Genomic DNA, 68,901 nt, shown 5'->3' on the forward strand with positions numbered 1-68,901 from the left:
GTACACAGATGGTCGTGGCATTATTCGCAAGTCTTAAAAAGCGGGAAGGAGACTCCAAGCGTCCATCAGTTGATAAATGTCTTACTAGACAAGAAACACACATACAAAGGAATATCATTCATACAAGGATACAATTCAAAAAGAAATGAATTGCTGGGGTACCTGGGGGGCTCAGTCAGTTAGGGTCCGACTCTTGATTTTGGCTCAGGTCATGGTCTCAGGTCATGAGGGCTCTGCACTGAGCATGGAGCCTGCTTGAGCTTCTCTCTCTCCTTCTCGCTCAGGCCCTTACCCCACTTGCGCCTGAGTGTGTGTGTGCATGTGTGTGTGTGTGTGCGCATGCGCATTCTCTCTCTCAAAAAGAAAAGATCTGAAGTACTGATCCGCGCTACAACATACATGAATCTCAGAAACATGGTGCTAAGTGACAGAAGGCAGTGACAAAGAACCACATACTACATGATTCCATTTATGTAAACTGCTCCAAATAGGCCAGTCTATATAGAGGCAGAGAGTAGTGGAAGGATGGGGTCTGAGTTAAACAGAACCCAGTTGGTGCCTCAGTGTGGGAGGCATCCAGAGTGGGGAAAAGAAGGGGCAGCTCCAGGGAGGGGCGGGAGGGTTCTAGACTGTCTAGGGGGGAGACCCAGATTGAGCCCACAGAGGGCTGAGTTCCACAGAGGCAAGAGCAGGGGGTCTCTGTGATTCGCCATCCCTCGAGGTGGCAGACGAGGAGAAGAGTTACACTAGCAAAGCTAACAGCACTGGGCGCCTGCTCTGTGCAAGGCACACCTGCCTCCAGAAAGAGCCATGGAATATTCTCAGTGACCGGAAGAGGAAGCAGGGGCCCAGAAGTCAAGGAGCATGCCCAAGGTCACGGGTGAGGGTTGCACATGGGATGCCGTCTGAGTGCAGACCCCAGACCCCTGTGACCTTTCCCTGACAATCCCTCTGAAGGGAGGAGCCTCTCCTCAGCGGGAAGTCCCGTGGACTACCACCATCTTCCCGTCTTCATCAACTAAGGGGATTATGAGCCGGTGGCAAAACTTCTCTGATGCCCCTTGACTCTTCCCACGACCCCAAACAAGCACACCCTTTCTCCAGTCCCACAGCGGTGTCTCCTGGGGATTTGCCCCTGTGGTCTCCCATTGTGAGCCTGACAAACCCAAACCAGCCTACCACCAAGAGGCCCAGCAACTTCGAGCTCAGGCAGCCGTTTCTCCACTGCCCTGAACCACTTCCGCCTCAGTGCCTCTGCCTGGAATCATTTCTGCTTCCACGCACACACCTTGTCCACTGGGAAAGTCCTGCTGCGCCTTGCAGGCCCGGATCAATGCCACCTCCTCAGGGAATCCCTCCCCTAATCTGCCCACACAGAGTTTGGGGCTGCCCTCGCATCTAGCACTTTCCTTTCTTGGGACACCCATTGCTACCGGCTCTGAGTTGGCTTGTCTGTGACTCCCCAAGGTGGAGGAGAGGGCTCCTCTGTCCACCAGTGGGTTCCCTCTGTCTCATATAGTAGCTGGACCCAGCAGGGGCGCAGACATACTTTCAGTGGATGGATGAATGAATGAGTGAATCAATGGGTGGATGCCTTGCATTGCACTCTAGTGATTTTTCATCTGTGTTTGCAAGTCTGTTTTCTCTCTCCTGCCCTGCCGCCTACTCCCTGTTCCGCTCTGGTCCACGATGGAGTAGATGTTGGCAGACATATATTTATTATTATTTATTTATTTGTCTCCCTCTCTGGAATGAAAGCTTGTGAGGACAGGGATTTCTGTCTGTTTGCTGCTGCACTGAGCACATAGGAGGTGCTTAGTAGATGTTTTGAATGACGTGCCCCAGCACTCCTTGAAGGGAGGAGGGTCATGCATGTCAGTTTCTCCCTGTGAAGGGATAGATGGGTTCCTCCCTGGGACTCTCCGTTCCATTAGGGAGAGTCCCCTATCCCCCCAGATTCCTGGTAAATGGTATGCTCTATAGACCTCAACTCAGCACTGCCCAGAGGCCATGACTGGGCTGGGGACCAAAAAGAGCTCACCTCAGCCCAGGGAAGCCGGAGCATTGGTGCAGGCCATGAGCAAAGGCCCTGGTCCCCACATAAAGGCTCCTTGGGGGTCCACTTGGGGTCCCTGGGGCCTGTAGACTCCTGGTCCCCACTGAGAAAAGTTCACTGGCCTTCAGGATTAGGGTGAGTTTGCTGGACGGACTCGGGATCCTGCCCTTTGCTTCTTCTACGGAGCCTATGGTTTGTGACAAGACTATAACAGGAGTCTCCCCCAGTTGTAGAAGGGACTAGCACTTACAGAGCTGTTATAAAAATACTAGGACTGCCTGCAAAACCTGGTTCTAAATTATTTCCATGCATTAACTCTGGGAAGCCCCATGACAACAACCCCAAGGGCTGGGTTTGTCTCCCTGCTAGGGGGGGGAAGAACCAAGGCCCTGAGAAGTTGAACTTGTTCAAGGCTGCACGCCTGGCGTGCAGCAGTCAGGCAGGGGCAGACCTAGGCAGGCTGCTCCGAGCTCCTACCCGTCACTCGTGGCCTTGCCAGGAAGGAGCCATGGTGCAGGGGCCAAGGCTGGACTGGAAGGGATGGGGGGTCCCTCCCTTCCTCCTAGGTCTTTGTTCAGTCCCTTCCCCTCCCTCAGACTGGATAAGGTCTTGGAAAAGGGGTCTGGAAGGCACTGATTCCTCTTTCGCAGAGCTGGTGCCCTGGGCTGCCCTGAACTGGGGTGAGTAGCTGTGTGACCACGGGCAAGTTGCTTTATGTCTCGGAGCCTTGATTTCCTCATCTGCATACAGAGGCTGCTGTGTTCTACCACGAAGGGTGTTTCCGGATGAAATGATGCAAGCTACGTGAACTGGCCTTCAGCAGGTGCTCAGAAAATGTTGGTTGCCTTTCCCCCAGGGACCTGGCTGGGGAACTAGTTATTTCTTGAGTTCCTACTGCGATCATACAGCAGCCCCCCTCCCTCCTAGGCCTCAGTGATCGTAAGGAGGCAGGAACGTGTTGGGATCATCAGTGTGTGTCTGTCTCGGTGTGAGCTCCTTAGAGCAAACGGTAACTCATTGCAGCCACCTTTGAGGAGCATTTATTCTGTGCTGGGCCCTGAGGAGTCAGAAGTGAACACTCACTCGCGGGGAGTTCTGAGAGGACCCTTCCAGACTCTCCCCCTTCATGGTTATCTTCACAGCAGGCTGTAGAGGCAGGGAGGAGGGGCCGGGGAGAGAGGCCACTCAGATGGGTAGGATAACTGGGAGCTTCTTGGTGGTTAGTGATGGCCCCCTTTTTCCTGAAGGGCCCCTGAGGGTGGGGTGCACCAGAAATTCCTGGTTCTGGAAGAGTCAGGGTTGGGGGCAAGGAAGTGGTTGCATACAGCTGGAATCTGGGCGTTCTTCCCCTTTCCTCTCCCGTTGTCCCACTCTCTCTCTCCCCACCCAGGCCCTCTGGCTTTCTTTCTTTCTTTTTTTTTTTAAGATTTTATTTATTTATTTGACAGAGAGAGAGATCACAAGTAGGTAGAGAGGCAGGCAGAGAGAGAGAGGAGGAAGCAGGCTCCCTGCTGAGCAGAGAGCCCGATGCGGGACTCGATCCCAGGACCCTGAGATCATGACCTGAGCCGAAGGCAGCGGCTTAACTCACTGAGCTACCCAGGCGCCTTATTTCTTTTAAAAATAGTAGAGGAGCTACTTCCCCACTCCCTCAGGCCCGGGGCGGGGGCGGGGGGGGATGAATAAAAGGGTGTGTTGGGGCAACAGGGGAATAAACGACTTATTTCTTTGCTCAAAGAACAGGGGGTACCTGGGTGGCTCAGGCATTAAGCAGCTGCCTTGGGCTCAGGTCATGATCCCAGGGTCCCGGGATTGAGCTCCATATTGGGCTCCCTGCTCAGCGGGAAGCCTGCTTCTCCCTCTCCCATTCCCCCTGCTTGTGTTACCTCTCTTGCTGTGTCTCTCTCTGTCAAATTAAAAAAAAAAAAAAAAAAGAACAGGGGAAGACTTGGAAGGAGGCCTGTGGGGGACAAAACTTGGAGCCCCCTTCAGGTGAAGTGGGTCTAGAGAGGCTCGCTGCAGAACATCTCAGAAGGGGGATGAGGATCAGAACTGGTCTTGTTTCATCACCTGGTCCTTACCCCGTGTCGCCAGCAGGGCAGGGATGACTGTCCCACGTGACCTAGGCCTACCCTAGGACCTACCCAGAGGCGTTAGGGCTAGAGATCCCCAACCTGGGAGATCACACCTCCATCGAAAGAACATTAGGCAGGGTCTAGAGACGCATTTGGTTGTCATAACCGGGGAACAGGAGGTACTCCTGGCATGGGGGGGGGGTAGAGGCTGGCGAGGCCGCTACCCTGCTCAGGACAGCCCCATGACAGAGTTATACCGCCCCAAATGCCAGGTGCCCAGGTTGAGAGACCTGGGTTAAGTGAGGGGCCCAAGGGCACCCACGTAGTGAGATGAACCACTCTGTGCCCTTCCACCACCAGGGCCGCCTCAGGGAGGCCTCTGACTTGGCTGCCTCTCGGAGTGGCTGTGCTGGCCTCTGCTCAGGGTCTGGAAGGATCCCAGAGGGGCTGGTGTCCAAGAAAACTAGAGAACCTCAGAGGGCAGACCAAGGCTGTGAAGGTTAAATCTCAGCTTCCTCATCCCTCTGGAGTCCTCCGTCTCCTGGTCACCACTGACCCCGAGGAGTCATTTCTCACTGTCCTGCCTCCAAACTCTGCCTCTGCTGGCTGGGTCTGAATGCACTGCTCATCTGGCTGATAGGGGGAGGGGAGGCACGTGTACCATACACACACACACGCACACACACACACACACTCCACCACAGTCATCACCAACAATGTCTCCAGTGAGGGTAACAGACCTGAGCACTGTCAGGTGGTCTAGGGACGTGGGCAAGCTGAGACAGACAGACAAGGCTGGCTGTGGGAAGGACAGACAGATGGCCATGTGTGACAAGGAAGCTCTTTGTCCCAGTTGTGTATCATGTTTCCCCTGCAGGTGGGGAGTCGTCCCTGAGGGCAGGGGCTCTGCAGCTTCCCTACCACTGGAGGCCTGCAGTTTTGGGGACAGCTGAGTTTCTAAAGCTGGCTGGAAAGAAAGATAAGATATTGTCTAGACTTCTCAGGGGACTTCGGGAGAGAGGACTGTCTTCTCTTTGGGCCAGGCCCACAATTCCAGGGCCTGGGAAAGATGGTCATGGCCCAAGAAGCCAGGACCTGAGTGCCCCCTAGCAGAGGCCAGCTGGCCCCACCACAGGCTGGGTGAGGTGCAGGGCTGAGCCCTTCTGTGGCTGGGATTGGCTGCCCCCCACCACTTAGCCCCCACCCCACAGAACAGTCCAACTCTGCCGAGCACCACATTCCCCAGTACTGTCTCCCTCAGGCCCTGAGGTCAGGTCCCCAGACCTGCCTCCAGAGTCCTGGTCCTGTGGCCTTCTTAGGGTCTGGTCTTTTTTGGACTAAGAGGCCCACTTTTCTGGGCCGGGGAGAGGTTCTTTCTGTTCTCTGAGTTTTAGTTTTTTCATGGCTGCTGGGGTTTCCCTCACACAAGCCTTTCTCCCAGGCCGCTATGAGAGTAGGGTGACTGCTCCCTCTCCTCTCCCTGACTCCAGCCTCTCAGTGGAGATAGGAGGAAGGGCTCCTGTGTGTCTGGCCACCAGCAGGGTGTCTGAGGAAGAGACCCATCTGGTCCTAGGGAGCATCCAGTCCGATGGAGGAGTCACCCTCCAGGGAACACAGCCCCTTCCCCAGGGGGAGGCCCTTGTCTACAGAAGTACAGGAGGAGTACAAGGCCCATCAGCGCCTACCTGGGGAGTACAGCATGATGGTGGCTAGCGTGGGGCTTGACAGTTGAAGGTTCTAGAGGGAGGGGGAGGAGAACCCCTACCCCCACCCAGAACTCTCCAATTGCAGTGGGAGTCCTAGGGCAGTGGCATATTTTAATAGCTGCCTGCCCCTTCTGTCTTCCTTCTCCCTGTCCCCCACAGGCTGGCGAGGTCAGCAACCTAGCCTCTTTTGATCTGCCTGGTCCCACCCCACCAATCCAAGGGCCCTCTTCCTGAGGGGACAGGAGTCCCAGCACCCCTAACCGGGGACACCTCTACCGGGCTGGCTGTCCTCACTGAACTCCATTCAGGACGAGTCTTAGGCCCCCTCTTTCAGCCCAAGGCTTCTAGGAAGGGATTGTCCCTGACACCCTAAATTGACCCTTTTATCCTAAGGGCTTCTTCATTTCCAAAAGGTACCTTCCCACTGACACGGCGCTCTCCCTGTGTGGCTCTATATCTTCACACCACCTCCTCTGTGTCTTCCCACTTCTCATACTGACACTAGCTGTATTTGGTCAGGGACCCACCCTATTCCAGCAGGACTTCATCTCAACTATTTACTTCTGCAGGGACCGCATTTCCAAATAAGGTCCCAAGCTGAGGTACTGGGAATTAGGATTTCAACGTATCTTTGTGTGTGTGAGGGGCACAATTCAACCTGTAACACTCTTCTTGGTATGGCCAGGCCACTGGCTGGCTGTCACATCTGTCCAGGGGAAAGCGTGAACTGTCTGACCTGAGAAACCCGCCCTATAGTATAGGGGACTGTCAAGGTCATCCGGGTGACCTTCTGCCTTGGTGAAGCGATTGGCCACAGAGCAGATGCTCAGGCCACTGAATGGAGCCACCGAGTCTTGTCTCAAGCCAACTTTGGACAAGTCTTTCCACCCCCCTTTCTGGGTCTCAACTTCCTCATCTCTAAGAACATTAATTACAGTTAATTAAGTTCTTATTATGTGCTGAACACTGGGCTAAGAACTTTCTGCTTATTTAATCCTTAAAACAGCTCCAGGACATGGTATCATTTATCCTCACATTACAGAGGAGAAAGATGAGGGCCAGGGGTGACATAATAAGAAATATGTCCTTGGTCTCTGCTCCTGGTCCCTGACACAGAGCTCCTAAACCCTTGGAATTTCGTGAGAGATAACTGCATCTTTTGTTCTAATGAGGTTATTCCTGGAGGATTTCGGGCTAGCCTCGGGATGGGGCTGGTGGCCAGGGAGACCAAGCCAGGATTAAAAGTCTAGAACTTTCAGCCTCATTCCTCTTTCTCCAGGGAGGGGAGAGGGGCTGGAGATGAAGTTAATAAGCAATCATGCCCATATAAGGAAGCCTCCAGAAGCATCCCTAAATATGGGGTCTAGAGAGCTTCTGGGTTGATGAACACATTTATGCACTGGGAGGGTGGTGTACCCCCACACCACAGGGACGAAAGTGACTGTGCTTGGGACCTTTCTGATCTTACTCTATGACTTTCCTCCTCTGGCTATTCATCGGTATCCTTTAACACATCCTTTTCCAAGAAACTCAGAGATGTGTTTCCCAGAGTTCTGTGTGTTGTCATAACCCATTGCAAAACCTGACAGGGGGTCATGAGAGCCCTAATTTCGATCCAGGTGACAGCCTGGGACTCATGATGGGCATCTGCAGTGGGGGCAGTCTTGTGGGATGGAGCTCTTGTGGGATCTGATGCTGACTCCAGCTGGACAGTGTCAGAACTGACTGGAATCATCAAACACCCAGCTGGTGCCTGGAGAGCTGGAGAACTGGTTGGTGTGGGAAAAGCCCCCTTTCTCTCATTTGGTGTTGGACTATTTTGTGTGTGAGGACAGTAGTTTTCCTGTTCAGAAGGTATGGTATAATTTGGCCAAAGTCACCCAGCTGGTAAGTGGCGGAGCTGGGATTTGAGCCTAAATCCTCAGCTCTTGTCCATTACCTTCTGTTGGCCTCAGCTGTAAAGGGAAGAAGAGAGATGGACTTTGGGGTTCCATGCGGCCTCCCTCCTCCTTCCCCAATTCCACCCACACCCATTGAGATCCTTTTCAGCACTCAGCGTGGAACTGGACATTCAATCCTGGTTCAGGAAATGTGCATCAAATGAGCCTGCTGAAATTCCCCCTTCCCATTCTTTTTTTTTTTTTTTTTAAGATTTTGTTTATTTATTTGACACAGAGAGAAAGACACAGTGAGAGAGGGAACACCAGCAGGGGGAGTGGGAGAGGGAGTAGCAGGCTCCCCACTGAGCAGGGAGCCCGATGATGGGCTCCATCCCAGAACCCCGGCATCATGACCTGAGCCGAAGGCAGATGCTTAATGACTGAGCCACCCAGGTACCCCTAATTTCCCCTTTCTGACCTGGGTTCCGCCAGTGCCAGTTAGCCCTTACCTGGGCTCCCACCCTTCCCTGTCTGTTCGCTGCCCCTTAACCCAGTTCCCCAGGCTTATTTGCCCTTCCGAACTTTTCTATCTGACCTGGGGAAGGGTCACCTCACTGCGCACACCTTATTCCCTGCCTCAGAGCTGGTGATGGAATGTTTACGGTTTAATTCAATGACCTTGGGGAAGGCCTTTGGTACCACGCTGGTCATTTTGGCCTTAATAATTGTGGGGTCTTGTCATTCCTCCCTCTTTGAATGTCAACTTTCGTGGCTGAACAGTTAGAAGTTTGAGTGGGTTTCATGGAGGGATCAAGGGCCAGATTGCTGTTTGCACCCTCTGGGACCTATTTGTTGTGTGTGCTTCCTGCTCCAAATTCACAGCCAGTTTCTGCCCACCCACCTGCTGGCACTCTGGGGACTCTGCCTGCAGGTCCATATCTCACAAGACTGTGGGTCTGTCCTGGGGGGCATGGGCGGCTCAGATGGTTAGGTATCTGCCTCTGGCTCAGGTCTTGTTCTTAGGGTCCTGGGATTGAGCCCCGTGTGGCCTCAGGGTTCCTGGCTCAGCCGGGGGTCTGCTCTCAGCCAGAGAGGTCTTCTCTCTCCCTCTGCCCCTAACCCCTGCTCTTGCTCTCACTCTGTCTCAGATGAATAAATAAAATCTTAAATAAATAAATAAATGAATAAATAAAAGGCTGTGGCTCTGTCGTACGTGTGAAAGCTGAGGCCTAGGCCAAGCTGCCCACAGCTATCCACCAGGGAACACGGGCCTTCCAAGCCACGTGTGACAGGCAGAGGGCATCTCTCTGCAAGCTGGGGTGGGCGAACCCTGCACACCACGCACCTCCTGCCCCTTGTCGGTGCATGGGCGATCTTTGACAGGCTCTGTGCCATGTTTTTTTTTTTTTTTTTTAAAGATTATTTATTTATTTATTTGACAGACAGAGATCACAAGTAGGCAGAGAGGCAGGCAAAGAGAGAGAGAAGCAGGCTCCCCGCCAAGCGGAGTGTCCAATTTGGGGCTTGATCCCAGGACCCTGAGATCATGATCTGAGCTGAAGGCAGAAGCTTTAACTCACTGAGCCACTCAGGGCCCCCCTGTGCCCGTGTTTGCTGTCCCTGCTGTTGGTCATTTCTGGTTGCCTGTCTGCAAACCTTTGTAATATCTGTTTTTTTCTCTTCCCCCTCCTATTCCTGCTCCTGGGGTCTCTCGTTTTTCCTCCTCTAGGAGTTCCTTGACTCCCTTTCTTCTCTGGGTCCTGCTGATGGGTGGGCAGGGTGCTTCAGGGACTTTCGTGCCACTTGGTCTTCTTACTCCTTGGTTTTACTGATGAGCAGATGGGTGTGGACAGGAGGGGTGGCCTTCCCCGGGTTGCACAGTGCTGTAGTGGCAGAGCTGGGACTGGAGTTCCTGGCTCTCGGGAGACCCACTAGATATGCAGGAGACACTGTGTGTGGCCACGTGGCTGGGAGGGCCTTTGGGGGATGGGCTAGAATGGCCATAGAAAATTTCTTACAGAGGGTGGATTACATTTGGGTCTGGGACCGGGCAAGATTTGGCTGGGTAGGAGACTTGTCCAGCAGGAAGCTTCTCGAGGCCTCAGGCACTCCTGAGGGGGAAGGGACAGAAGGGTGGCGGGGCCTGGCTCACTGAGGTGCCCAGAAGGGCTTTTCCCAAGACTCCTTCCAGGCCGGTAATCTTGGGCAAACCCCATAGCTGCCTGCCTGAGCCTCCATAAGAAGAGGGAAACCACACTCACTTTGTAGGTACTATTAATGATCATAGCATTAATTATAGTTGACATTTATTGGGTGTTTTCCATGGGCCAGGCACTGGGCCAAGTGGGCACTTGCATATCTTATCTCAAGTAATCCTCACAGCAAACCCACGCCTGACCCTAGAGCCAACTCCCTGAGGAGTAAATGCCTTAGAACACATAATACAGCCACTTAGCATAATTCCAGAAACATAACGCCTGCTCAAGAAGTCGTAGCAACAATGACAACGAATAATATTGTTTGGTGGATTACTGTTGCCCCATTTTCTTGCCTCTCCCCTTGGGAACCACCTGCCGAGTCTTCTAGAAGTAGCCCTCCTGGGATCTTTCTGCTCCAGGAAGCCATCTTCCTGGACCAGTGGAGAACCTGTGGTTTTGCCAGGCCTTTCTCCCTGAATGTCCATCCCATTTGTGTGGCTTTTGGGGATTCAGAAAGTGGGTTTATGTCCCTGTGAGCAGTCCCACCATTTCCTCAGGGAAGGGAGTAGCGATGGAGCTGAGGGCTGATACCGGATGGGGGTGCCAGTGTGACCGCAGCAGGCCCCTCCTGCCCAAGGCTCCCCTTAAGTCTCCTGGGCCTGTTCTCTCCTCTCCTTGGAGAAACCGAGGTCCCACACCAGAAGTCTCTGCCCAGGCACTGGACAAGTCCTCCAGATATGGAGCGGGGTGCTCAGTCCCCAGCCCATGTGCCCAAGGCAGCAGCAAAATCAGACACCTGCCTCAGAGCTTTTCTTTTCATTTTTATTTTAAAGGAAAAAAAAAAAAACAGTGCAAAAACCCATTTTCCAGTGTCAGCCATGCCCACCCCCCACCCCTAGGTCGCCTCCCTGACTGGGGTCCTGACTCTTCCTCCCACTCTGCAGCCCCTCCCCCTCATGCAACCCACACGGGGCTGGAGGCTCCACTTCCCTGGAGTGCCAGATCCCAGGGGGGGCTCAGGAGGGAGGAAAGAACTGGGAGGGGGCAGCCCCTGATATGCCTGGGCCACCCCCCAGGTCTCCAGCCACGGCACCAGGTACCCGTCTTGGCTCTCAATAACCCTTTCCTGACCACACTACTAGCGTGGGGGGCACCGATCTGGGGGAACCCTGTCTGCACCCCTCTTTGCCCCGGGTCCGGCTCGGGGCTCTTCTCACTGAGGTTGGGGGTTCCCTCCCTCCCTCCATGGTGGGGGAGAGTGGTGAGATCCCCATTTTAAATACCTTAATGAAAGCAGGGGATGGGGGATGAAGGAGCTTTAGATCTAATAAATTATTAGCGGTTTTTGTTTTTTTTTTAGTGTCCGTGGGGGGCGGGTGGGGTGGGGGCAGGGCGTGGCCTCCAGGGCCCCTCCCTCCCCTTACTGGTGAATCTCATTCTCTATGAGGCTGTCCTCATAAGACTGGAAGTCTGTGTCCGTGAGGCCATCAGGCGGCATCAGCAGCTCCTCATCTTGGGATGAGGACAATGGGGGCTCATCCCCTGAGCTCCCAGGACCCCCATCCCCGTCCACCTCCGAGTCCTGCAGCACCTGAGCGATGTATTTCTGAAGGGGGAAAGGAGTAGAGGGTGAGGGTGGACAGCTGCTCCCTGTGGCGAGGGACCCACTGGGGGATCTCAGGGTCTCTGGAGAGCAGGACAGTGAGCCTCCCAGAGGGAGAGGTGGGCAGCCCCCTCAGTGAAGCCAGATCTCTCCCGACCCCGGGGGCTGGAACAGGCTTCACTTCCTGGAGGACTAGTGGGATCCCCCCTGGTTTTGGGCAGAGCCTCAGTCAGCAACTCCTCCCCCCACCCCCCTGACCCCCCTCTGCCACGATGAATCCCAGTACTCACCGCAGATTTGGGGACAGCAGCAGCAGTGGGGGGCCGTCCATTGCTTCTGGGGTCCACAGCATCTGTCTCCGTGTGCTCAATCTTGAGGGGTCCAGAATGAGTCAGGGAGTGGGGAGCTGTCCTTGCCCTCAGTCGCCATCATGACCTCATGCCTTCCTGAACCCTTGCTGCCCCGCCCTCAGCTCCCACCCAGCCCCCTGCTCCCCTGTACCCCCTTGAGCTTCTGCCCTCAGCCATCCCCTGCCCCCCTCGCCCCACACCTTGTAGTTGTGGGCACTGAGGTATTTGAAGTGTCCGAAGCAGACGTGGCAGAGACAGATGACGATGGTGATGACCAGGACCACGAATGTGAACATGGACGTGGGGGCTAGGAACCCTGGTGGGGGGTACGCAAAGGATGGGGCTGCTACCTCTCCTCTGGGCAACCCCTCCCAGGGGCCCACCACCCCACTTCGGCTACCTTCTGAACGCAGTCCTGCATTCCTACATGCCGTGCCATGGCCTGACCTGGCTTCTCCTGGGCTCCTTGTCTGCAGCCCTTGGCCACCACTGGCTCTCCCATGGCTTGCTCTGCCTCACTCTGGATGGCATCCTCCCCCTCCCCCACCGTGCCCTGCCGCCCCCCCCACCCGGGGCGGTGTGTGTGTGGGGCGGCCCTCACCGGTGCGCATGGTGGAGAAGAAGAGCAGCCAGAAGAGGCAGAGGATGGGTGCGGCCACCACCTGGTTCACAGCCCCTGAGTGGATCTTCTTGTCCAGCTTGGCCGGCAGGTAGGCGTAGTAGAGATTGTACCTGTCTACCAGGTGTTTCAGCAGCATGTACATGAGCCCTGGGGGAAGCCACACGGGCTCTGACCTCGGAACCAGTGCTGCGGGGCCTCTGTGTGTTCGTCCCAGCTCGTCCTAGTCCTTCCCAGACGGCTGACAGGCTGGCCTTCCTCCTCCTGTCCCAGCCCCAGTCCGGGAAGAGCCCCAAGCCCATCGCAGGAGCACACAGTGTCCCCTTCCTCAGGCTCCCCGCCTCCTTCCATAGCCCCTCACTGAAAATCCTACTGTTAGAAGTCTGTTCTTTTGGTCAATGAGCTTCATCTTGAAACCCTTAATTTTTTTTTTTTTCTTACCCTGTCCCTACACAGAGGAGTATAAATTAGGTGCTAAGTTCTGTTTTCCTGGGGCCTGAGGGAATGGGAGCTTTTGAAAGGATGAGGAGGTTAGTTTGGGAGTTTGGAGCCTTTGATAACCAGGGAGAGTGGTTAAGGGGTAGGTATGATGAGGCGGACAGCGGAGGGAACTAGTAGGGTGACAGCTGCAGAGAAACTGCTAGATTTCAGAAGGAAGAGCTGCTTAGTCTGAGGTGCACAGCTCAGCTACCACGGGGTACCTCTGTGAGCAGCAAGAGCCCAGCCCCGCCCTGGACTCCAAAGGTCATTCCTGAGCTTATGGGACTGTTTCCAAGTGTAGCAGCGGACCCCGTGTGAGTGTGTGCATGTGTGGGAACACCACTGGGGACATGTGATATATGTCTGAGTATGTCAGCTGAGTGAAGGCACTTGGTGTGGATGAGTGTGGCCATGTCAGGGTGACTCTGCCCAGGGGCCTGGCACACCATCTGGGGCCAGCCTGAGCTGAGATGGCTTTCCCCCTCCACCCCCCCAGGCCGGGCCCCAGACTGAGGCAGGGACCAGGCGGGAGGCCCGAGGGGCCGGTCTCCCAGCCGGGGCCCTGTCTATTCGGGGTGGCCTGCCTTACTAGAGTGAAGCAGGTGAGGTCCTGGGTCCCCCCGAGCAGGGCCCAGGTCCCGGCGCGGCGGTGCCTACCGAAGGGCACGATGATGGGGCAGGTGATACTGTAGGTCATGACCACCGTGAAGACGCACATCATCCAGGCGTAGGCTGCGCCAAACTGGAACTCGTAGGCCTGATGCTGGGGGGGAGAGGGGCAGGAGGGTGGCTCAGGGAGGGAGGGACAGGCTAGAAGGGTGCAGGGAGGGAGGGAGGGACAGGCTAGAAGGGCGCAGGGCAGGTAGAAGGGGACAGGAGACTAGGAATGAAGCCATGGGGAAAAAGAACCCAATATCCAAGGTGCAGCAGGGTGAAGCGGATGGAAAGAGAGGCTGAGGCTGAGGGGGAGTTCAGGGCAGGGACAGTGATGGGCCATGGGTTGAGGGGCGTGGGACCTTTGAGAGATCAGGGGCTGGCAGGTAGCTAGGCCTGGGGGATGGGATGCCCAGGGCCCTTGTGTGGGGTTAGGGTGCAAAGACCCTAGGTCTAGGGACCCGGACCTCCCCCAACTCCCATCAGAACAATAGACTGTCAGGACTGGCTGGGTTATCTATGTTGATCCATCGCTGCACATATGGAAAAACTGAGGCTCCAGATAGGAAGGGGATATCCCAGGGCCACGGAACTGGGTCCCCCAAGTTCCAGCACCCATGTGCCCCCACACCCTAGCATGGCCGCCACTGTTTCAGACTGGGCCCACCAGGGGGCGCTGCGTGGGCCGCTTCGGCCCCAGGCGGCCGTACCCGCTTCACGTTGCGCCTCTCCGCAGCAGAGCGCGCCAGGCAGAGCCGGATCATGTACATGAGCAGGCCTGGGATGCGCAGCAGGTCCATGGCGTTGCCGATAAAGGCGGAGGCAATGACGTAGTTCACGAAGAAAGCGCCGTTGTCGGGTAGGAACACACACCTGCGGGCACCAAGTGCTCCAGCGCTGCCCTCTCAGGCGACCCAGCGGCTGCCTGCCCACGGCCAGCATGCCAGTACGCCACACCTCCGCCCCCGATGCGCCTTCCTTCGTGGGGACACCCCAGCTGAGCCCGCAAGCACCCATGCCCTGGTGCCCCCTAGAGCATGAGCCCCAGGGCAGACGACAGACTGTCCACAGACAGGTCCAACACCCTCAGTGTGAGTGGATCCAACCCAAGGGTGTGAGCCTGGAGGTGCCCCAAAACTTGTGCCCTATAAAGATCATGAAGAGTGCTCCGGACCCCTAAGACCATCAATGATCAGGGTATGACTGCCTGAGATCCCCACAAAGGTCATGAGACCCTAAAAGACACCAAGAGTGTGAGCCCTAAGAATACCCAGGATGTACCCCCTCAGACCTTAAATTAAGCCACAGTTACCCCCAGAGTGTGAGCCTCAGATACCTCCAGAATGCAAGCTCCACAGACCCTTCCTCAGAGATCTCCAGGGTGGAGAGCCCCAGCACCTTTGTCAAAGCCTGTGACACCCCAAGTGTGAGCCCAAGATTTTTACAGATGGCTATAGCAAGACCCCTAGACCTTGTGCCCATATATACAGTCACGGTACGTGGCCCTCCATCCCCTCACCCCCAAACAGCCTCCTAGGGCTTCCCAGAAAAGGTACCCCATAAGGAACTCCACAGTTCTGGATAAGAGCTTGAAACTACAGAGGTCTTCCCATGACTTGTGTCCCATAAACCCTGGAAGTATGAGCCCCATAGTTCCCCATAAATACTCTGGAGTTGTGAGCCCAAGATTTCCACAGATATTTAAAGCTGTGGACTCCAAGGACCTTCAGGGGTACCTCCAAGTCACTCCCCAATTATGACCAAGATCCCACTACAGATGTCTCCTGTGTGAAATTTGACTGCTAGAGTTAATCCGAGAATACAAGATCTTTAGGATGTCACCGAAATCCCCCATTGTGGGTTCCAGAGCCCCAAATATACCTTGAAGGTACCCTCTACATGGGTTCCCAGAGAATGAGCCCCAACACAGACCCCAGGGACATCTCCCATGTCTTATACCTGAGCGCTGTGGTGTCATCTTGGGATGACTCTGCTCTGCCATTTGAGCTCCCTACCCCCACCTCCGGTGTGTCTTAGGCATATACCCCACCCCCGGTCTTTTTCCCTGGGGGCCCAGGTCACTCACTCAAACCGAATAGCTGCCTCAGCCAAGAATTTCTTGTCAAAGAGCCAGCGGAAGAAGAGGTCCAGGCTGGAGAGGAAGAGTAGAGAGGTGTGGTAGGGGGCTGGAACAGCCCAGAACACCAGGGGAGATGGATTCTAGTCCATGAGCCTCTGGGGATGCCCCCTAGACATGGGTGCCCCAGCTCTGTGAGGGAAGTGGGAGCCTGAACTGCTCCCCTTGTTCATCCTGCCCCTCCCCATCATCCCCAGTTCCCATTCCATCCTCTGCAACCCACCTGCTCAGTCCCAGCGAGGGCAGGAGCAGCACCATGAAGATGAGAAAGGTGTAGCACTTGTGCATGGTGGTCCTGTTCTCCCCAGAGCTGGGGCAGGGGGTACAAGGGCAGAGATCAAGTGAACCAGCACCCCCTGCCCCAGGCCTGCTCCCCCAGCCAGTATGGTATCTGCTGGGATGGGGGCCTCCCAGTGTGAGATGCTAGCCAGCCTCTCTTCCCTGGCAGCTCTGGGACTGCCTGGGGCAGGGAGGCCACAGGGGAGAGGGCTTCCCAGCAGGGACAGCCAGACACCTAGGAGGCCCAGAGCGCAGGGCATGTGCAGTGTCTCACCGTGTCCAGTGAGCTTCGAAGAAGGCTGAGTAGTAGACGATGGTGGGGAGCAGGGCCGAGAAGCACCACAGCAGCAGGGTGGGGAAGAACTGAGTGATGATGGGGTTCTGCAGTGGAGCACAGAGGGGCGTTTCAGGTGGGGGCTGTCTAGCAGGCCCCTGTCTAGCGTGCTTGGCTTACCTGCCCCCTGCCCCCTCCCCCTCTAAGCCCCAGGCCCCATGGCTCTTAGGGCCCTGTGGCAGAAATCCAGAACATTGCAGGGCCAGAGCAAGGGTTGGGGCCGGGCTCATGAATACCACTTCAGGGGGAGTTACTGTCATGGTTAGCATTGGCTGAGTACTTCCTAAGGGCTGGGCACTGATCACGGGCTTTATGTGCATGGATCTTCCCAACAATGCTATAGGCCCATTTTACAGATGAGCAAACTAAGGCAAAAAGAGATTCAGTAGGTTACCCAGCTAGGTGAGCAGTGGCGTGGGGATGGGAACCCAGGCCAACTGGGTCTGGTGTATTTTGCTCTTATCACTCAGGAATTTTCAAACTGTCTGACTTTGGACTTTGAGGCTCCAAGAAGGTATGCTGTGTGTGTGGCAGGAGGAGCAAGGGAGGAGCTGGTGGAAATAACCCCTCACTCTATGGCCATCTGAGCAGCCTTGCTTTCCACACTGGGGTTCACCCAAGAGACCTTTTGATTAAGGCATCAGAATCTAAGCTCGGAAGCCAGTGGAAGTCTGAACCTCTGTTCTTCCGTTGGAGAGGTCTGACTTTGGACTTTGAGGCTCCAAGAAGGTATGCTGTGTGTGTGTCTGGAGTAACAAGGGAGGTGCTAACTGGCCCGGGAGGGATGCCTGGGTGGCTCAGTTGGTTAAGCAGCTGCCTTCGGCTCAGGTCATGATCCCAGCGTCCTGGGATCGAGTCCCACATCGGGCTCCTTGCTACGCGGGGAGCCTGCTTCTCCCTCTGACTTTGCCTTCCACTCTGTCTGCCTGTGCTCGTTCTGGCTCTCTCTCATAAATAAATAAAAATCTTTATAAAAAAAAAAAAATTAAAAAAAAAAAAAAAAAACAAAAAAAAAACTGGCCCGGGCTCACTCTCTTCCCTGGTATCTTTCTAGGGCTGTGCAAACCCAAGGGTGGTGTCTCTCGGGGGAGGGGGCAAGGGCATTCTCAGAGGGCTCTGCAGCCTGTGGTCACAGGGAGCTCTTGATGGGGCTGGGCTGGCCAAGCAGAACCAGAGCTAGCCCGGGCCAGAGGACATTCTGGCTTCCCCCTCCACCCCCCGCAAAGAGGGCTTCGAGGCCTGGTATCTGTGTCTCGGGACATAGCACAGAGGGGGTGGTATGGGGCCTGGGTCTCACATTGAGGTACTCCACAGGCTTGGTGACATTGAACTTGTCCATCGTGGTAATAATGATGGCAGGGGTGGTGAGGAAGAAGAGGAGGATGAAGAGGACGACATTGATGACCAGGCAGCGCAGCCACCAGATGAAGCCTCGGATGGAGAGGTGCTCCCTGGAAGGCAGAGGTGAGGGTCATTCTAGGGATACCCCAGCCCTGCCTCCCTTCCCCATTCCCTGCTGCAACCACCAGGCCACATGAAGCCTGTCCCGGCCACCCCACAGTGCTCACCAGTAGATGTTCTGGGGGTCGGGGGCGTAGGACACAGTCCAGTTGGAGATGTGCAGGGACTCACTGCAGGACGAGGCCCGCGGCTCCCCACGGCAGGTGCAGCCCTGGCACTTACACACGTTGAAGTCCTTGAGGATGCTGGGGGAGGGGTGCTGGTTACTGCCAAGGGCTGGCCATGAGCTCAGGGACCCAGGAGCCCTGCTACTCCCCAGGGCACCAGGATGGGGATGGGCCGCAGGACAGGGGCTCACATGGCGGTGATGGTCTCATTGTGGAAGGTGACGAAGGCCATGCCAAGAGGCTTCTCGTTCACCTTCTCCTTCTCCCGCTTGTAATCCTCCTTCAGCTTCTGCTCCAGCTTCGTGTAGTACTCGATGGCCTCCACCTGCCAAGGGCAAGTAGGCGCGGGGGGGGGGGGGGGGGGGCGGGGAGGGCTCTGGTCAGAGAGCCAGGTCGCTCCCTGGAACGCTTGGTGGCACTGACCCGGGCCTTACTCCAGGCCAGGCGCTGCTCTAGCCTTTCTACACGTTAACTGATGTAACCTTCAGAGCAATCTGGAGGTGGGTAGCTCCATCTTACAGAGGAGGAGACTGAGAGGCACAGAGCAGTCGAGAAACTTTACGAAAGCCACAGAGTCAGTAAATACGCACAAGGCTGTTCTCTTGGCTGAGCCCTTCTGATTTGGGGTTTGTAAGCCTGGGTCACTGTATGGATGGGGACGAACCCAATAGGGGAACCGGGGCTTCAAGGACTGTAGGGACAGGTGGGGCCCTGAGGGCAGGGCTGCACTCTGCTCCCAGTCCTGGGCCCCCCAGCCCTACCCCACCTCGGGGCCTAGCCTGCTCTGAGAGTCTGTTTACCTTTGGATGGTTATGTGCAAGGCCCGTTTGTGTGCGTGTTCCTGGGGTCAGGGGACCCAAGTCTGGAATTGGGATCTGTCCACCTCTTCCCCATACCCAGCTGGAACTCTGGGAGCCCAGGGTCACATTGTACCTGCTCACAGCCTCGTACCACGCAGCAGCAGAGGTGGCCGCAGGGTTTGGGGTTGATCATGGTGGGGACATTCTCCTTGCTCTGGAGGTTTGTGAAGTAGAGTTTCCCCCGCTCAGCCTTCTTCCTGTGAGACCCAGGTGCCCAGTCACCCACTGGCCCAACTGGGGCCATGAATGGCAGGGAGGGTGGGTAGGGAGCTCAGCTCAGGGGTCGTCTATGTCCACTCCCTAAGGACAGGGGTGAGCCTACAATTGGATCAGCTTAGAACACATGGTTCAGATGCGCCTCTATTCAAGGGTCTTCCTATCCATCCCTTAAGGGCCAGAAATTCTATGATTTGGTCTGAGTTTCTTATACTGCAGCTGAAGAAGGGTACGTCCTCAGATTAAAATCACATGCCCTGGAAAACACCTGGAAGGGAAGCTGGGTTCCCATGCTGCAGCCAGGATGCCCCCTGCAAAAGGCAGGGGCCCCTCCTGCGTCATCCCCCCCATTACCTCTCGGCATCGAGGAACATAAGACGAGCCACGTTGTAACATGGGCGAGCTTCAAGAACCGTGCAGTTGGGATAGGCCTCCCTGAAACACAGTCCACCATTATTGTCTGTAGGAACTCCGCCCACCTGCCTGCTGCCATACATCAGGCCTGGGCCAACGGCTTAGACCTAGTAGCTGCTCTGTAAACACGTGCTGAATGAATGGATCTATGAGACGGTCATTCCCTCATGCTCACCCCCTTAATCCCCCAAGCCCCAATCAGGATCACCATCTCCCCCACTCCTGCTTAAAGGCTGGCCACTAAATTTAATCAGAGTCTGTTTCTTAAACAAAACCACAAGCTGACCCCTGAAACAGACAAACTGAACTCTGAGCTCTCCACGGACACCCATCAGGTCTGGGATGAAACACACAGTACGCATACAGCACCCGTGTACTGAATGGATGCCTGGTTCTTGGGGTTTACTTCCTCACGGCAGGCAGGACCCTGAGAGAGTCCCCCCAGCCCACCCCGCTGGAAACAGCACCCCTTCCTGACTCCTTCACTCTGTCCCTCTCCCTGCTTTGGTTTTCTTCTCGGCGCCTACCCCTGCTTGACGCCATGTCTGTCACTAATTCGTTTGTTTATTATGTGCCTCGTCCACTGGGATAGGAGGTGAGGGAAGAGGCTGTTCTTTTTTTTGTATACTGCTGAAACCCCAGCCTGGCTCCAGCGCAGGCACACCGCAGGTACTCAGTAAGTATGGGTTGTTAAAGGCTTACCAGTCCAAGCCGACAGCTGATTCCAACAGGACAGTAATATTCAGATGTCACCTAATTCGGAGCACATGCTGTCCTTAATCCTCACCCAGACTGCCCCCTAATGCTGATCACGGCTCGGACTCCAGATAAGATCCCAAGTCGCTCTTGTACTGACTGAGGAGGATCTAATTTTAACCAATATTCTGTAACTTTTGGGAGGGCAGGGCCTGTTTCTAATTTGTTTACGTGTGGGGTATAGAAGGTGACAAGACAGGTGTGTTGAATGAATGAGTATCCATCCACTATTGCTGATCACAAACTACTCATCGGTGGGCCGCCAAAAAAGGGGTTTGCAATCTGACCCTGGCTAGACACTACCTCCCAGTCCGGTTCTGATCCGGAACAACTGACTTCCGATCCAGGCCACTTAATGGTGGATCTAGACCTCTTGAAGTCCTGATCCTGATCACCAAGGTCCCTTATCAAGGCCACTGGCCAACTCCTAATTCTGGCCACAGACTGACCTCAGACCAAACTCTCATCAGACCCTGCACCGGCTCCTAAGGCCCACTTTCCCCAGGGGAACCCCCGAGAGCTTAATGACCTTTCATTGATTTTTATGGCCCCAAGGCCCACCACAGTGCTTTGGCATCATCTGAGAAAGTCTGCTGAGTGTACAGGTGAATGTATGACAGGATCCCTAACCCTGTCCACACACTGTCCCGATCAGTGAGGAGGGTATTCCCCTCCCCATAAGGTAGAGCCCCAGAGCTAGAAAGAGCCTCGGCAAATATGCACACCTGGGCTCCCTCAGTATCCACGAAGGCCCAGGAGCTCCTTCCTCCTGGTCTGCACACAAACCTCAGAATATCACATCGAAGTCTGAAGCAACACACCTTAAAGGGCCCATGGACCCTGAGTCAACAACCCATGACCCAGTTCAAGCTGGGTGGGGGTGGTAGGGGAGGGGATAGGACCCCACTTTTCTCCCTTTTCAAGTATTTTTTGTATTTCCCCTGTTCTGGCAGGTGCCTCTCACCCAGCCCAAGTGCTGGAATACCCTGGACTCATGTCATTTTCCCGTGGTCTCACCTCTATCCCTGCATCAGCCCCAGACCTCAGTGCGAGGGCAGGAGGAGTCTAAGGGGCTGAACGGTGAAGAAGGGCCCTCAGGACCTGGGATTGGGGGTAGGAGTGGCCACTCACTCAAAATGCTTCTTGATCTTTTCTGACTCTGCATATTTGGAGATTCCGTTGATGAAAAGAGTCCGCTTCACCTGGGGTGAGAGGGGAGTGGGTCTGCCTTCCGGAGGAGGAGGTTCGAGAATGTGCCAGGAGGGTGTGGGGAACAAGGAGCTGAAGGGTGGGAGGAGGCCTTCGGGATAAGCCAGGTCCCAGGGTAAGCCAGGAGAGTGTATCTCATTGAAATCACGCAGCAAGCTTAATGAAAGAGCCATCTGGTCTCTTGCTCCCAAGCGGTCATTGGGGGAGAGGAAAGGGAGGCCGGCTCTCTTGACCCTCAGGCAGTAAGGGCCCAGTGCCATGGCTGGCCTGGTGATGAATGCAGACAGTGTTTGTCACTACCACAGCATCCCCACAGCTGTTTCCTGGGGGCCAGGCACAACACAGGTGCTTTCCATGGGTCCATCCACTTCCCCTTCCCACCGACCTCAGGAAGGTTCTGTTGTCCCATTTTACAGACAGGGAAGCTGAGGCTTAGGGAGGTCACTTAATGTGGATAGGGGCTCTCGAGCTGCAGGGCCAGGACAGGAACCCAGGTGGCCTCCTCCCAGCACAGACACCCCTTAGGGCTGAGGCGAGCAAGGAGGACGGAAGGGAGGAGGCTGGGGCGGGGCAGGCTGGGGCTCCGCTGCACTCACCAGGTCGTCCTCCTTGTAGCGCATCTTGGAGGTGTGTCTCCGCATGCTGTAGACAGTGAGCAGCAGGTACAGGAAGGCGAAGGAGGTGTGTAGCCATAGCAGGTTGTTCCTGGGAAGGCAGAGGGGGACACGGAGCCACTGGGGATGGCAACACACTCAGACAGCCCCCAAGCTCCCGCTGTGAATTCAGCCCTGGTACGGGGTCCCCCACCTGCCCCGGTCTTTGGGCACGGACCCCCTTCCAGGACAGGCCCCACACTCTACGTTGTCCAGGCCCCAAGATTATTCCACTACAGCTGAAATGGCCCCAAGAGGTCATCTCTTGCTGCCCTGCCCACTGGCTACAGTGCCTCCCACCCCAACTGCCTGCTGCCATCTTTCCTTGGCCTGCAGTCACACAGCTACTTCGGGGTCTGGTCATTCCTGGGGCTCCCCGACAGACCTCCACCTCCTGTCTCCAGTCCAAATCCTCGGGGTCCCATAGCCTCGTCGGCAGCCTGAGCCACCTCTCCCTACCGTGTGGCCCCTTGCACCCCTCCCTGTCATGGCTAGACTTCGGTGCAGACCCTGACCTCCCTGACTGGCTTCCCCACCTTACCCTGATTTCAGGTTGGCAATGGTGGTTCTCCCAAAGCTGTAGGCATTGTTCTCTGGGGAGGGGGTAAGAAAAGGGAGAGGATGATGCTGGGGTCAGAACACAGGTCCTCTTGCCCCCGATCCTCTGCTCCCACCACCCCCATCCTGGCCCTCACTGACCCAGCAGGTCCCCTGAGAAGTTGACAGGCAGCACGATGCCCACAGAGAGGACACCCACGACGACCAGCAGCCCGATGATGTGCCGCTGGAAGGACAGGTAGTGCACCGCATCGCCCCCACATTTGTCCCGGATCTCATCATCCCTGCAGGTGAGGGGCGGCAGAGGACCTAGGTGAGGCCCGGAACAGCCAAGGGGTCACAGCTTGCCTGCCTTGCCCGCTCCCACCCCATGTCCCCCCAGCCCCTGCTGGTCTGGCACCACTGTGGGGGTGGGGTGGGGTCTCTGGGCCCCCTATCTTTTGGGAAGGGAGTGGGGAGAAAGGGAGAGGGAAGGGGAAGGAAGGGAGAAGAAGACAGAGAGAAGAGAGGAATAGAGGGGCGACGGGGAAGGCTGCCAAGAGAGGAAGACAGGGTGAGAGATGTGAAGCAGAAGGGTATGGAAAGGGCAGGTGAGGAGGGAGAGAGGCAGGTTGGTGGGAAAGGGAGAAACGGGAGGGAGGACCTGGGTTGGGGCCACAGTGGTGCCTTATGGGTGCTGGAGAAGCACAGGCATGGGGGCACTGGGGCAGGGGCCTTGGGGCCTGGGCCAGGGCGGTGGTGGTGCTGACCTGTCCGGGCCTCCTGCCTCTCTCAGCGCTCACTGCCTGCCTGCTGCACTCGGGCTCCATCTCCTGACTTCTGCCTGCTGGATACTGGCTCCTGCCTGTTGCTGGCTGCTCCCAGCCTGCCTGCTGCCCCCACCCGCTGGCTGCATGAAGCTTTGAGGTGCAGGGGCTCCAGCCTCTGCCCTCGGGGCGGGGGGTGGCAGGGGCTGGGACAGCTGCGGGCAGAGTGGGCCCACCAGGCAGGGGGCACACAGGAGACGGGGTGGGGGTAAGGTGAGGCAAGCTCAGGGGACAACGGAGGCCGGGACCCCAGGGCCTGGCCTCCTGGAGTAGGGAGCAGGCGGCTGGGCTGGCTGGGAGCACTAAAGGCCCTCAAAGCTGCTGGCCGCTGGACTTTGTGGGGAAGTGACAGGTTCTCAAGTTTCTGTTTCTCTCTCTCCTTAGAGTCTGAAGACTGTTCACTTACTTTATCCTGAAGATGGCTGTCAGCCAGGAACAGAAACCCTAGGGGACAGAGGGCTATCAGCTGGAGTCCCTACCCCTCCAACCCGAACCCCCCTCCCACCTCAAATCCCAGCCACCCTATGTTCGTGACCACCTCTGGGCTGTGGCCCACCTTGGCACAACTTCCACAACCTCCCTCCCCTCCCCCCAAAAGCATCACATCCCAGAGGGCAAGAGGGAAGGTGCCAGCCCTCAAAAGAGAAAAGGACTAAGGGCAAACTGGGCTATCTGTGGATCTCGTGCCCAGAGCTGTACATCCCTGCAAAAAGCCAACGGGGCAGCGCCAACAGAGGAAGGCCTGAAGCTGTGTGGGTCAGGGGAGGGATGGGTGGGACTCAGGGTTCTAGCGAGGGCAGTGGGGACCTCCAGACTTGTAGCTAACAAGCGTTTTCAACATGGCTGCCAACAGCAGAGGGGCGGGCCAAACTGCCTGAGTTCCTGCCGCCTTTCTTCCAGCACACCCCAGAGGGACTGGACCCCGCATCCCTGTGAACTGCAGTTCCTACCCTCAAGCTCCCAGACCTGCCTTCAGCCAGAAATTCACCCCCCTGACAGCAGGCTGGGGACATATGGGGGAAGGCCAGATGGAAAGACTCCTCCCCCACCTTCCTCCTAGTAGAAAGGCCGGACTTAACCCAGGATTGGGGAGAGAGGTGCCTTCCAGCTAAGAGGCAGGACTGCTCCCTGTAGCGGACATCACTTGAGTCTGGGGACCATCCAGACACCTCTCGGTGGGCAGGGGTGATACCTTTGCTTTGCCACTCACCAGCAGGAGTCCAACTCAGGAGGCTGACTGGCTTCTTCTACTGTGGCTGCTATAAGAGCTGCTGTCCCCAGGGCCCCCAGCCCAAGCTGGACTGACCAGGGCCATCCTGGGGCCTAAAGATTAGAGTTCTGTCTAGGACCCCCATGCTGGCTGAGTGACAGGGGCCAGGCAGGTAATGCCTAAGCGCTGGGCCTGATGTGAATGAAGGTCTGGGGACTGCTGAGAATCCCCAGGTACAAGCCTTGTCCACAGGGGCCTCTGTCACTCAACTATGACCCACAACTGGCCCCACCCCACTGAGGGCCACCATGCCACTAGCCTGCCATCTCTGAGCAACATGAAGTCTATGTTTGCTCGATGGACCAGAAAGGCTATTGTTACTTCCAAAACCCTAAGGGAAAAGGGGTCCTTAGGATTAATCGGGGGGTGGGGGGACAGGCACAGAGTTCTATGTGGGACGAAGTTCAGGATGTGTGATGCTAGGCTGGTGCTAGCTTGGGGGTCACCATGGAGCACAGAGCCAGGAGTTCCAAGTCTGGGTGGGTTTCCTGCGGCTCTTAGACAAGCGTTACCCTTATGAGGAGAAGGTCACATTCCATAGGTCCTTGACCCTGTACCACTGGAGGCCAAGGCTTCTGAGCCTTGCACCCTGGAGGAGGAGCAGGAGATGAACAGGTCTGGGGAAGGGCACTCACATTGTCTCTTTGGTCAAAGTCGACGGAGCTGGAGACAGACGTGAGACGCTCATACCGGTCATGACTGTCCCCGTGCATAGCTGAGGCCACACTGGGGGTTGGGGAGGTGAGAGATCAGAGAGCCTGGTGAGTCTGAGCTCCTGGGGAGCAGGGCTGAAGTGGGGGGCTCCCACTCCAGGTCTCCAGGGGCTAGACAAGGCACAGAAAGCGCAGAGGCTGAAGCGGGGAGGAATGACTGCCTTCTCCCTGCCTCCCTGAAATCCGCCTCTTTGCTTCAGGAGGCCTGGGGCGTACCAGTGAAGGGCAGTGGGCAGGGAGACATTGTCTTCATTGTTACCCCCGAAGTAACAATGTGAGCAGGCCCTGCAGTTCTGGAGCTGACCAGCAGGGGACGGGATGGGGGGGGGCAAGAGAGCCACTATTATGCACCGAGCAATGGGGAGCTGAAGGAAAGGATGGACTAGGAGAGCCCCAGAAGGGCTAGGGGTATTGGGGGCTAGGGGATGTTCCCGAGATGGGCCCCTACCCTCCCCTTTTCCTGACCCCAGCAGCTGCCGAAACTCCAACGCCAGTCCTATAGGCAGAGACCATGATGTGACCTGAAAGGCCAGACTTGGGGCTCCATGGAAAGCCCCCCTCCCAGGCCTCCAGAAGGGGTGAGCAGAGAACCCTGAAATACGAAGAACTAGTTATTAGAGGATGGCAAGCCACTGGTGACACCCCCTCTTGTCTCTGTGACCAACAGGTGAGTGTACTGTAAGTTCCCTGGAAGACCGCCCTTCCAGCCCAGTCACCAGGAGAGCAGGGCACACAGGAAGGGGCTTCTCTCAGGCTGAAAGCCAGACGGGAAGATGGGGGAGTGAGGCAGAGACAAGTTGGGGAGCCCCCTGCTCTGCAAAGCACACCGCCTGCGTTAACCTGAAACACGAGCCTGCAGAGGAGTAAACTGCAAAGAGAAACCAGTAACTTGGCAGGAAGAGAAGAGAAGCATGAGAGAAAAAAAGAGAAAGCTGGTTTAGTGGGGATGAGGGGGCAGGTGCCCCACATACTATTCCTGTTCCACTCGCTCCCTCTCCTGCCACCGCCGACGCCTGGGGACAGAGAACAGACAAGGTTAACAGGAGTGGTGGGGGAGGGTCCCCAGGGACTAGCAAAGGACAGAGGCCCATGCCCTCATGTCCCCCATGTCCATTCTGGGACTGGACCCTCTTCATCCCCCCAACAAAGGGGGATGAGAGAGGGCTGGCTCTTATCCCTGAGAAGTGTGTGTGTGTGTATGTGTGTGTGTGTGTGTGTACAGGTAAGGGAGAGTACCAAAGCCTTACCTGTCTGCATCTGTCACCAAAGCCAGCCGCCCGTAGTCCCAAGCCACCTTCCGGAGGATGGAGAACAAGAACAGCAGTGCCTGAGGGCAGAAGGAATGGTTGGCAGGCAGACAGTCTACCCACTGAACTAGCCAGGAAAGCAAGGGTGGAGGGGCTGGGATTTTGTCTTAGAAAGGGATGACCCTGGCTTGGGTGGACGGTCAGGGGCTAGGTTTGGGCTGGGTGATGTGGACCCCTCCTGCAGTTAAGCCTGGGGAGTCAGAGTCAGGTGGAGTGGTTAGGGTAGCAGGTCTTAGTGAGCTATGTACAGGGTGTGGATGCCAAGTGTACGGTTGGCGAGGGGATAGTGTGTGGGCACTCACAAGGAAGCACATGAAGTCAAGAGCCAGCACGGTGGGGACACCCCCAAAGGGCAGGCCCTGCAGGACGGTGCTGCGGATTCGGGCACTGTAGCAGTAGTCCTTGGGGTTGCTGTTGTTGAGGGCCGTGGTGCCCAGAGTGGCCAGAAGGAAGGGCAGCATGGCTGCTACTGCCGCATGGTCCTCCTGGGGGGAGAGAACAGGGGTCAGCTGGGCTTGTCCCTGATCCCCATCACGGCTCCCTGCTGGAGCATGGGGACAGGGAGTGAGGGCAGATCCGCCCGGCAGCCTGGGTGGGTGGAAGCACTGGCTTCCAGAGATAAGGGCCTGGGGAGGGGAGAGTTGAGTCACATGGATTTACCTTCATTGGCTGTAAGGCTGTGACCCCACCCTGGGTCTGGGGAACTTGGCCCAGATTTGGACTGGGGAGACTGGTTTTTCTAAGCTGGAAGTTGTGAGTCTCTAATGTCTGCCTCCCACCACCTCCACACACACACACACACACACACACACACACACACACACGCTCGCTCACACTCACATGTTTGCTTTCTCTTTTCCTCTGTCCCTGGAAACTGAATATGAGGGAAGATGGGGGAAGTCTTAGGCCTGAGGATTCAAGCCTAGGAGGATGGGTCAGGAGCAAGCTAGCTTCTCCTGATCTTTTCTTCCAACCTCTTAGAAAAATGGCATGGTTTAATCTGCTTAGAGTTTTCAACTCTGTTAATCACTTTCTCAATACAATTGTCTTAAAAAAAAGAGAGAGAAAGAAAAAGAAAAAGATGTTTAGCTTCCAAGCTGGTCCACTGTGCTCAGATTAGGGACCTAAAGATGGGGTCAGAGTGGGAAGTCAGTGAAAGAGTAGGGCTTCTGGGTTTGTGTGATCTGCCTGGTCCCAGTCACTCCTGCTGACTCTCGTTGCTTTCCCCCTGCCTTGGAAGCAGCTACACCCACCTTCCCGCCAGCTTCCTCACCTCTTCAATTATCTCAGCACAGGGGTCACCTGAGTGGTGTGAGGACTACAACTCCCAGAGTGCCCTGCTCCTGCCTCTGGAGTAGAGCAGGCTGGGAACGCCTGCCCTTCAGCGAGCTTTTCCATTGGCAAAGGGAGAGAGAGAGTGGGCGGGGCCTCTTCCCCCGCCCAAGCGCCCTGCAACCAGGGTACTACCCTCCATCCACGATCCCCACACCGCTGCGGCTGTCCAGCCTTCTGTGGTCTGGGTGGATGGGGCAGGGGAGAAGAAGGGAAGGGCCAGCCAGCCCGGATACCTGGGTTCTAGGAGTGCCTGGGGACGAAGCCTAGCAGGGCTCTGGGGAGGCTCCTAGGGTGGAGGAGAAGTGTGGCCGAGGCACTGCTGCCCCACCCGCGTCCTATTGGGGGGCCCCTGGGGACCCCTTCTGCTGACAACACTGAAACTCTGCCTTGAGGGGGGCTCCCCAGGGAAGAGAGGAAACCAGACAAAGAGAGAGAACAACAAACCTAGAATCAGAGACAATAACTCTGGGAGCAAGCATCCTCCAGCCCCCGGGGGCGGGGGGGGGGGGGGGCGACTCAGAGGGTTTCTCCTGCCCACTTATCCCTGGTTTTCCCCAGCCTCTTCCTGACACTTCAATTACAGGGCAAGAGTCACCAGCTCTTGCATGGAGGGGGAAGCTGTGGTTGTTTATATGTTTCACTTGGTCCCAAGGAGTCTCTGGAAAGCCTATGTTAGGAAGGCTAAGGAAGTACCTGCCTGATGTGTTATGCCTCCCTCTTCCCTGCCAGCTCAAGTTGCCTTAAAAAACCCCAAAACTCCATTGATTGCAACAGGCACCAAGTGCCCACTGTTTCAAGAATAATACATACGTGTTTTATTTAATCCTCGACAATCCTGAGTTGGATATTATTAACATTTTAAGATAAGGGCACAGGGGCTTAGAGAGATTAAGTAACTTCCCCAAGTCACACTGCTAATAAAACAACGGGGTTGGGGTGCCTGGGTGGCTCAGTTGGCTAATAGGCTGCTTTTGGCTCAGGTCATGATCCCGGGGTCCTGGGACCTAGCCCCACATGGGATTCCTTATTGACCAGGGAGGCTGCTTCTCTCCTGCCTGTCATTCCTCCTGCTTGCGCTTGCTCTGGGTCTCTCTTGCTTGCTCTCTCTGTGTCAGATAAATAAATAAATTCTTTAAAAAGAAAAAGATGGGGTTCAAACCTACATCAACCTCTTTTTATTTTATTTTTTTAAGATTTTATTTATTTGTCAGAGAGAAAGAGGGAGAGAGAGCAAGCACAGGCAGACAGAATGGCAGGCAGAGACAGAGGGAGAAGCAGGCTCCCTGCTGAGCAAGGAGCCCGATGTGGGACTCGATTCCAGGACGCTGCGGATCATGACCTGAGCCGAAGGCAGCTGTTTAACCAACTGAGCCACCCAGGCGTCCCAACATCAACCTCTTTTTAAAGCTAGAACAGTGTTCAGGGCACCATGCTCTTCTGATGTGCCTAGAACAGGGCTCTGCATAACATGGAAGCTTTGTACATGCCCATTAAATAGTCTCCAGCTAGAAAACACCAGAGCACTGAGGCAATGTGTACGTTCAGGTGTGTACACATGTACAATGTGTGTGTGTGTGTGTGTGTGTGTGTGTGTAGGGGTGAGGTAGGTGACTGATCTCTAAGTTGGGATGTGGGTGGGGGTGTGTCTGGGAGCCTGGGTATATAAACATAAGATGCATAGAACGCTGGGACACCATGGTTAAAGGTGAGGTTAAAGGTAGGTAGAGGTAGCTTGGGTCTGTGGTAGTTGGGGGCCCTCTGCAGAAGCGGCTCCCCTCCCTAACTCCCAGCTCCAATGCACTCTGGCAATCAAGACAGATTCTACTGTTTCGCTAACTCCAAGGCTCCACCAGGCCAGAATGTAATGGGTACAGACCCCTGGCATCCCCCCACCCCCCGCCACCAACATTAGTCCTCTCCACACCAAAGGAAGGGAGAACACTCTGGGAGCTTTTAAGGGGACCCCATAGGGTGGGTGAAGGTCCAGGCAGATGCTTAGTAACTGAAATGACCATATCCATCTGCTGCCTCCTTCTTTATGTCACAAAACCCTCTCCCCTCCACAAACGCATTGATCTTACACTGCCCCCCAAACCTAAGGAAGGCAGGGCACACTTGCTGGATCAGATCACTATCACCCACTTTACAGGGGAGGAAGCAGGGACTCACAGAGCAGAAGCAACTCACAAGAGGTCACAGGGCAGGTAAAGGGTGGAGCCAGAGCTGGTGGTTCTTCAGGTGGACTGGGTCCTCCTCTGAGTTCCAAACTGTGGGGGCTGTGGGGTGGGGTTGCTGGGCTGAAGTTCACCTAGAGCAGCTGCTCAAAACTTTTAGTGAGAGTAGCTGGTTGGAGGGAAGAGATTAAAGCCCAATATCGGGGTGGGGTGTGTGTGGGGGGGGTGAGTTGGGGGCAGTTCATCCACTCAGCCAGCTGTATTCTGGAATTTCTCTAGTCTGACACTGAGGCTTTAGCTGGCAGTGTGTAGAGGGTGGTAGAAGATTTTATTTCCAGCTATTGAAAGGTTGTTATTTTACAACCTTTGCGCTGTGAGGGTGGGGGAGTTGTAATTTAAAAGCTTTTTCCTTCCAGATTTATTCGGGAAGATTTCATTTAGGGCCTGTGCTCCTAGGAAGGCGGTGTGGTCTGAAGGGAGGAAAGGACAATGGAGGCCCACTCTGCTACTAAGTAACCTGGGCATCAGTCTTCCAAACTGTAGCAAAGATGTGTTAATATCCTTGCCTCATCCCCCACCCCCAACTTCACAGGGAAGGGCAAAAAGTATCACTGAGTGAGGATAAAAGCAGTAGGAAAAGGATGTATTCTCAAATGTTTATTTTACTCTGATTTTGTGCCAGGTACTGTTCTAAGTGCTTTACACGTGTTATCTCATTTCCTGGCCATCAGGACCCAGAGAAGACACTGAGGTACAGAGAAGATACACAACTTGCCCAATGTCACACAGCCAGTCTGTCACAGATCCAGATATGGACCCAGGTAGCCTGGCTTAAGTATATGCTCCTGGCCACTGCATTTTGCTGCCCTGGTCAACAGAGCAGCTTCTACCAGGGGCCTGGGAGTTGGGGGCCACAGAGTGCCTGCTACAGCTCTGGAGAAATGCCACATCCTATTTCTGTTTGTCCTCCTTCTTGCCTGCTGTGAGACCCTCCACTAAGACCTTGCGTTTGTGATTCCAGGTTCTGAGAGAAGTGCAGAAGACAGGTGGCAGAGCCTGGGAGCTAAGAGTTCAGGCTCTAGGGTGAGACAGATTTGGCTGCTGACCTGGGAAAATACATTTCACCACCCTCGGCCTCAGTTTCTTCATCTGAAAATGGGAATAATAATTCAGTTGTGTGGTTTGTTTTGAGAACTAAACAAGATGACTTATGTAAAGCTCTTAATACAGTTCAAGACATGTGATAGATTCTAAAAAAAAATCAGCTAATGTTATTGATAAAGAGAGGCATAAAAGGGTTGGTTTAGTGGAGGAAACTGGTAAAAATAAAAACAAAGGAAAAGAGACTTTAATGATAGAGCCCCTCAGTCAGGATGGGCTTCTTTTTTAGACCCAAGGGCTTATATGCCCATTCAGGACTCTGCCACTAAGTGGCAGGGAGTGGCCCTAAACTCTTCAAACATACCGAATCCATTTGCAGCAGGCCAGAAAGGTGGGGGGTACGGGAGAGTGATGTTATGCCAGGATGGGTTAGGAGTTCAGAGAAGAGAACCTGTTATTGATCAGCAGCCAGGCAGGGCGCCAGCTTCTTTACCTGTTATCTAGTTGATCCCTATGATAAATCATGTAGGGAGCTGGTAGTAAACACACTTTTAAATTAAAATTAAGGTTCAGACAGGTTAAGTAACTTGTCAAGGTCACACAGCTAAATGGCAGAGCTGGAATTTGAACTGAGGTCTCTAAGAAGCCGTTATCATTGGAGAGAACTCGCAGGATGTCCGAGAAAGGGGATTAGCCAGCCTAGCTACCTTTAGCTACCCACCACCTGCCTTCTGCCTTGCCACATCCCCACCTACCCACCCATAGGCCAAGACTGAGTTGGATGAGCCAACAGCAGGTCCCAGCATGTGCCACCTGGAGCAAGCCAGGGCCTGGACCCTCTGGTGCCCTGGAGGACAGTCATGTTGCTAGCACACTAGGCTGGAAGCCTGGTAGACACTCCCACTCCTCTCCTCACATGCACCTGGGAGGCAAGACTGAGGGTCCATCCTCAAGAGGGATTGGGCACAGCCACATTTTTCCTGGACTGACCCAGGGAAAGGCTAGAGTAGTACTGGGTAGAGAAGCTGGGACTCTCCTGCCCCCCCCCGGGGAAGTGGAGGGCTGAGGGGCCAGACCTCCCCCCAGGGGACCCAGGCAGGTGGCAGCACAGAGCCCCAAGGGCAGCCGGCCCTTCTGACCTCTCCTCTCCACTTCCCAAGCGACCTTCTCTTCAGAGGAATAAGGCGCCAAATCTTTGGGACTGTCCTCTCTAGACGGTCAAGAAGGCCAGGAGGGACAAAGCGCGCCCCCTCCCCCCAACGGGGCCTTTGCCCCACTCCTGGTTCCGTCTGAAACCTCTCCCCACCGCACCCTCCAACGCAGGCCTGGGCGGCTCATGAATGAACTGCACTGTGTGGGGCGCAAGGAGAGGACACGCTCCCGGGGCCAGTCGCCTCCCCAGCCCGCGACCAGTCCCCAGACGGGCCGGGGGCAGCTGCCGGCCTCACACCAGCTCTCGCGAAACCTGCCCCTGTCCGAGCCCAAACCCCTGCCCCGGGTCGGCTTCTGGGGTACTCAGCCCCGGAAACAGGAGAAAAGATAAAAGAGACCGAGGGCAATGGACTTGGCGACCCTGGAATCCAAAACTCGGGGGCGGGAGTGGCAGGTTCCCCACAGCGGCGGCAGGCTGATGGGGGCGCAGCTGGAACCCTGGAGGGGCGCGCGGGGGACGCGCACCTGGATCGGGCAGGTGGGAGAAGAGTGGCGCTAGGGGGCCGGGGGCGGGGGGTCCCGCCCCTCGGGATCTCCCCAGGGGTGGGGACAAACGGCGGTGAACATCTGGACCTTCGGGCAGGGTTCGGAGGACTCGCATTTGGCTCAGATGGTGCGGGGATGGGGGCAGCGCGCGGCACCGCTGGGTCCCGCGGGCCCGGGCACCTCTGGGTCCCGCAGGAGGCTGAAGGGAGGGGACACGCAGCTGAGTCCGGGGTTTTCTTTGGGTGGTGGTAGGATCCTCAAAGAAAAGAGAAGGGGCTGGGGAAGGGTCGCGTACTCACCCCCAGGCGTAGACTCGGCTCCGGCTTGGAGCCCCGGGTTGGGGCGGGGCGGGGCTGGGGGAGGGGGAGGGGGAGTCGCTGGGCGGCTCGAGCTCCGGGCTCCTGCGGCGGCCGCGGCAGTGTCTGGGGGAGGGGGAACGGGAGGAGGGAGGGGGAATGAGGAGGGGCGGGGCCGCGCAGGTCCCACCCCCACGCCAGCGCACGCAAGGTGCGCGCGCACTCTCAGATCGCTACTCGCCCGGCTGGGTCGGGCGCGCAGGCGCAGTGAGGAGGCCGCGTGGGGGGAGCAGGCGGCGCTGGGCCAAGGAGGCCCGCGGCGGGATATTCCCGGCGGCGAGCGCGGTATGGCTGGGTGGCCGGGGGGAATGGGCATCACGCTCCTTTTTCTCCGCTCTCTTTCTTCCCTGCAGTAGGGAAGGCGCAGTCCCAGGGGTGGGTTGGGAGAAGCTGGAGTGGGAGGTTAGTGGGCCCCTTGGGGGCAGAGGGGCGGCCCCTGATCCCGACCCTCCCCTCCCAGCCCCCAGGGGCGGCGGGGAACCCCGAGACCCCCGCCTGCACTCACCTGCCTTCCCAGGGTACTGGGGCCGGCCTGGGGGTGGGGGTGGACTGCGGTCCAGCCTTTGCGAGGTGGCCTCAGCCGGTCGCCCTGCCGTGGCTCCTCGAGTTTGTCAACTTCTGTTGTCTTTTCTGTTTCCTAGCCTGGGTCTTCAGATGACTTTGTGACTTGTTTGCCAGGAGCTTCTGTGGTGTGGAGAATGAGTCCACTGCTTTCACTGTCATGCCAATAGTGGCTCCCTTGGCTCCAGGGGGTTCCCAGGTTTCTCATTTCACCAGAGGCTGCATCAGCCATGGACTAAGACTGGAAAGATGAAGAGAGAGGGAAAGAGAGGGACAGACGTGTATGCATACTTCTATGTAGCACCCACAGAGATCACAAAGGCACGCAGAGTACCAACTTGTTCATTGAATTTAGGGTTCCTGGAAGGCTCTCTTCTTCAGGTTTGAAGGGGGTTGGTCTGGGGACAAAAAGGAGGTATTGCTTTCCGTAGTGGGCCCTAAATGAACTTTGCCATCCTAAGAGATTGGATGGACTGAATTTATAAATAGGTTAACAAAAGAGCATGTGGATGGAGAACCTTTGGGTTACTTAGGAAAAGCTGGGATATTGGGAGCTACTTAAACCCTGGCTGCTGGACAGAGAAAGGGTACTGCCTACCTGGTTGTGTTTGGTTCTTGTGATTGGTCATTGTCTCTGCTGTCTGCTGGCTTTTTAAAGGGTCTATTAGTAGCTTGTGGAATGCAACTGTGAGGTTTGATTTATTGCAGTGCAAACTGAACTCCCATTCAAACTGAGTCCCATTGGATAGCTGGAATCCAGTTCAGTGGATCACAGCCATCATTAAAAAAAAAAAAAAAAAAAAAAAACAACAGAGTGTGTTGTACTTAATAAGACCAAGTATTGTTTCTTGATGCTTGCTTCAGGTATACATATGTATGTGAATGTGTTAGGTGTTATACCATGTGAGTTTTTGGTGTATCACAGAAAACTTAGAAATGCATTGGGTCTTCCATATCCTCCTGTTTGCCTTCTTGCTTTCCTCAGTCTAAATGTTCAGTCATTTAAAATTGTATAGAAGGACTCAGCACACTGGGAACATACAGTAAAGAACAGGGGGTGTCTCTTTTTTTAGGGAGGTAGTGCCCAAGAAGAAAGATAGTTTACTCTTCACTCATGGAAGTACATGGAATTGAAGAACAAGTGTTTTTTTGGAGTGGGAAGTGGGTTGGCTTACTTAGAAAGGAGGATGGGGTGAAATTATTGTTGGTAGACTCCGTGGTGGGAAAAGTCGCAGTAGACTTGGATTCTGGGAGTTGTTTTGGGTTGGAACAAGCAGTTGAGGTGAACAGGGATCTGTCCTGTTTTTTGTTTGTTTGTTTGTTTTGTTTTTACTTTTCTTAGATGGAATTGGCCATTCAACCCTTAGAGTTTCTTTGATGTATATTTCCTGTGGAACTTTTTTATATATTGTTTTGATTTTATGGTTGTAAAGCTGGTGTAATCCAATGCCAATAGCATTTATGATGGAAGTGGGTCACTAAGGATCACTACAAGGTATTTCTTATGTAATACTATTTTTAATCTGAACATGTGGGGGATTCCTCGTATATTTCTGCCTGTGCCGGATTAAGATTACCACATATTAACAGACAGAAAGAAGAGAGAACTTTTCAAAAAGCCTGAAATAATAATTGAATCAAACACACTGTGAAATCCATGAAGAAACAGTGGGCAAAATATTTTGTTATTGCTTCTGAATATCAGGGATAAAAACCTTGGCATGGAGGTCATTTTTCAGGTGGTACTCTGCTGGGCACTGAATGGGATTAGACTCACCTGAACAGTTAGAGTCTTAGATGATGTAATAGTCCTTTTAAGCCTGTCTTGTCCCATTTTTGGGTTGGGGGACCCAACATAAAATGTCTGTGGGGGGGACTTGGAGCCCCCAAAAGTCTCTTTTTGAGGGCCTCAAAAATTAGGTTCCAAGTTAGCCTTTATTTTAGAGGCTCTTGGTTGGTTTTGGGTTGTAGCTCACCCTGATGTGATTGTACATGTGTATTAGCAGTGACAGCAGGTTTGTAAGAGAGGACTGATACAGAGTCCAACAGTGTTGCTGTGGGTCAGATAATATGCTTTCTTGTTAAGAAAGGCACCAGGCAGCTTATTTATTAGTGAAATACAACTCAGAGTGGGAAAGTCCCCTTGTCAGAACTTTCTAAAAATCATTTGTGTCTTTAGAAGAGGGAAGGAGCACTTGGCCACATCTACTTTAACATGTGAAAAACACTTTTAGGAGTGAGGGATCTTTATTTTTATGTATTTATTTTTAAGGTGGGAGAGAGTGAGTGAGAGAGAGCACGAGCAAGGGAAGGGGCAGAGAGGGAGGGAGAAGCAGACACCCTGCCGAGCAGGGAGCCCAAGTGGATGTGGGGGGAGTTGGGAGGGAACCTGGATCCTCCTGATCTTGACCTGAGCTGAAGGCAGAGCTTAAATGACCAAGCTACCAGGTTTCCCTGGAGTGAGGGATCTTTAAAGAGTGAGGGTATATCTTTAAAGATATACCCATGGGGCTACCCTGAGAATCAGGGAGTGAGGCTCTTCTTCCTGGTCAATATCTGGGAAACAAACTGTTTATGCTGCAGACCTAGTCCCTACTGGTTAGTTCAGGGAGGGATTCCCCACTTGAAGACAACCCCTTTCATGAGGGAAGCCAGAGCACTTTCATTTGCATGTCTCTTTGCTCTTCCCTTGGACCCCTGCTTGACAGAGAGTTGCTGAGGTCCTAAAGAATGGGGGTGGAAGAGATATGCTTTTCATCAGCAGAATCCAGGGGCTCTCCTAGGATTTTCCTTTTCTCTACTGCCCACCTGCCCAACTGCCATCTCCATAAACCTGGCTTCTTGCCAGTGGCCCAGTAGAGGTACTAATGGGAAGGAATTGTGTATGTGATTAAGTAGAAGTTAACTTTGCCTTATATAGTTTTTCTGAGTTTGACCATGCAAAGATTGCTACAGACTTATTTCCCTCACTGGGGTTGTTGGCACACCTGTGAGGTAGGGATGGAGGGGAAGCAAAGCTAGAATAGATACAATCCACACATTGAAAAACCTATTTGAGTAATTGAAAATTGGCATTGTATATTAAAGAATTACTATTTAAAATATTTTGTAACAAGGTGGAGCATAAGGTAAATAAACAAGCATGGGACAAGAACCCTGGAAACATTTTATTTTTGTGAATCAAATTGATAAATAGGGTCCTCACTGGTAACCTTGGTAGAAAGAGCCCACTGTGTTGTGCTGGGATGCTTTGCTTATTGATAGTGATGCTGTGAAAACTGACACTTTGGCAGATGAATCAGATCAGTTTCAGCTTTGGTCCTAGGCTGGCCTGGGTATAGTGCAGATATTTATTGGAAATACACAGGCACCTGGGTGGCTCAGTCATTTAACCGTCGGACTCTTGGTTTTGGCTCTCGGTCATGGTCTCAGGATCCTGGGTTTGAGCCCCATATGGGGCTCCCAGCTCAACGGGGGAGGGGGTCCTGGCTTGAGATTCTCTCCCTCTGCTCCTTCTCCTCCCTTGCACATGCACACTCTCAACATCCAAAAAAAAAAATCTTAAAAAAAAAAAAAAAAAAAAAAAAAAACTTTCTATGTGGGTGGGGGATTGGTTAGGTGGGTATTAAAGAAGGCACTTGTGATCAGCACTGGGGGTTGTATGTAGGTGATGAATCACTGAATTCTACTCCAGAAACCTATATTGCCCTGTATGTTAACTAAGTAAAATTTAATTTGGAAGGTAAAAAAAAAAGCTTTTTAATTCCTGAGTTTTAAGTTTCGACAGAGGAGAAAGAGAGCTTACCCTCCGTGTGGCATATTTGTTTCTGTGAAGTTTATTGTGGTTAAAGGTGCCCTCTTAGCTGTGTAGGTTGCAATAGAAACAGACCAACAACAGGTTGGTTAACGTTTTGGACTTCACTTCTTAATCTGCAAAATGGTGTTTTCTTGAGCCCCCAGAACTATTCAAAACCCTTAGCAGATTCAGCCCCTTGTAGACTTGTTGCTGTTTGTTATTTTTCTGGATGCTCATGAAAAGAGTCGTCCAGGGGTGCCTGGCGGGCTCAGTCAGTAGAGCATGCAACTCTTAATCTTGCGGTTGTGAGTTTGAGCCCCACTTTGGGTGTAGACATTACTTAAAAATAAAATCTTGGGGCGCCTGGGTGGCTTAGTTGGCTAAGGGTCTGCCTTCAGCTCAGGTCATGATCCCAGGGCTGTGGGATGGAGCCCTACCTTCTCTGCTCAGCAGGAAGCCTGCTTCTCCCTCTCCCACTCCCCCGCTTGTATTTCCTCTCTCGCTGTGTCTCTTTGTCAAATAAATAAAGTCTTAAAAAATAAATGAATAAAATCTTAAAAAAGAAAAAAAAGGAAGGGAGTCATCCAACAAAATGATCTATGAAAGTACTTCAAGAATTGTAACATGTTCTATTTGTGTGAGGTTAAAAAAAAATCCTAAAACTTCCTAAAAGAGACTAATTGTACAACAAAACAATAATGAGGTGGTTTTTTTTTTAATGTTATTTATTTTTTTGACTGAGAGACTGTGAGAGGGAATCAACCAGGGGGAGCGGGAGAGGGAGAAGCAGGCTTCCCACCGAGCAGGGAGCCCAATGCAGAGCTCAATCCAAGGACCCTGAGATCATGACCCGAGCTGAGGGCCAGTGCCCAAGGACTGAGCCACCCAGGTGCCCTCAGTAATGAGTTTTTAAGCAGCAAATAAGAATACTTATTGGTACAGAAAGATTGGGGCAACACCTGCAGGGGATGGAAGGGGCTGTGTCTGCATGATAGGGCAGAGGGTCAGGGAGTGCCTTTTTTGATTCCTGGAAGTTGGTAGGCTTGTTTTTCCCTCCTTTGATTAAGGACACTTGTATCCTTACCCTAGGTGTTTTTCCTTTTTGTGATTCGGCCCTGCATTTGTATGGCATTTCTTTTCAGTTATTGACAATGTCCTTTGAACATGCCTCTGTGATTGTACTGAACTTTTGATTTTTTTTTGTTGTTGTTTGTTTGTTTCTTTGGAGCCCATCCTCTTGAGAGGCTTTTTTTTTTTCTTAAAGATTTTATTTATTTATTTGACAGACAGAGATTACAAGTAAGCAGAGAGAGAGGAGGAAGCAGGCTCCCTGCTGAGCAGAGAGCCCGATGTGGGGCTCGATCCCAGGACGCTGGGATCATGACCTGAGCCGAAGGCAGAGGCTTTAACCCACTGAGCCACCCAGGCGCCCCTTGAGAGGCCTTTAAAAATGTACATGACAGATAAATAAATAAAATCTTTAAAAAAAAAAAAAAAGAAAAAAAGGGGCGCTTTGGTGGCTCAGTGGGTTAAGCCGCTGCCTTCGGCTCGGGTCATGATCTCGGGGTCCTGGGATCGAGCCCCGCGTTGGGCTCTCTGCTCAGCAGGGGGCCTGCTTCCTCCTCTCTCTCTCTCTCTCTCTCTGCCTACTTGTGATCTCTCTCTGTCGGATAAATAAATAAAATCTTTAAAAATGTACATGACATGTCAGGCACTTAAAGATGGAGACAATGAATCCACAAACAATGAATCCACATAAGGTGGAAACAATGAATACACGCAGGAAGTATGCCATTTTGCTGATCCTTGCTCAAGTAGTACATTTCTGCTTTGTACAGAGCAGTAGAGATATAGACTCTGTCTGCTTTTCCAGCTCCGTCTCTGTGTATTAAAATTCATTAAACATGAGTTCCCTGTATCTAGGAGGCTTCCTTAAGTTACTAAGAGCCTGAAAGACCACCAGCCCCCAGCATGGAGCCTCTCTGGAGCTGGGGCATGAATTGCAATTGCAGGTCGAATTGTATTCATTTAACAGATACTTAGTAAACTCCATTCGTGTGCATTGTGCTGAGTCCTCTGAGTGTGCAGCACTGAGCCATGCAGGCCTGGTCCCTGCTGTCACCTAGTGTATTTCCCGTGGGACCTGTAAGGTCGGACCTTCCAGTGGGACCTGTTAAGTGTCAAGTAAAACATTCATCTGTGTGTCCCTGTAACTTAAAGCCCTCCCTGGCCAAAACGGAAGGGATATCTTAAATCTAAACCAGGTTGGAAAGTGAGCACAATTCTTGGATTGTGTTAAGTAATCTCTTTCATTCCCTCCCTCCCTCCTGCTTCTCTTGCTTCCCCTTCCCCCTCTCCGGAGAGGTTGTGATTCATACTCTAAACCTGAAGGGCAGTACTTGGTGCCTACCGGGAAGTGGCATGAAAAGCCATCTCTGGCACTGGAGTCTCCAGAATACCTGGCCTCTGAGTGAGAGTGTTGTGGAGGAGGAAATATCATGGGGGTTAGTTTCCTGTGCAAACACAAGACTCAGAATGACATTGCTTGTGAAACCAAGCATTATATATAGATGCTCTGAAGTGAATCAGGGCCTGTGTCTGCTGATGGATTTATGCTGGGAAATAACATCAAGGTCAGTCGGAGTTGCTTTGAAGTAAATTGCTGCCTCCATTCCTCTGGCCCAATCCAAACCAGTTATTTCGTGGTGGGATAAGGTGCTTTTCCACAGTGGGCATTGTAGGCACCAGGCGCAGGAGATCATTCTAGGGGCTTGTAAACATGGCAGGGGCTAATCCTCCTCGCAATACTGTTACCACGATTCTCCTAAAGTATGTTTGCATGTGATGTCCTGGTTCCTGATAACAGAGATAAGAGCTCAGCAGGTTCCGGCTTTCCTTCTGTGTAGAGCCATGAGTGAGGGGAATCTTTTTCTGTTGACTGTCGCATTTATTTTATTCAACAAATTTTCTTTGCATTCCTACTCTGTCAGGAACTGCTGGGATGGGAATGGAGGGGACCACAGATTTTTTGTTGTTGTTTTACGAAAGAGGGACATGGGGCACCTCGGTGGCTCAGTTGGTTAAGCATCTGTCTTCGGCTCAGGTCATGATCCCAGCATCTTGGGATCAACCCCTCCCCCTGCCCCCCACATTGAGCTCCTTGCTGTGTGGGAAGCCCGCTTCTCCCTCTGCCTGCTGCTCCCCCTGCTTATGCTTGTTCACTCTCTCTGTCAAACAAATAAATAAAATCTTAAAAAAAAAAAAAGGCACATTTATACAGTAAGTGAATATATTTGGTTTTTCTGTGCTTTCATGTTCATGGGAATGCTTATTGCTGTCCATTTGATGTCTTAAGTCCTTTGGGTGTGGAGGTCACTATCAGATCCACTAAGGAGCTAGTGAAAAGTCTGGATTGGACCTTGTCTTGTGAAAATGGTAGTAGCCCTGGAGAAGTGAGTGTATTGCTCCTGTATCTGAAGGTAGTACACAGAATCCTCATGATCTGAGTCTCTATGATCCCTGAATCCCAGTGTGAGATCAGGTGCCAGGTTACCAAGACCTCTGGCTCCTGAGTTTTGACAAATGAGTAGCAAGAATTAGGATGTTAAGGGTTATCAGCCTTATATGAAAAAAAAGTATCCAAATGTATGCAGTTGACTGGGTTTGGATAGTGAACATTGGAGCTGTGAGAGTTCCTCTGGCCCGGATCCCCAGATGTCTTCAGTGTGCAGGTGGTATAACTGTAGTTTTACACAAGGCTTCCTGGGGGAGATGGCATTTGGCGTCATTTAGATTTAGCTGGGTGGAGACGGGCATAGGTTGTGGGGGTGGATTGTGAACAAGGCACGGAGAAGAGGTCTGGGTTTGGGTTTGTGCCCAGGCTGCCCAGCAGATTTTAGAGAGGTGCCTTGAATTGTGGGTTTGTTGTACCCAAGTCGGGAAAGTTCTGGGAAGCACCCAGCACTTCAGCAGTCCTTGGCTAACGGAAGTGTTATTGAGGAAGAGGTGCAGCGTGGAGAGGCAGGGTGTTGCCGTTCTGGGAGAGAGAATGTGGGTGGGTGGTGCTGGGCTAATCTTGAGGGTTCTGTGGAGGAGCTGAGGAGCCTCTTTTCTCCCTGGGAATGAGAACAAGGGCCCACCAGCGTCAGATGGAAAGCTTGGCTGAGATTGGAGGTCACTGTAGCCTGGGTGAGACAGACTGATTTTCACACGCCCCCCCCCCCCTTTTTTTCTTTCTAAGGGCGATCTTTAGTTATTGCTCCGAGCATGGAGCTCTTCTTGCCACCTACACTACACATTGTGCTCAAAACTTAAATCGGATTAAAGTGAGTAATTTTCACCTGGTGTTTATACATTTTGGTTGACTCAGCAAGTGTTGAGTTAGGCATGAGAAAAATGTGCCTGTGATTATCAGTGATGGAACAAGGATGATTTCACAGTTGGAAAAATATTAATATTTAAAGTTAAACTGTGTTAGCTGTTGAGTAAGCACATGGGTTCAGGAAGCTGAGTACTGGGGTACAAATTTCAACTTTTTCACTCTTGGCTGTGTGACCGTGGGTGAATTCTCTAACCTCACTGATTAGAAAGTTACTCCTCGTGTGTAAAATGAGGCTAATACTAATGCCTGGTTCCTAGAGGTTTTTGTGAGGCTTAAATGAGATGGTAACGTAAGGTACTTAGTCTAGTGCCAGATGTGTTACAACTCTTGAGCTAAATTTTCATAAAGAAAACAGAAGCAGACTAGGTGACCCATGAAGCTGCTTCTCACCCTCAGCCCCCTGTGTGACATGAGCTTTGAATGGCAGAGTGAACCTGTAAGGTGCGGGGGGAGACCTTTGGGCTGAAGCTGGGCCCAGTTTTGGTTCTGGGTCTGCCCCAGTTTTGGTTTTGTGGCTAGCCATGGGTCACACAAGTCACGTCATCTCTCTATATCTCTGTTTCTTCATCTGTGAGACAAGATGGGATGGGATGGGTGACAATGATGGCAACGGAGATAGCCAGTAGGTACTGTGTGCCAGGCACTGTGTTCCATGCTTTGCTCAGTTTATCCTGTGACCAGCTGTGAGTAGGTGTTGCAGATGGGGAAACCGAAGCTCAGAGTTCTTTGTCCAGGGTCACCTAGCTAGCTATAAAGGTAAAGCTGGCCTCATCTGATAGTCTTTGATTCAATGTGTCAGGTGTTAATAGTTCTAGAAGTTCACTGCCTTCTTTTGCATTTAACTTTCTGGTTAATTTTGGCCAGTGCTTTCTGGGTTGTCTTAAGAAAAAGACTGGAGAGGGGCGCCTGGGTGGCTCAGTGGGTTAAAGCCTCTGCCTTCAACTCAGGTCATGATCTCAGGGTCCTGGGATCAAGCCCCACATCGGGCTCTCTGCTCAGCAGGGCGCTTGCTTCCTCCCCTCTCTCTCTGCCTGCCTCTCTGCCTACTTGTGATCTGTCAAATAAATAAATAGAATCTTAAAAAAAAAAAAAAAGAAAAGAAAAAGACTGGAGACTAAGCTTGTGGTTTGACTCTAAATTGTAGTTAATAAGCATTTCTGGAGTGTCTGCATATTTCTTTGGAAGTAAATAATGGCTCCCCCTCCCACTCTTATTAAGTAAAATCTTATCTAAGGTGCTTTGAACTTAGGTGAAGGAAGACTGTGTGTGAATACTGCCGTGGTAGAGGCCTTTCTCAGCAGATTTCTCTATGAGGCCCTCTGCAGCCAAACATTTGGATAGAGCAGGCGTGTCTTGCCACTGGAATTGCCAGCTGGTTGTAGGGTTTTCTTCAACATGCCCCTAACTGATGCCTGGGAGTTGTAGGCCACTGGGCTTGCTGGATGTGTTGGTGCTTGGGAGACACAGGGTTGGGGTTCTGCAAGTTGGAGGCCCTGGTGTTGGGTCACTGTTTGCCCTTTTAGCTCCAACTTGCCCTCCTAAATTCCACTTTCAGCTGAAGTGTGGGGCACGTAGTTTTTCCATGTTCTATTGTTGTTTGGGAGACTGACCCAAGTGGAGGCTTTGGTCATTGACTTAGTGGGAGTATCTTTTGGTTCTACTTGGCTAGCCCTGAGGTACCCAGGCATTCTGGCTCTTACATTTGGGGAAAGGTGACACGGTGACACAACAATGCAGCCGATGCTCAAGTAGTCTACCTGCGGGGGGCAGGGGTAAAAGCTCGGGTTTCAGGAGGCACATGAGTGTTAGCAGCAGCACTAGATTGTAAGCTTTCCTCTGTGGAGGACTTGGGGAGGGGTCACTGTGTATATCCCAGGATTCCTGCTTTCTTCCTGCCTGTGGAAGTGATGTAACCAGGAAGGCATCCTCCCTGCTATTGTATTGTAGTAAGAACTGCTCTGGGCCATTCCAGCTCTCTGACCCCAGGTAGAATATGAATCAGCAGAACTGTAACTGGAGTTCCATCTGATCATGTGCTTATCTTTTAACCACTAAGATTTATATTTAGTGACTAATGATCTTCTGCTAGAAGTACCATCTCCCACACAAGTCCCCAGCAGGCTGGCTCTGAGTAAGGACGCTGACTTAGAAATAAACCCATTCCCCCTCTTTTCCTGCAGGATTTGCCATGCCTTTCTGTGCTGGGCTCTGGGGCCCCTTCACCCATGCAAGCAGAACACTCAGCCAGCGCAGTTTCAGGTAATTTTCCCATTCAGTTTTTTTTTTTTTTTTTTTTAAGATTTTATTTATTTATTTGACAGAGAGAAATCACAAGTAGATGGAGAGGCAGGCAGAGAGAGAGAGAGAAGCAGGCTCTCCGCTGAGCAGAGAGCCCGATGCGGGACTCGATCCCAGGATTCTGAGATCATGACCTGAGCCGAAGGCAGCGGCTTAACCCACTGAGCCACCCAGGCGCCCCTCCCATTCAGTTCTTAAAGCTTTGTCTCTGAGTAAGCCTACCATCAGGGTTGGGTATTATGTGACTAGAAAGGGAGCAGGAACTCAGAGGAGTGGGAACTCAGAGGAGTGGGCTTGGCTTCTGGGAAAGCTAAACAGGCCAGAGCAGCTGGGGTTTGGTTGTGGTGGGTAAGAGGATTGGTAAGGATGTGACCTTGCTGTTGGAGGTAGGGTAGGGAATGGCTCAAAGTAGAGGAAACTTCAGTTCTTGCCAGATTCTTGTAGTGACTCCCAACATCTCTCGACGCTGTCATGCCCCCAGTGCATGAAAACCTCTTTTAAAAACGGAATCTTGTTTTAAAATGTTACATGCATATTACCAAAACTCAGGCATGATAGAAGTATGACAGCCTCCCCTCCTTTTAGATGCTAAGCCAGGACACAGAGCATGGGTGCCTTATTGTTGGCAAACATGCCTCCTGGCCCCATTCGTGCACTCCCTGGCGTTTACTGAGCACTGCGCCTAGGGTTGGTCATAGATGAATAAGAATTGCTTCCTGTCCTCAAAGAGTCTTCACAGTTGGCCACAGGAGCAAACTTGGAAACAAATAAATCTGAGGAAATGTGACCAGTATAATAATAGAGGTTTGTACGGTGCTTTGGATGGCCTGAGACAGGAGCTGCTGATGGAGGAGGAGGAAGGGAGAACAGAGGCAGCCTTCCCAGAAGGGAAGTGGGAGCAGGCCCCGTCCAGGCCTCCAAGGAGGGCTGAGAGGCGTGGTGTGCCTGAAGGGCACAGATCACTCTGACCCGCTCTGTGGTCAGTGATAAGAGATTGTGACCCTCAGATGGCAGGTAAATGGAGGCGAGGTTGTCAACAGTGTAGACAGTGGAGACCACTGAACAGTTCTAAGGGGAGTGGTCTCAGTTTTATGTTCTTTTTTTTTTTTTTTTTTTTTGACAGAGACAGGGAGAGAGAACACTAGCACAGGGAGTGGGAGAGGGAGAAGCAGGCTTCTGCTGAGCAGAGAGCCTGATGCAGGGCTCAATCCCAGGATTCTGGGATCATGACCTGAGCTGAAGACAGATGCTTAACGACTAAGCCACCCAGGTGCCCCTCAGTTTTATGTTCTAAAAGAGAGCTCTTGGCTGGCAACATGAGGCACACGGAACCAGTTTGGACACTAACAGTCTTGGTGTAAGAGAGAAAGCTGCCAAACTGCGGAAGTGTTGGTGGGGGCAGGGAGAGGACTGAGGGGCCTCACAGGTAGTATCAATAGGATTTGGCAGCCAGGATGTTGATGGAGAGAGAGGGTTATGGCTTAGGAGCTGGAGAAGCCGTTAGCTAAGTAAGAAATGCAGCAGCACGGGGTGGTTTGCAAGGGGAGATGATGAGGTCAGTGTGGGATCTAGTGAGTGTGCAGTATCAGTGGGACATGTTGTGGGAAGCTTAGAGTGGAAAGGCAGGGCTAGAATAAAGGAGAGAAATGAGGCCGGAGATGGAATTTACTAGTTGGAAGCAAAGGGAATCAATAAAACTGCCCCAGAGTAGGTCTGTGGAATGGGAGCGGAGAGCCCAGGGTTACCCTGCAGAATGCTAGCACTTAAGGTGCTCACATCAGGAAAACAGAAATCCCTGTTATCAGATGCTTAATAATAGCTTATCTGCCTTTAATAGGTACACTTTATTTTTTAATTTGTTTTTTAAAGGATTTTATTTATTTGAGAATGTGAGAGGGGGGAGTGTCAGAGGGAGAAGCAGACTCCCTGCTGAGCAGGGAGCCTGATGTGGGTCTCTGTCCTGGGACTCTAGGATCCTGACCTGAGCCACCCAGGCTCCCTAATAGGTACACTTAAAAAAAAAAAGTCCATTCTAGTGGGGAAAAATGCATTGAGACAAATGATCGTTACCTCAACTTTTTTCTGGTTTCTTCTTTTATGTCAGGAGACTCTCTTAGCAAACCTATTCATTCATATTGTCTGGTTCCCAGCAACACATTGATGGGAAATTTGGGAATCAGTATATTCTGGGGGAGCAGGTTTTACAGGCTAGGCAATGGATGAGGCCTGGCCCATAAAATAGTCCCTTAATGCTCAGAGTTCTTTTGGATACCAGAGGCTTTCAGTTAGGCTGCCATGAAGTTCCTTCTAACAGAAAATTGGGTTCCATTTAAAACCCCACCACGGGTGCCTTAGGGTCCTGGGATCAAGCCCCACATAGGGCTCTCTGCTCAGCGGGGAGCCTGCTTCTCCTTCTCTCTCTGCCTGCCTCTCTGCCTACTTGTGATCTCTCTGTCAAATAAATAATTAAAGTCTTTAAAACAAAAATAAAACAAAACCCTTCAAATCGAGATGTTGACTCAGCAGCAGGAACTTTTGACTGGGAGGAAACTGTCTTGGGCACAGAGAAGTCTTCACAAGCACCCAACTTTCTGTCAGGGCCTTGGGTTTTGCTCTGTTCAGTGCTTTGTTGCTAACGTGTGATCTCTCCCAGGCCTTGCCCTCAGAAGCCTCTGCACCCTGACCAGGAGAGATGCAGACCTCAGACTTTTTTTCTCTTTCCTCAGCACCACCAGGAGCCTCAGTGCAATTCAGAAGATGACGCGGGTCCGTGTGGTGGACAACAGTGCCCTGGGGAATACACCATACCATCGCCCTCCTCGTTGCATCCATGTCTATAACAAGAATGGGGTGGGCAAGGTGGGCGACCGGATACTACTGGCCATCAAGGGACAGAAGAAAAAGGCCCTCATTGTGGGGCATCGCATGCCCGGTCCCCCGATGACCCCTAGGTTTGACTCCAATAATGTGGTCCTCATCGAGGATAATGGGAACCCTGTGGGGACCCGAATTAAGACACCCATCCCCAGCAGCCTACGCCAAAGGGAAGGTGAATATTCCAAGGTGCTGGCCATTGCTCAGACCTTTGTGTGAGCAGGGCTCAGGCCCTTGGCTGCGGTAGGAATCATGGGAGGGAACCTGGGGCCTGTGGCTGGGGAATAGTGTCTGATGAAAAAATAAACCCTTTCATGTATGTTTCCTCCTGAACTTTTTGGGATGTGGTCATGAGGTAGATGGCACTGAAGCAATTAAAAGGCAGCCGACTCTTGTCTGGTCATATCAATGGCATGAGGTAGCCTGTGAGCTCATCCAGGATTATCAAGCTCTGGAAAATGGAGGTACAAACCAAATGCCAGTTCATAAATGTGATGTTGGACTCTGTCACTTTCTAACCATGCGAGCTTTTTTATTTTTTATTTTAATTACTTGCCATTCAGAGTATCCTCTTTCTGTGTCAGAGGGCTTGGGATATTAAATGGGTATGAAGATTACAGGTTAGCATGAACAAGGGCAGAGGGACTCATTTCATTTGGCGGAACATTGCCTTCCGGCTCCTCTGGAGCCCAGGCAGTGATCCTTTCTCTGCTGTGAAGTACTCTCTGCTAGGGACCAGAACACTCCTGTGTGTTCAGCAGTGGAAAGCTGCTTCCCTGGACTGCTGGGGGAATGGGTTAGCCTTTCTCTTTTGCAGATGACCTGATCTTGGGCCTGTGCAGGTGAGTCCATTTATTTGTCGATCTGGGGGAGACCTGGGGGCTCCCGTAGTTCCTTTAATGAGATCACATCAACTCATTTATAAATCCTTTATTCATTGGGGTGCCTGGGTGGCTCAGTGGGTTAAGCCTCTGTGTTTGGCTCAGGTCAGTTCTTAGGGTCCTAGGATCAAGCCCCACATCAGGTGCTCTGCTCAGCAGGGAGCCTGCTTCCCCCCCTCTCTCTGCCTGCCTCTCTGCCTACTTGTGATCTCTCTCTTTGTCAAATAAATAAATAAATAATCTTTTTTAAAAAAATCTTTTATTCATTCAGAATATCCTGTGTATGTTCCAGTGGCCTCTGAGAGGCAGAGTAGCATAATGAACACAGGCTCTGTAGTCAGACTGCCTGGGTTTGAATCCTGATTCCCACCACTTACCACTTACTGACTTTGGGCAAGTTTTTTAACTTCTCTGTCCCTCTGGTTCCTCCTCTGTAAAATGGGGATATAATAATGACACTACTTGGTAGGAATGAAGCTTAGTATCTCTCAGCACCTGGCAGTAATAAGCACTCAGGAGGTATTAGCTAATTTCTGTTACTACTCTGCATGCGCCAGCCCCGAACAATAGTGGAGAATGCAAGTATATAAGGTCCTTGTCCTCTTGGAGCTTATAGTGTTCCCAGGGAACATCAACTCAGATTGCCCAAGTACTCAGATGCATGTCTTCAAGTGGGAAAGTGCCTGTGATAGCAGGATTAGACTTTTTTCCTGAGGGATTGGAGGCAGCTTCCCCCAGAAAGGGTTGCATTGGCTGCTTTCTGAGGAATGAATAGAAGTGACAGAGCATACTGGTGACCTGGGGCTGGGGAGGAGTATAGACCGGAAAGCAGAAGAGGGAAAATGTAAGGGTGTTGGAAATGTTCTCAATCTAGATCTAGGCAGGAGTTATGGGAGTATTAAATCTGTAAAGAATTATTGAGCTGTACACCTGAGTGCTCTCTGTGTACCTTATACCTTAGCAAAAATAAATGGATAGGCATTAGTTAGGCAAGAGAGGAGGGAAAAATATTCCAGGCAGAGGGAAGGGCATGTGCAAAAACCCTGTGGCAGCAGTGAATGGGATATATCCCAGGGACTTGAAGAAGCCAGTGTGGCTGGAGCAGGGTGAGTGAGCTGGAGCATGGTGTAGGATGAGGGGAGGAGAGAAGCAGGGCCAGGCTGTGCAGGGTCTTGTAAGCCCCAGGCAGCTTTCCTAGTCTTGAGGGCATTGGCATGCTATTGTCGGGTATTTGGCATGTGGGGTAGAGGTGGTGGGAGAGGACATCTGTTTAGATTTGCTCTGTGGACAGAGGCCAAGGGAGGCCAGAATGGGTAGCATAGGCTTTGCAGCAGACCCTGTGAAGATGAGGACGAGTTGGATGGGGGTGGTGGTGAGGGAGGGGAGTAGAAGCCTTTAGGAGGCGCAGTTCCCTGGGCTTCGTGGTGCATTTAGATGGTGGGGAAGGCCAGGAATGGGTCCCAAGTTTCTGGCTTCCGTGCATGGATGGTTGGTCCTACCAGGCATCGAGGGGGTAGGGCCCTAGGAGAGGTCTGGGTGGGGCAGGGAGCAGTTGAGAGCCTCTGGATGGGGGTGCCTTTGAGACTTCCAAGAGGTATCAAGTAGGTAGCTGGCTGCAAATGATCTCATAATTGGAGTAGCATTTAGTATCTGTTTTGAAAGTATTTATGTATCTGTCTCTTTTTGGGTCCCTCCTAGCCCTTAGATTTGGTAGGCACTGGTCCGTGTTTTAGATGAGGACGTGAGTTTCCAAGGTAATAGAATTTCATGGGGTCTTAAAACTAATAGGTGGTAAAGCTGGCCTTGAAGTCAGATCCTGGGACTTAAAACCAAGGGTTCTTCCCACAACATTATGGGGTCTGTCTTTCGAGGTTGATGAGTCCTCTCCACCTTGAATTGATTGTCTAGCTGTGATTGTAGAAGAGAATTTGAGTTTCCTGAAGTCGGTGGGTACCCTCCCAGGGCCTGTTGCCTGCTAAGTCCTGGCTGCAAGGAAGCGAGGGCTAGTAGTTTTCTTTCTTCCCGGTTGAGGCGGGTGCTGCTCCCCCCACTCCAGGTTCATCTGCCTAAGCTTGAGTCAAGAGAACCTGGGTGCTTCAGGAGCTAAAGTCCTTCTCCATCTGGCCCTCTGGAAGGGCTGCTAGAGTCTGTGGCTGGCCCACTCTGCTGCAGCAGCTGACTGTGGCTGAGGAGGAGGACTCCCATCCATACCAGGATCTCCTTTGTCAGTGGTGAGTGTCTCTCCGGCTGCAGTGGCTGGTACTTAGCAAGCTCCTCGTTTCTCAGCTTTCCAGGCTGCTTCCCGAAGGTTCAGGGGGGAAGAGACCCTTGTCCTGGAAAGGAAGGCACAATTGTGATTCTCAGCCAGGCACCACCTGCTCAAGGGCTGGGCCTTTGCTCTTTCCTGAGCTGCCCCTTGCATCTTGGGTCACTTGCCTTCTGGGGTCAGGCTCACTCCTTCCTGTGCCTTGAGTTAGCATACAGCGTGCGGATCCTTTCAGGAGCGTGTGGGGTCATGCCTCTCTGCCGCATTTTCTGAGCCACCCATGCCACTGAGGCTTACCCACGTCTTTCAAATGACTGTCCTCACTGTCCCCCCTCCGCTTCCGTGGGGTTAAACACCCCTCCCAAGGTGTTCTCTGCTGACCGCTGGAAGGCTGTGGTTTCCACAAAGCCGAGTGGCTGGAGCCTGCTCTCCGTCTATGACGCAGGCCTTCCCAGCGCACAGCCCAGAATAGCCTCAGCTTTGCTGCTTTTCCAGCTGCCCTATCACTTTGCAAACTGGGATCTAATTTGCTGTCCACCCTCCCCACCCCAGTGTCACAACCAGTACCACTTTCTTTGCTCATGAAATATTTATAATCACAGATTATGTTTCCTTATGAGTCTAAGCTGGCTTTTGTTTTTTCCCTTCCGCACCCTTAAGAAGCTGCCCCTGACAGGTCAGAGTGCCATGTGTCTCTTGGTTTGTAGACTTCATCGCCATGTCTCCTGTGGTGTCCGGCTCTACCTGTAGCTTTGCTCTCTCTGCTTTGGCAGTGCCACAGAAATGTGGTGGAGGGGTTAGTAGGTCCGTGGTTGTAGCTGGGAGGCCTGAGTGCCTGGTGGGCATGTGCTGCTGCCTAGTTGTGTTGGGCAAGCCACAGCCTCAGTGGAGTTGCACGGGGGCTCGGTGCTCAGGGGACCCAGCTGGTGCTGCGGGGGGGTTTGCTCTGGAGTAGTCCAGGCATGCTTCTGTCTGCAGCCCTTGCCCCAGCCGCTTTGAAGGATGTGCCCTTGGCTGCAGGTGGGGCTTGGCCAAAGAATGTGCAGAGATCATTCTGTTACCACCAACATTCTTGGAAGACAGGCTGAGCCCCTGTGCAGGGTGGCCTCTTCCTAGCTGAGAGGCAGGTCCCTCCTGAGACCCCAGCCCAGCCTGGCTCGAGCAAGGGCGGGCAGTGAGAGTCAGTACATCAGGAGGCAGAATTCATCTGAAGCCTGCCTCTTGTGTCTGAGGGGCAGGGAGGAGCCTGAGGGTGTACCTCCTGGTGGGGCCCATGGGCTCAGGCCTTGCCTGGGCACAGGCTCCTTGGCTTCCCTGCTCCGTCCCCTCATTGCCTTCCTTGGCCTCTTCTTGTGCTCTCACATTCTTTCTCCATAGCTGAGAGTTCTTGGTTTTGAAGAAAATTGCAGGATACTGGAATCAAATGATGAGCTTAAATTCCAATCTGTCCTGGCAGCTGTTACGTCTTTCTTTCCTCTGATTTTGTAATTCAGTTTTTAACAGCAAGTTTTGGGACTCTGTTTTATTCTCTCCTACCTGGAGGATGGGTATAGATCACAGTTCAGTTCCCCTCAGCATTTTGGACACTCGCCCAAGTGTCTTCCCAGATGTTAGTCATGTTCCAAATTATTTGGACTTTCCGGGTTCACAGTGGTCCTGAGTTTGCTTCTCAGTTTTCAGCATCAAGCGAATATCGTTATGATGTTTTCTTTTTTTGTCTTTATGATTTTTTAAAGGCAGTCGTTTCCAGCCAGATTCAGGAATAGTGATACCTATTGTCATTTGCTTGATACTACGACAGGCTATCTCATAAGACAGACCACAAGCTTTTTTTTTTTAAGATTTTATTTATTTATTTGACAGAGAGAGAGCACAAGTAGGCAGAGAGGCAGGCAGAGAGAGAGGGGGAAAGCAGGCTCCCTGCTGAGCAGAGAACCTGATGCGGGACTCGATCCCAGGACCCTGAGATCATGACCTGAGCCGAAGGCAGAGGCTTAACCCAGTGAACCACCTAGGTGTCCCCCCGCCCTTTTTCTTAAATGAAAGTGACCTTAAACATTTTGGGAATTTCACAAGAACTCTTAAATAATCGGGATACCCTTGGATATTATGAAACCGTGATTGGCAATTGGTTTTAGGACACATGTTTACCTGTCAAATAGAAGCAACTCTAGGCCAACTGGGACTGATGATCCAGTGTGGGATCAGAGCCGTCCTCCGTGCTTCCCACTCCTGCTCTGGGCTCCCTGGAGATTTGTAGCACTCCCAAAGGCAGGAGGGCCTCAGTGCTAGCACAAGAACAGGAGAGACAGAGACCTCTCCCCCATGCTGGCCTTTTCCAGGGACACTGCTCCAGGCCTGTGCCAGCCCATATCCACAGGCCAGTGCAGTGCCCTTCCTGTCCCCCATTGGCCCCGTTCATAGCTTCGGTAATGCCCTGGTTTGCTGCCAGCTCTGCTTAAAGGTTTACTGGTGAAGGAGAATGAAAACCTTGCTTGAAATGAGGTTTTGGGGTTGTCTGGGGATTTTGTGTCTCCAGGCTCGTCCCCCAAATATGAAAACAATTGAGAATTAGTTACTCAGTCCTCAGACTTTGCCACAGATGTTCTGTCCCACAGGCTTCCCTTTGTACTTAATTAAGTTGGTTTTTGGTAGGTAACTTGCAGAGACAGTCTTTATGTACCTGTCTTTTTTTTTTTTTAAGATTTTATTTATTTATTTGACAGAGAGAGATCACAAGTAGGCAGAGAGGCAGGCGGAGAGAGAGAGGAGGAAGCAGGCTCCCTGCTGAGCAGAGAGCCCGATGTGGGACTCGATCCCAGGACCCTGAGATCATGACCTGAGCCGAAGGCAGCGGCTTAACCCACTGAGCCACCCAGGCGCCCCTTTATGTACCTGTCTTTTCTCCCTTTTGTTCCATGTAAAAGTTAATTTTAGTCTGACTACTCCCTTTATTTATAAGATCGTGTGTTTATGTTTTTAAAAAGCCTGATGCCAAAGTATTTAGGACTAAAGTGTCTTGATATTTGCAAAAGATTAATTGATGAATCTAAATGAGTATACGGCAATCATACTTTTTTTTTTTTTTTTGAAGATCTTATTTATTTGAGAGAGACCGAGAGAGCAGACAGAGAGGGAGAAGCAGACTCCCCGCTGAGCAGAGAGCCTGATGCAGGACTTGATCCCAGGACCCCAAGATCATGACCTGAGCTGAAGGCAGAGGCTTAACCAACTGAGTCACCCATGTGCCCCTCTTTTAATTTATTTTAGGGTTGATGTTTTCAAAATAATGATAGGGATAGAAGAAATAAAAGGGAATTATTGCCTTTCTTTTCTTTTCTTTCTTTCTTTTTCTTTTTTTTAAATTCTGATGATCAGACCTGTGTTGGAAACGTGCTCCCATGCTCCCACTGGTCTGCACCCAACCTGGGCCCCTGCGCCTGTGACTTGGTGCTGGCTGATGGGGACCAGACAGTTCAGACAGCAGGAGCTGGACCTGTTCGGTCCACTCGCTGTTGCCCACCCTCCGGCTTTTGGATGGGCCTTTCTCACTGCACTTCCCCTGCCCCATGGCCTGGGCTTGGTTTGTTTTCTTTCCTTTCTCCAGGAATGTGGTGGTAGTGTTTCTAGCTCTATACTATCATTTGGCACATAGTAGATATGCAGTGAGTATTCAATTAATTAATTTAATCTCGTGGTGAGTTTTTTTTTTTTTTTTGAAGATTTTATTTATTTATTTGACAGAGAGAGATCATAAGTAGGCAGAGAGGCAGCCAGAGAGAGAGAGGAAGGTAAGCAGGCTCCCTGCTGAGCAGAGAGCCCGATGCAGGGCTCAATCCCAGGACCCTGGGATCATGACCTGAGCCGAAGGCAGAGGCTTTAACCCACTGAACCATCCAGGCACCCCATGAGTGTTTTTTTTAATTAAATTTTTTATTAACATATATTATTTGCTGCTATAATATATTATTTGCAGGGGTACAGGTCTGTGTCGTGGTGAGTGTTTAAAGGAAAGGAGAACTTTGTGCTTCCTAAGTAACTGCTGTTTGTTTGGTGGGTGCTTTGAGTTTTCCCTTCTGTGACATACAGCTGGGAGCATAGGGTGCCTTTCTCACAGGGCATGTCATATGTAACCCACCTATGGCCTGAGTTTATTTCAAAACAAAACTGATATGGTTGGACATGGGGGCTGAGGAGCTCTCCAGATTTTACAGATGAAAGAAGCAGATTCAGGATGAGAATCAGATTTGTTGGTTCCCAGTCTAGTTCTCTTCCTTGTATCTCAGCATCACTGAGCACCTCCTTTTACCCCTGAACTTAGAAATAGTGTGAATTTTCTGAAAACCACTTTGGGAAGGGGCCACACCTACCCCGTCTGCCAGGGCAGAAAGTCACAGAATGTGACTACGCTGGGCCCGGTGGGGTTTGGGGTGCCCTGGGGCTGGTTGGGGAGGACGGGGTGCTTGTGCTGCTGTGGGCTGAAACCTCCCCTCTGGACCCTGCATCCCGTCCCCCTCCTCCCGCCCAGGCCCCAGGGCTTCAGAGCCCACCACGCTGCCTTCTCCTCCTTCGTCTGAGCAGCAGGCCGCTTCCTCCCGGGGGCCCGCCTGAGTTGTGGACACCACCGCTGGCAGACCTCTGCCTCTGCGGAATAAGGTGGCTTATGAGGCTTATGAGGCAGTCGGGTGTACAGGGGCTCAGTGGGCAGCAGTCCCTTCAGACTGGACGGATGGAAGGAGTGAGATGAAGGTAAATGGCTTAACCCTTGCCACAAGTCCATCGGGTTCAAATGATGTCCTTGGAAGCAGTCAGCAGTCACCAGGCTCAGGCAGGGCACAGAGAGTGGAAAAGAAAGAGGAAGAGACACATGTGACAGTGACGGTGTGCCACTCTAAGTTGGCTTCAGCATTAAGTGCCAGGGCTGTTGTTTGCTTCTTATCGACAGAGCTCTTTCCCCTTCCTCCATCTGATTCCTCCACTGTCCCCACCCGGAAAGATGCTGAATAAACACGCTTCTTACTAAAGGTGAATTTCTAAATTTTCACCGTGTTTAGGAGAAAAGAAAATTGTGCAAGGGATAAGGCAGTGGTGCTTAGGGACATTTGTTGCTATCTGAAGGTTTTGGTGATTGTCACAGCTGGGGGTGGCATCAAGCGAGTAGAGCCCAGGGTCAGGGCTAGACCTGCCACGATGTACAGGGCAGCACGCACAACACAGAGCATCCGGCCCCTCATGTCCACAGTGCCCAGGATAGGAAGCCCAGAGGTAAGATGAACTGTGTGTGTAAGGGGACAGAGGACATCTGGGAGTCAGAGTCAATCATCGGTCCCTAAATAATGGTGTTGAAATAACACTCTAACAAATAATAACTCTAACACTGAAATCCATGAAACTCTGTATTGACTGCTGTTTATTTGCCCTTTTGCCCTGGCTTGAGCCCTAAAGGTAGAGTAGCAGCTAATGGGGAATTTAGGAAGGCTGCAGCTTCCCAAAGGGTTGAAAAATAGCCAACAGAGTCAGGGCCATTAGAGGACTAGGTACCGGGCTTGCGGACTGTGGACAGAGGGTCACAGACCCCATGAGGGCTGTGGGATGGGTTTATGAGCAAGGCTGTGGGTTGGGCTCAGCCATTGCTCCTAGGTTGGGTCATGGAGGCCAGTCACTTTCCTCAGAGCTTTGGCTTCTGCCCCTGCCCCCCCCCCCCCCCCAATTCTCCACGACCATCTTAGTGGTGGTACTCACGGCCTTGTTAGCTTACATATCTCACAACCTTGGACTCCCTTTGGGTTTGCCCTGCATCCCATGTCCGTTCGTAGTTTTCACAGAGTGCTGTCCATTCTCCTGCTATAGAGTGGCACCCTTCCTCCAGCCTGGGGCCCAGCACAGTGCCACCACGCTGCTGCCTGCTGCCAGGTTTTCTGACAGTCCAGCTGCCCACCAGACCCAGCTCTCGGTATAAACATCACATCAGTATAGACATCAGCCTGGTGTCTGAAAGCTGATTTTGTGCCAGGTACTTTACACATTCTGTCCCAAGTAGTCATTGCAATGACACCATGTGGCCATTGTGCCTGATATGCAAGTGAGCAAACCCAGGCTGGTGGCGGGCCGGGATTGGAAGTCAGGTCTGCCTGACCTCATAGCTCCTCTTCCTGCTGCACTGGCCCAGGGTGGAAATCTTTCTAGGTACCGTGTACCTCAGCTGTTAAAAGTATTGCGGAAGCATCAGCTGGATGGCCACTGTGGACACCCACGGTTGCTTCCAGTTTTCTCTGAGGTCAGTTCCTTCCAGCCAGCCAAGGGCAGCGCTTCCCGCTGGAGGTCTGCTCCCTGCCTAATTTATTGCCACTGTTTCCTGTGCCTCGCAACTTGAGCTTCAACTCCAGCCAAGGAAGTGGGCCTCCCCCTGCACTCTGCGCCCAGCTGAGCGTGGGCTCCCTGAGAATGGCGTCTGGTCTTGCTCACCGTGCAGTTCTCAGCACCCAGTACCAAGTGGGTTCTCAGTGTTTGCCGAATGGTTTTCCAAACTAGAAATGCAGGTCTTTTCCTGCCCCCATGAAAGGCAGCTTCTGCCCCTCCTAACCCATTCCCACCTGGGAAAGCCAGGCCAAGGGAGTCTTGTAGAGGCCGGCTAAACAGCCCCAATCAGCAGGTCCTGCTTCCCCAGCCCCTCCCGCCCATCTGCTGCCTGTATGCCCAGGGAAGCCGGGTGGGCCCACAGTTGTGCCTTTGCACATGTTCGGCTTCAAATGTCCTTTTCTCCTAGAGATGCGATCAGTCATCTTACGGAGCCCTGCTCAAACAGCTCATCCATTAAATTCTGATCACTGACATTATTGAGCCCTGGACCAGACGTCTTAATTTGCCTCTCAGGGTCCCTCTTGTCCCTTTCTGCCTAGTTCTGTCCTGGAGGCTAACGTATAGGGACTCTGTTGGGGGCTCCCATGTCCTCTGACTTCCAGATGGGTTTGGCCAGGGGGAAGCCCCAGCAGCAGTTCACAGGACAGGAGGAAAGAGAGCATACGGGAAACTATGCTGTCCCCATCCCCATCGCTCAGTGCCCTCTTGCTGCAGCTCTGCCACACTCCTTCCTAGAGCTGTCCCCTGGGGTGCTGTGGAGCCCACTGTGTTGCCTACACTTTTTAAAAGATTTTATTTATTTGAGATAGAGTAAGAAAGCACAAGCAGGGGAGAGGGAGAAGAAGGCTCCCCACTGAGCAGGGAGCACTGACGCAGGGCTCGATCCCATGACCCTGAGATCATGACCTGAGCTGACGGCAGACACTTAACCGCCTGAGCCATCCAGGCATCCCTGCCTACACCTTTGTTAAACCCTCTTCAGATGAACTTGCTGGAGTGGTCCACCTGCGCTCTGCTAGGACCCTGCTGGAAACGGACATGGACCGTGTGAACCGAGATGGCAAATGAGATCTTCTGCCCTGGTGAAGCTCCTGGGAGGTGATGGGGTCAGTTCATTCTGTGGGAAGGTATCCGGAAGTGTCTGCCTCAGCAGCTGCCAGCCTGGGAGACCCAAAAACACTTGCCGAGGAGATTCCTGGAAGCCAGAAGATTAGTCAGTTAAGTGACATTCTGAAGTGGGCGTGCCTTTCATCCCAGCCAAAGGCATAGATGTGACACTTGAGTCAGGTGGATCTCGACCTGCCAACAGTTTGGGGGTCCTAGAGGCTGGCGGGGCTACACCCGACCTTCTCACTGCCTGAGTTTAAATACTTCAAGGCTATTCATCCCAGATTGCATTTGTCAAGATGGGCAAGGCTGCCGTGCCGAGGACCCCTCTAACGGCTGGTGGGAGGGCCAGGCAGGTGGCAGGGAAATCTCTAAGTTCAAGAGATGGTAAGAGCACTAGGGTAGGGCAAGGCAGGGATGAAGGATGGGAGTCAGGACATTCTTGGGGGGAAATCGGTCGTTAGCAGTTTGAGACAGTTTGGCATAGGGGAGTCATGTTGGGAGATAGGGCCGGCGTCCAGAAACTTAAGATAGCACAACCGGGCTGTATGGGGATAGGTTATCAAGGGCTGAGCTTTGCCTCCAGAGGAAGTGTGTGGTGGGAAAGAGTGAAGGAGGGTGGGGGCAGGGAGGGGAGGAGTTGAGCATGGGGCAGGCTTCAGGCTGTGCTTGTGGAGGGGAGCATAGCCAGCTCCGGGGTACTGGCAGTGGCCTGAGCCAAGGCAGGGAGGGGAAGGTGCCTGCTTCATCCCTGATACGGCGGGGGCCTGTGGGAGGGCCAGGTCTAACTGCCTGTGGCTGGGGACGTGAGGCTAGAAGCTGCCCTCCGAGTCACTTTCCCAAAATAAAGTACATCCATGATCCTGAACCTTGTGTCTTAAACCTGCTGGGCCACGTGACTGTGGAACTAGCACAAGGGTGGAATGGGCAGGATCTGGTGAACATTTGAAAGTGGAAGGAGGTGAGGGTGCCTTCTAGGTTTGCAAGCTTTGGAGGGACTCATGGGACCCTTGGAGAGGAGAGGAGGGTGGGGAGGGAGCTCTTTTCTGGCTGGTAAGTTGCAAGTGTGTGGGGGACACTAAACACAAGGTTGGGGAGAGAACAGAGTGGAAGGTTGCAGAGGCATCAGGATGCACGTGGTCCCCCAGGGAGAGAGGAAGGGGAGAGAGGGGCTGGCCGCCAGGGCACAGCCCTGGAGAGCTCTAGTGTTTAAGAGGGGGCTGGGCAGGAGATCAAGTAGAAGTGGGAGGGAGGGAGGAGGGTGGGGGAGTGGAGTCCTGGCGGTGCAAAGGTGCGGTGTGAGGAGGAAGCTGTCACTCCCATCCCAGGGGGCAGGGGCCCCTAGAAGTGAGGTCTGCAGAGGGATGGGTGGCGTGGGTGGCTGGCTGTCCCTGGCGGAGAGTGAGGGCAGAAGCAGCCTGTGGTGGGGCCAGGATGGATGAGGGCAAGCAGACAGTTATGAAGAGCGCGGAGGACTTCTTCAAGAAGCTTGTCTGATGGGAGAGGACCCAGAGAGGGCAGCAAGAGGAATGCTTTAAAAGGCTGGGAGAGATCGGAGCAGTTTGTACACCTGGGGGTTCTCCTTCTTGCTGGGAGTGGCTCTTTGGTAAGAAGATGCTAGCATATGTAAAAATCACCAGCAAGCGGAGGCCAACCTCAAAAATTCCCTGAGCAGACAAAACCAGGTTAGTCACACGAGCCAAGCTTAATTTAGCTTCTTTTGCATGACCAACTTGACCTGGGTTTTATCTTGCCTATGCCTCTGGAAATCATAAGCAAAACTGAAACTTTCCCCGAGGTTGATATGAGGTAACACTGACTAATTCCCTGTCATTTAAGTATAACCAATCACTGCGCAGAATAGACAGTCAGCTTCCTCACCATATAAACTGCTTTAAAACAATATACTGGAGCCCCATTCCATGTTTAGGTTTGAGTGCAGAGTGTGGCTTTGCAGACTGGCTTTTTGGTGTGTGCACAATGAACTTGTATTACTACTGCTTAGGTGATTCACTGGTTTTACTTCTGTGATTGTGGAACTTTTGCTACCTGGTAAGGACTAGGGAGTCCTGTCATCAGCACAGGAAGACCCATTCATTATTAGCACGGCATGCGTTTCACCCTGAAGGCCCTCTGATGGCACCCAGGCCTGAGGAAGTGGACCTCCCCGGAGGAAAGTTGAACAAAGCTGCCAGAGGGAGAGCCAGGGCCCTGGGCGGAGGGGCACTGAGGCCCCAGGAGGGGTGGGTTTGGGGATCCATCCCTCTAACTTAGACCAGACCTTAACGTGATGGGACAAGTGACCAGCTGTTGGTGCCTGAGTGCATTGTGAATGTAGGAGGGTGCCTTTGTGGCCTTGGGTCATGTGGGTGTTGCCTGAGGCTTAAGGCCATTGCGGTCACATTGAGCAAACAAACCCTTCTTGCCTGCCAGCCCTCTTCCAAGCATTTGGTATGCTGATACTATCTTGTCTTCCCAAAGCCTTGGGAGGTATATGATCTGTCAGTCTTCCTGGGCTGTGGCCCCTGCTGCACAGGTGAAGCCTGAAACTTGGATGTGGGAGAGTGACTGTCTCAGGTTCCAGGGCCAGGAACTGGTGGAGCTGGGGTGCTCTGCCACTGTGGTTGCTGCTGGTGGGGGGAGGCCCCAACAGAGGGGAACAGGTGGCAGGCTGGGTGTTCGGGGAGGTCAGTCTGCGTGTAGGAGTGGGCCTGCAGCACCTTGCAGGGTTCACTCTTGAAGGCCTTGGGAGGGGGAGGCTGCCCCCAGAGACCTGGGAGTGGGAAAGGTGGGGATGAGCTGTCCAGAAGGAGGGAGAGGCCTGAGGATGGAGAAAGGTTGTCAGAAAGGTTGTCAGGCCCCTGTGGTTTCCTGCTTATGCACTAGAGGGGTTGCCCAGCATGGCTCTGTAGGCATGTGACGGGGTCAGGGTCAGGGCAGGGGGAGAAGGTGGCCGTGGACATCCTGGGTCAGGGTCTGCAGGGCCCCCTCTCTCCCACTGGGTTTGTGGCCCCAGGAAAGAGTTGACTTCCCCACTTCCACTCTGGGTCTTGAACACACTTCTGTTCCTGAGTACCATGCATGGGGCCGTGCCTATGGAATTATGAGTCTGACTGCAGGGGAAGGGACAGTGCTGCCACAGTTCAACACTGCTTGAACCCATCTGTCCTGCATTTGTCCCTTGCGAGCTCCTCAAAGAGGGAAGCAGTGTCTGGTGATGGTGTCTTTGTTCCTTCAGCCTGGAAGATCCTCCAGGGAAGGGGCCGGGGCTCCTGCCTCTGAGGAAACCCTGGCTCCCCACTGTGGTCTCCGCCTCTCCAGCACACGTGGACACACTAACACACATGCACTCACACTCCCATGCACGCACACACATGTACACTACTTCGGTCCGAGGGCAGGGTCTGTCCGGTGGCGTCGCTCTGCTGTGGCTCACAGAGGCAGGGCTGGGACTCTGCTCACAGTGTTTCTCATTTGTCCTCAGCAGATTTAGGATCCCAGCCCAAGGGGGTAGCAGGCTCTGGGTGGGCCTTGGTCCCTGCCCGTGAGAGGGTCCCAGTTGTCTAAGGATCTTGGCCAGAAGTAAGGAGGCCAAAGGCAGGGACACGGAGCAGCACCTACTGCTGCTTCATTCTCTCCACAGCAATCCTACGAGGCAGGTGTGACTTCACTGTGTAAAGTGGAAACTGAGGCTCGTGTTAAGCAGGAGCCCATGGTGAGGGGAGGCGCCAGGATCTGGGCCAGGTCTGGCTGCAAAGGTTGTCTCAGCAGTAGGTGGGACCCTTGTTGGCAAAACCTCTGGGCGGAAAAGGCTTTATGTTGCCCACCTTGCCCTCTTGAGCACGTAACACGATGATCTGTAAAGGCGCACAGTTCACGCCTGTGGGTGTCTTTTAGCTTTTTTGAGGCCCTCTGAAAACCAGAAAACCTGTGAGGGTTGTGTCCCCTCTCCCTAGAATCGTCCGTACACACAGGCACGCATAGGTAAGTTGGGGTATGACTTCAGGGGTTCGAGGCCCTCAAGGCCTCCAGCCCCCTCCAGGCTGAGAACTCCCCTCAGGTGTGTTCGTGAGCTGGGTGACTGACAAGAAGATGGTGTGTCCCTGCCCCATACAGGTCTCCTGCCACAGTGCACAGTTGTGTTCCTTTCGGCCCCGTTTTTGATAATGAAACCTGGGAATAATTTGAACAGCCACGGGGTGGAGGTGGGGGGATTTGATCAGTAAAGCCCATCCAGGCACAATGGTTCCGAGGAAGGATGGCATAGGTGTGAAGAGGTGTAGCTCTCCAAGACATATTGTTGAGTGGGAAAAAGCATGTTGAAGGTTGATATACGCATACATCATTTATGTAAAATAAAAGCATGCAAAATATCACTTATTTCTGCACATGTGGAACATGTGTATTGAATGCCCAGATAAAGGACTGGGACCGTATCCCACAGGGAGCTGGGCACTTCCCAGTCCCCTGGCAGTCCCGGAGGTGGAGGCCTGGGGTCTTATCCCAGGAAGCATCCATGAATCGGGTGAGAGCTGGCTGTGCGATTGCATCAGACTTGGTCACCCTGTAACCTGGCAGTTCTATTCCCTGAATCTTCAGGCAGGGCCAAAGGCTCATGTGCCCGAGCACTCACGGCAGGATTGTGAAGGGGAGGAGTTGGAGGGAACCCGGATGCCCAGCACCCCGAGAACGGGGATGTGTAAATGGTACCCACCAGGGACAGGCCACACGGATGGGTTTTAAAAACATGGTGCTGAAGGAATAAAGTAAGAATTACATGAGGTACTAAGCACCAGTTTTGAAAAATATATGCACCTGTTTTGCAAGAACACATTCAAGTGGGGCAGGTGGAGATGAGTGGGCATAAGAGCAAGAGGAAGACAAAGAGTGAGCGGTGAATTCAGTTCCCCCGGGGGTAGACGGGTAGGCGAGGAGGGAGGCAGGTCAAACCATTTCTATGCGCATCATGACATCTAGTGGGCACAAGGGCTCCCAGCTCTCTGATCCCAGAGCCTGCGCTGTGAATATATCCCAGGACAGCCCAGCAGGGGGTGGGGTGAGGGGAGGGGTGGAGGTATAGGGGTAGAGTGGGGTGTGGGGTGGGGGTGTAGGGGGCTGGGGGGAGGTTGCTTGGAGGGGCCCCTCAGCAGAGGGGCAGGGACAGGCTGGCTGAGGTTTGCTATGGGCAGGTCCAGGGGTGGGGGGCGGGCTTTCCACTGATGCAGGGGTGAGGGAAGCTTCAGACAGGCTGAGCTCCTCACCACCCACTGTGGCAGGCAGGGGCACAGGAAGGCCCAGAAGCCAAATCCCTGAATGCCTACCTCAGTCCTGGCAGGAATCATCTGGCGGGGTCTTCAAGAAGGTGAAGAGGGAAGAAGATGGGCCTGCAGTCTGTGGACATGGACAGAAAGCTCTGGGTGCATGGGGTCACTGGCAGCAGGGTCTGGGGCTGTTGGCTAGGAATGGACCAATGGACCCAGGCCAGGCAGGGGGTGGGGAGGGGGTGAATGAAGTGGGGTATTGGGGTGAGGCCCTACAAAAATCCTTCTTTACCTACTGCTTGGGCTCCTCTGTTCTCCCAAATACCCAGCAGATAGGTTGCAGAGGTCATGTGTGATCAGGTTAAGTCTGCCCCAGCCAGGGAAGTAGGGAGAGGGGTGGCTACCAGCAGTGCCAGGGATCTCTAGGGTTTGAGGGGCCCTACCCTGCTCTACCTCCCTCTGCAATTCACTACTTACCACCCCTCCTTCTTCCATCAGACTCTGTCCCCTCCTCTATGTTAGCCACCCATTTCCCCCATCCCCAGGCTCTCCTGCCTCTGCACCAGAGCTCTCTTCCTAAGAAGAGAGAAGCTTGGCTTCTCATGGCTTGGGAGTCAATTTGGACATCCTTGCTAGGCACTCCAGTCCCTCATAATCTGGCCCAACCTGCCTCCTCACACTTGTCTTCCATGCTCTGCAGCTGCATTACTTCTCAACCCCCAAATAGACCTGTGCTCCCAGCCTCCGGCCTCCCACTTCTCTGCCTTGTGAAGTCCTCCTCATCCTTAGAGGCTCAGTCCATCTGTTGGCGCCTCCGCAGAGACCTTCCTGGTGAATTGGCCACCCTCCAGCCCCTGTCATTAAATCAGCTGTCATTAATTCCTTTCCAGTGACTGCATTTTGAAATAGTCAGCTCTGTTCCTGTCCGGCAGGGAGGGGAAAGAAGTGTGCATTCTGACCACAGACTGCATGGAGGAATCTCGCTTGGCCCCCACTCACTAGCTGTGTGACCATGGGCAAGTTAATTCACCTCTCTGAACCTTAGTATTTTTTTTTTTTTTAAGATTTTTAAAAATTTGTCAGAGAGAGAGAAAGCACAAGCAGGCAGAGTGGCAGGCAAAGAGAGAGAGAAGCAGGCTCCCTGCTGGATAGGGAGCCCAATGTGGGACTCCAACCCAGGACGCTGGGATCATGACCTGAGCCGAAGGCGGTGGCTTAACCGACTGAGCCATCCAGGTGTCCCTGAGCCTTAGTATTCTTATTGGCTAAAGGCAGGTGAAGCTCTCATTACACAGCCCAGATTCCTCACCTCAGTCTGCAAGGCCTTGCCCGACCTGTCTCCGACCCCTGTCTGGTGGCTCACCATGCTCCAGGCACACAGTCTCTCCCTCGCTGTCCCACTCTTCATTCTCAAATGTACTAAGTCCTTTCTTGCCTCCTAGCCTCCATACTTGCTGTTCCCTACCTGGGATGCTTTTCCTTCTCCTCTACCTCATTTCCAGTTTCACCTCAGCAATCACCCCTTAAACCACCGGCTCTATGCCATCCCACTTTCTGTGTATTTCCCCCAATTTAGAACTTTCCTACCTTTTGGGGGCACCTGGGTGTCTTAGTCCCTTAAGCATTTGCCTTCTGCTCAGGTCATGATCCCAGAGTCATGCCGGGCTCCTGCTTCTTCCTCCCCACCCCCTACTCCCCTGTGCTGCTCTTATTCTCTCTTGCTATTTCTGTCTCTCTCTCTCTCAAATAAATAAAATCATTAAGAAATTGTTTAAAGAGGGATGCCTGGGTGGCTCAGTTGGTTGAGCAGCTGCCTTAGGCTCAAGTATTGATCCCAGCTTCCTGGGATCGAGTCCCACATCGGGCTCCTTGCTCGGTGGGGAGCCTGCTTCTCCCTCTGCCTCTGCCTGCCACTCTATCTGCCTGTGCTCACTCTCTCTGACAAATAGATAAATAAAATCTTTTAAACAAATAAACAAAAAAGAAATTGTTTAAAGAATTTTCCTACTTGTTGACTTGATTGTCAGCTCTTGAGCTCTTGAGGATGAAGATTTTGTCTCTGGGATTATGGACAATGACCAGACTTGAGCCATTAGCTCTGGCTGCACCTGTTCCACTGGCTCCCGGGGGAGCTCCTCAGGGCAGGGTGTGTGTTTCTGTCATGATTGTCTTCTTAGCACAGAGCACCAGGGATGGCCCAGAGTCAGCCCTTAGTCCACATTTGCTGTCTGTCTGCCCATCCTTGTTCTCCCTTCTTTTCTCTTCACAACTCCTCATGGTCTCCTGATGGCTTCTAGTGCATGCTGGGCTGAGCTTCCTGGAGCTTGGAGGCTTCCAGAGCAGGAATGTCTCCCAGGTGGCCTTCTTATGTTGCTTCTAAGCCCAAATCAAGATATGCAGTGAAGAGTTCGGAGTACACTCTGCCTGTAGCATTGGAGGCCTTGGCTATGCCCTTGGGATCACTCCAGGTGGTAGGACAGTGACCTAGAATCGTCTGGTCTAACCTGAGAGGCTTGAAGTGGGCTAAGAGGTCCCAGTGATGACTCTGGGACCCTTCCAGGTGGGAGAATTTAGGCTGTGAATTGCTCAGGATGAGTGGGTTCCGTATAATCTAATGAAGCTTCACTTGGTTCACAGGAAACTTGGTTCCTGAATATGGCTTGTCCCTTCCTTTTTTTTTTTTATTCAAAGTTTTTTTTTTTAAGATTTTATTTATTTATTTGACAGATGGAGATCACAAGCAGGCAGAGAAGCAGGCAGAGAGAGAGGAGGAAACAGGCTCCCTGCGGAGCAGAGAGCCCGATGCGGGGCTCGATCCCAGGACTCTGGGATCATGACCTGAGCCGAAGGCAGAGACTTTTTTTTTTTTTTTTTAAAGAATTTATTTATTTATTTATTTGACAGAGAGAAATCACAAGTAGGCAGAGAGAGGAGGGAAGCAGGCTCCCCACTGAGCAGAGAGCCCCATGCGGGCCTGATCCCAGGACCCTGAGATCATGACCTGAGGAAGGCAGAGGCTTTAACCCACTGAGCCACCCAGGTGCCCCCACGGGCTTGTCCCTTAAGCCAAACTAAAGGTCTGGTGAATGGGAGGTGTCATGGCTCCCTCTTCACCATTGGAGGATAGGACTCTGGTGCCGGGATGCAGGGAGCGGTGTCTTGGTAAGCAGAGGCTGGTCCGTGAGGATGTGGCAATCAGCCTGGGATCAGTCTGCCACTGTGGGGACCAGGGGCTGGAGAGAGTCCCCCCTGGGCAGGGATGAACCCCAAGAGCCCCACTGTCCTCCCACCCACAGAGCAAGTGAGGCAGGATTCCCTCTCTGCCAAAAGAGGGAGACCTGAGGGACAGGTGAGGCAGGGCCATCTCCTCAGATTTGAGGATTTACCAATAGAATTTTAAAAAAGTCATTTTGGGAACTGATGTAAGGGTTGTTAGCATCTTATTTTGTCAAATAAGGACATGGAATAATTTAAAAATTTAATTTCTTATGACTACATCCTAAAAAATGAGTGCTGAGGCACTTGGATGGCTCAGTATTGGAGTCTGCTTGTCCCTCTCCCTCTGCTCCTCCTTCTTTCTTTCACTCTTTCAAATGAATAAATACAAGTCTTTAAAAAAATGAAAATTTTAATACAAAGAAATAATTATCTTTCTGTGGAAAGGTTTATAGGCATTCTTACACTGACATTTTGGGCTGTGAACAGCTGAAACCATGGTTAGGGACCAGCTCTTGGGAATTGTTGTTTTAGGTATTTGTGTGTGTGTGTGTGTGTGTGTGTGTGTAGGAAAATGTTCTGGAAACAGGTGACTGCCCAAGTGGTGTGTTTGGAGGGAAAAGGGAGTCCTCCCGCATCCCAAATGTTTCTTGGATGAATCCAGAAATTCTTTACTTCCCCATATCCACTTTCTGTAGATTCACTAGTTTTCTATTGGGTATTTGTAAATATCCCTGGGGCAGGATTTGGCAGGGAACAAAGAAACCCTGGACAAGTGTGGCCATGAGTGTGTGTGTGTGCAACCTCTGGGAAGGTGCTTATCCAGATGAAATCTGGCCCGGATCCACGTCGAGGGCTGTGTGGGTGAAAAAGGAGAGGGAGGAGAGGGAGCCACCTTTCCTGAGCTCTCACTGTGTGTCACGTACGATATTTGGGGCTTTTCCCCCTGTGCGAACTCACTGAATTCTCCCAGCAACATGCAGAGCTGCTGCTGCTTTAAAAAAAAAATTATTGTCATTATTATTATTATTTTTAAAGATTTTATTTATTTATTTGTCAGAGAGAGAGAGGAGCGAGAGTGAGCACAAGCAGACAGAGTGGTAGGCAGAGGCAGAGGGAGAAGCAGGCTCCCTGCTGACCAAGGAGCCCGATGCGGGACTCGATCCCAGGATGCTGGGATCATGACCTGAGCTGGAGGCAGCCGCTTAACCAGCTGAGCCACCCAGGCGTCCCTATTGTCATTATTTTTTAAGGTTTTTTTTTTTTTTTTAAAGATTTATGTATTTATTTTAGAGAAAGAGAGAGGGCGGGGGTAGGGAGCAGAGGGAGAGAGAATCCCAAGCAGACTCCATGCTCAGCGTGGAGCCTGATGTGGGGCTCGATCCCATGACCCTGAGATAGTGACCTGAGCTCAAACCAGAAGCTGGCCACTCCACCTCCTGAGCCACCTGGGTGCCCTGAGAACTGCTTGTTCATATTTCCATTTTCCAGATGAGGAAACTGAGGCCTGGGAAGGCATCGTGGACATCCAAGATCACAGGCCATGGTGGAGTCAGTATTTATATCCAAGGTTGCTTGAAATCAAGACCAGAGCCTTTATTTCTCCAGAGGGTTGAGGGAAGAAATGTTTAAAATCAACTCGAGTCCCAAATTTGTCAACATAGCGTCTGACAGGTGTGTGTTTTATTTGTTCTTTCTGTCCTGAGACACTGCGGCTAACTCGGGACCCCCCCCCCCCCAACGGACTTTGGAGGGAAGGGTCAATTACTGGTCTGGCCAGGCCCTGCCCTTAAACCAACCTGTTCCTCCTGCCCCAACTGCCAACGAGTGCCCCTTTACTCTGTCTCTACGAATTTGCCTGTTGTGCACATTTCATGCAAAATGGCATCTACAGCATGTGGCCTTCCGTGCCTGGCTGCTTTGGCTCGGAGTGGTGTTTGCTAGGTTTGTCCGCACGCATCAGCACGTTGCTCCTGTTTATGGCTGAATAGTATTCTGCCGCGTGGATATACCACATTCTGTTCCTCTGTCGGTGGATGGACGTTGAGGTGGTTTGCACCTTTTAGCCATTGTGAATTGTGCCGCTATGCCATTCTTGTGCAAGTGTCGTCTGAACACCTGTTCTCACAGCTTTTGGTATGCATGAGGAGTGGAACCGTGGGGATCGTATGGCGAGGCTATGTTTAGCTTACTGAGGGACCGCCAGACGGTTTCCACAGCAGCTGCATCATTCTCTGCTCTCAGCAGCAGCGGGTGAGGGTTCCAATTTCCCCACCTCCTTGCCAACTCTGGTTATTTTCCTTTTTATAGTCATCCTAGTGGGTGTGAAATGGTATCTCATTGTGGTTTTTGATCGCGTTTTCTTAACGACTAATGACATGAATCATCTTTGCCCTTAACTCTTTGGGAGGCCTCCAGCAGGCCCCTTGCCCCTCTGCGTGCCTCAGTTTCTTTGTGTCTAAAGCAGGATACCAC

General features: G+C 52.7%; 2 protein-coding genes across 5 annotated transcripts; one reads left to right on the forward strand and one right to left on the reverse strand.

Annotated features, from left to right (window-relative positions):
* Window positions 1–10,718: 10,718 nt before the first annotated feature.
* TMEM63B (transmembrane protein 63B) lies at window positions 10,719–33,519 on the reverse strand. 2 transcript variants are annotated; one of them, XM_059400364.1, is made up of 24 exons: window positions 33,369–33,519; window positions 27,064–27,246; window positions 26,702–26,781; window positions 26,426–26,467; window positions 25,377–25,467; window positions 23,878–23,915; window positions 22,807–22,949; window positions 22,649–22,700; window positions 22,051–22,159; window positions 21,377–21,447; window positions 19,430–19,510; window positions 18,933–19,056; window positions 18,191–18,324; window positions 17,940–18,077; window positions 17,669–17,822; window positions 16,312–16,418; window positions 15,982–16,068; window positions 15,708–15,773; window positions 14,332–14,494; window positions 13,625–13,730; window positions 12,470–12,637; window positions 12,069–12,184; window positions 11,809–11,889; window positions 10,719–11,521 (listed from the first exon to the last, which is right to left on the reverse strand). In XM_059400364.1, exons 2-24 carry the CDS (start codon window positions 27,220–27,222, stop codon window positions 11,336–11,338), a joined length of 2,496 nt encoding a protein of 831 aa, XP_059256347.1. In that variant the 5' UTR covers window positions 27,223–27,246; window positions 33,369–33,519; the 3' UTR covers window positions 10,719–11,335. The 2 variants fall into 2 exon arrangements, with proteins under 2 accessions (XP_059256347.1, XP_059256348.1); XM_059400365.1 differs by lacking the exon at window positions 26,426–26,467.
* Window positions 33,520–33,601: 82 nt separating this feature from the next.
* MRPL14 (mitochondrial ribosomal protein L14) lies at window positions 33,602–47,668 on the forward strand. 3 transcript variants are annotated; one of them, XM_059400367.1, is made up of 3 exons: window positions 33,602–33,710; window positions 44,344–44,422; window positions 47,188–47,668. In XM_059400367.1, the coding sequence occupies exons 2-3, from the start codon at window positions 44,352–44,354 to the stop codon at window positions 47,552–47,554; spliced, it is 438 nt and encodes a 145-aa protein (XP_059256350.1). In that variant the 5' UTR covers window positions 33,602–33,710; window positions 44,344–44,351; the 3' UTR covers window positions 47,555–47,668. The 3 variants fall into 3 exon arrangements, with proteins under 3 accessions (XP_059256350.1, XP_059256352.1, XP_059256349.1); XM_059400366.1 differs by lacking the exon at window positions 33,602–33,710 and adding an exon at window positions 41,908–41,970; XM_059400369.1 differs by lacking the exon at window positions 44,344–44,422 and having other exon boundaries at window positions 33,607–33,710.
* Window positions 47,669–68,901: the final 21,233 nt, after the last annotated feature.

Source organism: Mustela nigripes, chromosome 5 (assembly GCF_022355385.1).
Source record: "Mustela nigripes isolate SB6536 chromosome 5, MUSNIG.SB6536, whole genome shotgun sequence".
In the NCBI taxonomy this organism is placed as follows: domain Eukaryota; kingdom Metazoa; phylum Chordata; class Mammalia; order Carnivora; family Mustelidae; genus Mustela; species Mustela nigripes.

Coding starts and splice junctions, on each gene's coding strand:
- TMEM63B (XM_059400364.1), bottom strand. CDS start 27,222: ATGCTGCCCTTCCTTCTGGCCACTCTGGGCACCACGGCCCTCAACAAC. Junction 18,078..18,190: donor AATGAGACCATCACCGCCAT/GTGAGCCCCTGT, acceptor CCCCTCCCCCAG/CATCCTCAAGGACTTCAACG. Junction 11,522..11,808: donor CTGCTGTCCCCAAATCTGCG/GTGAGTACTGGG, acceptor TTCCCCCTTCAG/AAATACATCGCTCAGGTGCT.
- MRPL14 (XM_059400366.1), top strand. CDS start 41,931: ATGGAAAGCTTGGCTGAGATTGGAGGTCACTGTAGCCTGG. Junction 41,971..44,343: donor TGGAGGTCACTGTAGCCTGG/GTGAGACAGACT, acceptor CTTTTCCTGCAG/GATTTGCCATGCCTTTCTGT. Junction 44,423..47,187: donor CTCAGCCAGCGCAGTTTCAG/GTAATTTTCCCA, acceptor CTCTTTCCTCAG/CACCACCAGGAGCCTCAGTG.